The sequence below is a fragment of the Lycium barbarum genome, chromosome 3, assembly GCF_019175385.1.
Source record: "Lycium barbarum isolate Lr01 chromosome 3, ASM1917538v2, whole genome shotgun sequence".
Taxonomy (NCBI): Eukaryota; Viridiplantae; Streptophyta; class Magnoliopsida; order Solanales; family Solanaceae; genus Lycium; species Lycium barbarum.
In genome coordinates, this window is record NC_083339.1 from 120,076,157 (window position 1) to 120,139,577 (window position 63,421).

At 36.3% G+C, this 63,421-nt stretch overlaps 2 protein-coding genes and 1 long non-coding RNA gene across 5 annotated transcripts; all 3 read right to left on the bottom strand.

Moving 5' to 3' along the window:
• Window positions 1–7,189: 7,189 nt before the first annotated feature.
• On the bottom strand, window positions 7,190–13,442 carry LOC132632073 (wax ester synthase/diacylglycerol acyltransferase 11-like). Of its 3 annotated transcripts, none has more exons than XM_060347872.1 (7): window positions 13,085–13,438; window positions 11,947–12,519; window positions 10,553–10,619; window positions 9,924–10,027; window positions 8,847–9,056; window positions 8,261–8,398; window positions 7,190–7,505 (listed from the first exon to the last, which is right to left on the bottom strand). In XM_060347872.1, exons 1-7 carry the CDS (start codon window positions 13,361–13,363, stop codon window positions 7,341–7,343), a joined length of 1,536 nt encoding a protein of 511 aa, XP_060203855.1. In that variant the 5' UTR covers window positions 13,364–13,438; the 3' UTR covers window positions 7,190–7,340. The 3 variants fall into 3 exon arrangements, with proteins under 3 accessions (XP_060203855.1, XP_060203857.1, XP_060203856.1); XM_060347873.1 differs by having other exon boundaries at window positions 7,372–7,505; window positions 8,226–8,398; window positions 13,085–13,440; XM_060347874.1 differs by lacking the exon at window positions 8,261–8,398 and having other exon boundaries at window positions 13,085–13,442.
• A 14,266-nt stretch (window positions 13,443–27,708) lies between these two features.
• On the bottom strand, window positions 27,709–34,975 carry LOC132634065 (uncharacterized). Its single transcript, XR_009580022.1, has 5 exons — window positions 34,805–34,975; window positions 34,619–34,736; window positions 29,633–29,674; window positions 28,083–28,205; window positions 27,709–27,998 (listed from the first exon to the last, which is right to left on the bottom strand). It is a non-coding gene; the product is annotated as an uncharacterized LOC132634065 (long non-coding RNA).
• A 17,963-nt stretch (window positions 34,976–52,938) lies between these two features.
• LOC132634066 (wax ester synthase/diacylglycerol acyltransferase 11-like) lies at window positions 52,939–54,077 on the bottom strand. The gene is made up of 2 exons (XM_060350381.1): window positions 53,952–54,077; window positions 52,939–53,185 (listed from the first exon to the last, which is right to left on the bottom strand). Exons 1-2 carry the CDS (start codon window positions 54,030–54,032, stop codon window positions 52,976–52,978), a joined length of 291 nt encoding a protein of 96 aa, XP_060206364.1. The 5' UTR covers window positions 54,033–54,077; the 3' UTR covers window positions 52,939–52,975.
• Window positions 54,078–63,421: the final 9,344 nt, after the last annotated feature.

Sequence of the window (63,421 nt, forward strand, 5' to 3'; positions counted from 1 at the left end):
CTCAAATTTTGAAAGAAAAAAGGCAGGTCACGATGGAGAGGGGTGACGCTCTCAATAACGCATCCGGACTGAATTAGCCAATTTTTCCTATTTTATTTGGATAAGGTTAATTTCGGCTGGGACTTTTCCTACACCTTTAAGTACTCTCTGAACACATTTTTGAAGGGACTTTTGACCTAGGAGGCATTGGAAGCGCATAGAAAAAGATTTGACAGCAGAATTCCTTACTTTCCATCACGATTTGATTTAATACGGAAGTTTGGATCAATCGTCAATTGTAATGTTTTCTACTTTTATTTCTTCTATTTTCTTTAGTTCTATTATGGAGTAGTTTCTCATAGGGTTTTTGACAAGTCATGATGTATTGATTGACGTTTAAGATTCGATTCTTGTTTTATTGCTTGATTTCGTTAACAAAGTTCTAAATTTAATTGCAAAGTTATTTACTATTTTATTTAATCAAAAGAAGAATAGTTTGGTGAATATCTTTATATTATTCTATTTGGTTTTAATTGGTGATTCTTCCAAGTAATCGAAAGAACTTCTTGAATTATTGGTTGAACCAAAAGAGGAAAATATTCGAGAGACGTTTTCCTTTAGACTAAACCCTTAATGTTTTCTTGCAGATGTTCACAGGCTTTCATCAGTCTTGAACTCATGGATAGTAGTTTTATTTGGTTATTGAGATATTTTTGGATGCTTTAATCAGAAGAGAAAGTGTCTTATGAATTATCTTAATATATATCTGATTTAGCTCATGATTGAATGATTTATTGAGTAATCGGAAGAGACTCTTGAATAATTTATCTTGGGTTATAAGCTGACTATATTCGTGAGAAGTCGTCTAAAGATCTATTTCTATCCATAATTTTTGAACATTCTCAGAGCTTGCATTAGTTTAATTTGTGAAATATGTATAAATAATCGGAAGATGTTTATTAGATTCTAGAATAAACTAATTACTTATTGAATTCGAGAGACTCAATAAAATTTAGAGGAGAATGATAAAACGAATCGAAGCTAATTGCTAAAATCTTGCATTTGTCTTGTCTGCTACCCTTATTTCTTATATTAATAGTAACATTTGCTTTCGTTGTCAGTTGTCTTTAATTACGTTGTGGTCGATAATCGTGGTTTATAACCACAACAAACTCAAATTTTTATTTCCTGAATAATACTGAGCAATGTTTCGTTTGAGTAATTATTTGTACCAATCCCTGTGGAGACGATCTTAAACTATACTAGCTATAATGATCTCGAAGGGTATCGAATGGTGGACTGGGTATTTGTTCGGGAGGTTATTATAGAGTACACGTGTACGCGCAAGATTAGAAGTAAATAAGTGAGGTTCGACGGTAGAGATCAGCTGACGGATTCCTATAACTAACTAGCAGACTCGGCTACAGTGTTTTCAACGAATATGTGGTATCTTCCTTTCCTCTTTTCAATTCTCTTCTCTCTCTTTTTCTATTACAGAATTCTCAATCCTTCTTCTTTCTTCTTCTTCACAGGAAAATTCTCGTCTATGGAGCTTCATCTAGTTAATTAGTTCCAATTCTCTGCATATTATAGTCTTCTTTTAATTTTTCATTCAGTTTATCAATATACCAGAAAATTGTCTAAAAAATAGCCTTTAATTTCTATTGTTTGATTGAGATCATTACAATTGGTATCAGAGCCTTGTTCTTGCGACTGTGGCATCGCCATGACAATCAAGGAGGTGCAAAAACTGTTAGTTTGGGGGATCGAAATGCTGAAAAAATACCAGCAACGCGGAATTTGTGTAAGCATCATTGATTGCGAGTGCAACTTAAGTATCAAAAATGAATGTTTAAACAGTGATGAAGTTGTATGTTGTGTACGCAGCCTTGATTGCGAGTGCAACATTTGTATTGAAAGTGTCTGCTTTAATCACAACTCTAGTTTAACTAGTAGAGACAAGTGCACACTGATCGAAGACAAGGTGTTCGACGAAATACCCCAGAGGGATGAAACTGCTCTGCCTTGTCATTATGCAAGTGATGAAGCCCTCCTTGGTCCTCTTGTTGGACATGATCATTTTGTATTCGGTAGGATTGAGCCAGTTACTTTTTCTGAGAGTTCGTTCGTTGAATATGAGGAGCTTTCGGATGCTACATTTCCGGGAAATGAAAGCCTGAAATGCGATGAAATCGAGATAAATCGACCTTCCGGCTTTCACGTACTTGAAGATCCACAGGTAGAACTCCATTCTCTTTTCCTCGGTTGTACTCGAGATCTTGATTTGGCCAGGGTCTCCTTTAATACATGGCTGGAATGTGTGGAATATAAGACAACTAGAGTTGCTTCCTACTTGTTTGATGAAATGCCTGAAAGGGATCATGTCCAAGTAGTACATGTGTTCATAAGTCTTAAGAGCAATTTCTCTCTTGCTCTAGTTGGAAATAGACTGACTGTTCCTGTATGGGATCCAGGGATAGGTTTGAAGACCGTGAAGTTAGTTGGTCATACAAAAATAAGCTCAACAACCAGAAATAAGCTCAACGACCTCACGCAGGTGGAGGCAGAGTCAATATTGGTTAAAAAGTTTGGGGGAATCCTTATTAGAGGAGCATTGTCATGGTATTCACTTTTGCCATGCACCATCAGATCGTTTGTGAAATTGGTTGATGCCTTCATGACGGCACGCACCAATGCTCAACGAGTAGAGAAACATATGGAAGATGATGTGGTCTGAGACGACCATGACCTCAAATCAGTAATAGAGAGCGTTGTGTACATAGGTGGGGTTGGTTAAGATTTTTCATTTACCAAACTAAACCATTTGTATTGACTTTTTATATCTATAAATCAAACCAAATCAGTAAAAACTAGGTTTTTTATTGTAGATTTTCTTTTTCGAGTTTTTCATTTTTTTCGCAATTTTTGAGTTTTTTTTTTTTTTTTTTGGTGGTTGAATGTATCTTACAATAAAATTTGTTTGATGTTTTAGAAATCTGATGTAGATGCCACAATATTTCATACAATCATATCCAATCAAGTTCATTGTAACCAAATTACACACAGAACTATCAAACACAATGCCACAAAAGATTTTTTTTTTTAATCATATCATAAATTGGGAGCTTCAACTTTTAGAAATTGAGCTTTTTCTAACTTTATAAACTTTATATGCACGAAAAAACTTGGTTAGAAATATATGAATTGCTACTAGGGAGAAGAAAAACATTAACGTCAAATGACTTCATTTATGTTAATGTATATGGACAACATGGAAAATTAATATTTAGTTTTGGTTTGTGCTTCATTTAAATTAATACATATGGACATTGGGATAAAACTGCAAGCCGAAACATAATGTTAAAATGCTAAGAAACAAAAACTATGACGAAGTTAAAGAAATATTTACAAAAGTAGACCATAAATAAATATTTTTATGTATAAAATAATTTTAAAAAAATTATATATATATATATATATATATAATAGTTGGTTGAAAATTTAATTTTTTTAGTTAATACCATCAAACTAATCATGGTCAAAAAAAGTTTTCGGTACCAAAATTCGGGGTGGGCATAGTGTGGGCCAACTCGAAATTCAAACTGAAATTCGAATTTTTGGATATTTGATGTGGATTTTTGGATTATGGATTGGACTTCGGATTTTATTTTTAAAATTACTGAATTTCGGATTGGATAACGCATTTAGTACTTCGAATTTTCGAAAATTTTATACCTTATATTTAGCCCTACCCATATTATATGTGCCCAATACTAATTAATCTAAAGGTCTAATAGATTGGTACTCTGCGGCCTTACCTATTATAATATTAAAGTCAAATATATAATTTTCGACTAAATTAAATTTAATATAGCTTGCAAAGTTGGAGTTTACTTCACTACTTTAAGAATAAGACAACTTCTGTTGAAACAAAGGGAATAATGTAGAACTGAACTAGTGCCTTGATACCTTTTGGTTTAGTGGTAATAACTCTTTGTTGAATCCATATATTTGGTTTCACATTATGCTAAGACATGAAACTTGTAACTGGGCAATGAATTTCATTCCTTTAAGCTTGCCGTAAAGGCTCAAAGCAAAATCGAAAATCCGAAATATTCAAACCGATTAATCCAAAACCGAACTTAAAAGATCCAATCCAATCCGAGTTTATTTGGATTGTAATATCTTTGATTCGAAAACCAAAATTTTCATATCCAATCTAACGGCCCGAACGCCCATCGCTAACCAAAATAATAACATGATTTATTGTCTAAAAGTATAAAATGTCATGTTCTATTAAATTAAAAATTGATAAAATATATTAACAACAACATAGGTCACAGACAGATTTTAGTAGCTTTTTTCCTTTTAAATCTTACCATTAAGAGAGATTTAATAATTAGTATCTGTAACACTCTGTAAATTCGGGTTAGGTGTGAATATGTTAAATGAGTATTAATATGACATTTTAGCCATATGAAGTCTCATCGGGATGAGTCTGGGTGGAAATAGTTGTTTTGAAATCATGACGGATAGTGAGGTGCATAAGATTCGGTAGAATCGACTAAGTGTTCGATAGGTCTGTCTTCCATCCTTTCTTGAAATTCCATTGAGAATTTGGGAAAACTTAAAACATGAAAGTTGTTTCTCTTTGAAATATCTTTCCAACGATATAAGGTGAAGCTCAAACGAACCTATGAGTAAAAAGTTATGACCGTTTTACCAATCTGTATTTCGTAGGTCGTGTCGCAAGTTGAACGCCCGAAGTTGTGCCTCTCTGGCACAAATTGTGGTGGGGCTGCATCCCACTAGTCACACCTGTGTCTCGCAGGTGGTGACACTGCTTTAAAAGTTCAGATTGTGAATTTTTTGAAAATTATTCATTTCATTTCGTTTTGGCTGACTTTTTCAAGAGAAAAGACCCTACAACTTCCCCAAGCCCCCTAAGGCGAGTTCTTCCTCAAAACCCAAGTATTCTTCCATCATATTAGCAAGGAGTAACACCCATATACGGATTATTTTAACAAGATTCTACTCTACAATACTAAGGTTTTCAAGAAAACCCTTCTCAAAGATTCAAGTTCATATTTTTGGGATTCTTCTCCAAAGTTGAGTTCTTATTGAGCGGTTTGGAGCAATTAAGGTATGTAAGACTTTCCTATTCCAATTGATTATAACTTTGAATTGGTGATTATGGACTATAAGTTCTTGAGATATACATTGATGGGTATGATAGAAGAAAAGCATGAACGAGTATATGTTTGAATTGTTGACTTAGGGTTGTTGTTATCTTATGGGTGATGAAGAATGATGTAAATTGTATCTATATGAGATTGTAGAATCATATAGGAGCAGGAGAATAGATTGTTGGGTGTAGAAGCACCATTGATGAGAGTTGTAAAACTCCATGCCCACCAAGTGTTCGATAAAATATTTAGATGACCAAAATGTGAGTACTCTTACTAATATTGATTCCCTTTGACCTATATTGCTATAGATTAAAGTCGAAAGGGATGACGAACGTTGTATTGTTGGGATCGAAATAATCAGGGCGTTATGCGGAAGCAAACAATTGCAAAACTTGAACAACGATAAATCAGACGACAAAGAAAAGTATACTAAAGACGCATAATGCTTTAATATGATTTGGTCAACTGACCTACATATTGAAAAACTAATATTAAAAAGCATAAAACCTACTGAGATAATAATTTTCCCCTAAGCAAGATTCTTTAATGACTACATTGTGGATGTTTATGTTGTTTATGAGAAGAGAAAACCTTCTATTTATAGAAGTCCAAAACTTCTCCTCCAAGAAAAGGATAGACATGGTTGAAGCCTTTTCCACAAAGAAATCCTTTTCCACCAAAAAACCTTTTTGAAATAAAACATAATTATGGTAAAATCTAACTAAGGTAAGAAATTTAGGGCAAACCCTAACAGTATTACGCTTAAAGGCCGGAGTTTAGGTATGTAAGGCTAAGTCTCTACGTGTGAGAATGTTAATGATTCTCCCCACGCCACTTTCTTTTACGACTATTATGAATTGCCTCAGAAATAGAGTTAAGTCTTAGTTTCATGGAAAGCTTTAGAACTTTTATTCTCTAAACGATATAGTTTCGTAATTCGTTCATGATTTTCATTCTGAATGTCGTGAACTCAATACGTAATCAATATAGACTCGTGTTTGATATCCCATGGGTCTCAGTCATGAAAACTCAGTATGCTTATGAACAGTTAGTGCTTTAAACTCCATAATCAGTTCATGAACACATGTTTCAGCATTGTAATGTTCAGTATTCCAGTGTTATGCATTACAGTATGATTCTCAGTTCGTTAATATAAATTTGAATGTTGAACACTTGTATTTGGGCCCGCGGCCACAGTTTATGTATACGTATACTTGGGTCCGAGGCCACAGACTCGTGCCCTTATATTGGGCCTGAGGCCACAAATTATTAACTCAATTAAAACATGTGATTTCACATTCAGAACATGGAGTACTTATGACTATACTTCTCTTGTTTAGTTAGGCTATTAGTATGTTTCAGTATATCACATATTTATTGATTTTGGCTGCCCTTTCCCTGAGCACCCCACACTATTATTTCTTTAAGTTGATTTTACATACAAGTACAATTAAAATGTACTTACGTCCCTTTTTCCTGAGGCCTGCATTGCACGATGCAGGTACTGATTTACAGGACGACGGATCTGCTCGCTAGGATTCTCGTATCAGCTGCTTGGTGAGCCCCAGTAATTTAGACAGTCAGGTATGCCGGGAGCCTTGTCCCGGTAAACAGTTAGTGCTTCGTTATTCTTTAGAGGCTTCATAGACCAGAACAACAATCAGTCAGTGTTTAGCAGACTTTTATGATAGCCATATTGGCTATGTTTTTACACTTCAGACTTATTCCACATTTATGATTATTCAGTTAGACATTTCAGTAGTTCAACATGTTTACATATTATATTTCGCATCAGTATATGTCCCATGTTGATTCAACCAGCCATGTGGTTTGCTCGATCACATGTAGTCAAGCACCGAGTGCCGTGTTACGCCCAGACCATGGTTCAGAGCGTGACAGTATCAGTAAGAGAAAATAAACCCAAATAAATCTCAACCTTTAAAACATAAAAAGGCATGCGGCACCATGGCTGCATTGACCAATACCTACTGGAGCAATAAACAACGGATCGGAGCACCAAATTCACCAAGAATCGATCTTTGTGAAGTTACACGACCAATTAATAATACATATTAACGTGTAAATGAAAGATAGGAAGTTATACGAAAGTTTCAAAGTGGTACAATACTACATTGCCTTCAAAATAGTAAGTCTATTAGTAGCATTATAGCCCTATGGTGTGACTACGAGACCTTGTTTAGTGACAGCCTCTTTAAACATCTGAAGGGAGTCCTGTAGATCATCACAGAGCTGGTATGGATCTGGAATCACCTGTGGATCCACCGACATTGAAATTGTCATTTTATTGTAATAACTCTGGAAATGCATCGTCAGTGCCTGCAACCACACCAAATTCATAAATGACATTTCTTATACATACTACATAAATATACAAATATCATCATTATTCAAATTTCTTCTTGCACAAATGAAAGTTGGGATATTTCTTTTTATGTCATTAAGCATGTGCTTGATTATCAATTGGTTAGCAATTTTAAAAAGAAATAGTATTTGAAGTTAAGGTGAAGAAAAGTATTTAGAAGTTGAAGTTCTGTTTGAACGTAAATACAGTTGAAGTTTTGTGAGTGAAGACTTAAAAACCCCCTAATAGTTGTTTGGCCAAACTTCCAAAATTTCTTATTTGAAAAGTAATTTCCCTTTGATAAAAATACTTTTGGAGATTGAAAGTTTATATTTGACTATTTAATCTGAAAATCACTCTTGTCAAATTTGTGTTAAGTCAAGGTTCTAAAAGTGCTTCTAGAAAGGAAATATACTTTTTAAAGTTTTTGAAAAATAATTTCTGTTACTACTCAAAAACACTTAGTTATATTTTCTTAAAAGCTTGATCAAACACCTCATAAAATCTATTTTTTAAACTTTACATTTCATATTTCAAGTTTGAAGTTGGAATAATGGTCAATTTGATTAACATGTATTAATTTGAAATAATTTTAATTATTCTTCTAAATTTTTAAAACAATATCTATGGACAAAAAGGGCCAAATTAAAAATGTCAAAAATCAACTAAGGGAGTAATGAATGAAGTATACTAACATGTGGGGGAGTAAATAAATGAAGTATTTACTAACATGAGGGAGTCCATAAATTGTAGGAGCAGCATAAGCTAACTTATGCCCGAAAAATGTGATCTCTTCTTGAGGGCCCACCATGTTCGATAATAGGACGGTGGTGTGAGACAGAACTCTCTTTGTGAGCTGAGCCCCCACCTTTCATTTTATGCAAAACATAAGAAAAACAAGAATTATTAGACTTATATAAGATTTGAAGTTTATAGTTTTGAATTTTAATCTTTTTAAAATTAATAATTTGTACATATTCAATGAATTTTTAAGATAAATATAAAATTTAAATTAAAGTTGCGAAATTCGAACTAATCGTAACGCACATGGTAACTCCGCCACAACTTACACACACTACATATATTAAGACAAAGAACATAAGTATATACTAAGCAAATTATTTCTCACCTCCGAATCAGTTTTTACGATCTTTTTCAGTATCTATTCAAAAAAGAATAATTCTTTTTAAACTTGGAACAATATATTATAAACACGAAGTTTTGAAATTACAAATTTCAATACTACTCATATTTTAGCCTGTACTGCGTGCCAATTAAATGGCATTACATATAAAATGAGAAGAAGAAAAACTCACCTTAGATCCAAATATTTCTTGTATTAGCTGAGCAGCAGCAAAAGAGAATCTGGATTCAAGAGAGAGCTTCTTTCTGTCAATAATGGTTTTAGCTTGGCGGATATAATCCAACGGGTTTTCGGGTAAGCTAATGGGAAATTGGGTCAGCACATATCCAATTTTATTGCCCCATTTTGCCTTTGATTTTTTCTCCATCATCTCTGCTAGAGCCTGAATGCATTAAACCACTAATGCCACAAGGAATACACTAATTGGAAAAAGAAGTGGTACTATCAACTTTTACTACTACCTTTTTATTGTATTTATGTGTTTTAGTTCCATTTGAAATTTAATGATGTAAGAAGACTTTTACATCTGATGGTCTTAAATTAAAGTTGTGTATGATATATTAAAGATATTCTTTGAATCTTATGATTTTAATTAAATATACCATGCCATTCTTATAAGAAAGTGTCGTTAAAGATCTATCTACATTGCTCAGACTATTAAGAAATATCGATAAGTGTGTGTCAAATCCTCCAAAAACAGTGATACGGTTACGACATCATTTTCGAAAAGTCTGAGTAACAAATATAGCCTATTTGGCCAAACTTATTTTTCTCCAAAAGTACTTATTTTTTTCAATAAGTGCTTATTTTAAAAAAGGTGAGCTGTTTGGCCAAACTTTTGGAAGAAAATAAGTGCTTCTGAAGAGTAACAAAAGCAGTTTTTCAGAAGCTAAAAAAAATAGTTTCTGCCCAAAAGCATTTTTTTTAAAAGCAATTTTGAGAAAAATACACTTAGAAACACTTTTTAAAAGTTTGGCCAAACACCAATTGCTGCTAAAAAGTGTTTTTTAAATTGATTGGCCAAACAAAAATTGTTTTTCGCTAAAAGTACTTTTTTAATAAGTACTTTTGAAAAAAACACTTTTCAAGATAAGCTGATTTTAGAAGTTTGGCCAAGCAGGCTATAATAGTGTTGAAGGTACAATGATAAATGTTGTAATTAAAAACTTACTCTACTAGATATGGAAAGATGTATTTTAAATAGAGTAATAGAAAAGTAAGACAAATAAATTGAAAGAATGGTTGTTACTTTAATTCCAGTAGAAGGTCTGATGTTAAAAACAATAGATCCTCTGAGACGAATGTTCTTGGGCAGATTATTTGTCTTGCTGCTTCCTTTCCCATTCGTGTTACCTGAAGATACACTAGCTCTTTATTAGTAGTAGCTATTAGTAAAAATTGACATGTAATTACATATCTTAAACTCAGCTTTCGTTCAGTTCATGAAAATTGCTACTACTACTATATATATTATAGCTTAATATGTAGATAATACTTTGTTATGCATATTTTGATGAAAATATTACAGCAATCCGTATGATAATAATTTTAGCTAGCCTATAATTAAGCATTAACCTTACTTTGAAGCAAAATTAAGATTCAATTGTAACACAGAAAGTTATCTATTACCACCGGAAAAGTTTCGATCGAGTCATATGAAACGTAACCTACCCTGATTAATTACTAAAGTAAAGAGGCATGATTTAACTAATTATAAACAAAAAAGGTTTGTACTGTGCTTACAATTTTGAAAAATGCAGGAATGGAGCAAATGCATATATACAGAGTACGTACAGTTACACTTTGACCACAAGTTAAATACACAAAACTGTAAGCAGTTGGGGTAATTAATAGAGAGTAGAGGGAAAACAGACTGACCATATCTTCTATTCAAATAGCGCGACAAACCAGCTTGTGTTATGCCCATCACTACATCATTAATGGTCTACAAGAACCACAATATAATTACATAATCAAAGCCAGAACTATATGCATGACAAACAGGGGGTTACAAGAAAAAAAAAACATTAGAATATATGTGGTTAAAGGAAAAATTCAAAATCCAAACTAGGCCAAAAATAGCGGAAAACAACTGATCACAATAGGAAAAATATAGTAGTATATAATAGTGGGAGCTATTAATGAGGATTGTAGACAGAATTCTGTTGCCACTAACATGGCAGACAAAAACTGCATGACTTCCTATCCCATTGCAAAGAAGCAATTAGACACACAGATTTTTGTGGACCTAAAATTATCCCTTTATTGACGCCATGAATCCAGTATGAGGAGAGTAGCCATACCAAGATAGATTATAGGTGTGGGTCTATGTGTATATACACGAAGACCACCCTAAGGAACTTTTATATGGTTAATGTATTCTAACTTATTGTAGTAGATAATTTATTTTTATTTTTTAAAGTAACTGATTTCACTTTTATATGTAATCGTATGCAATTATTTTAAAGGACGTGATATTTTATGCGCTATAAGATAAATTAACTGATACATAAAAAATAAAAATATAAAGCAAAAAAAAAAAAACTGATACATAAAAAAAAAAAAAAAAAAGACAAGAAGGAATAGATATTCTCTTGGTTTCATTTTTTGTGAAGCTGTTTTACCGGTCATAGAGTTAAAAATAAAGATCTTAATGAAATTTGTGATTTTAGCTGGTGACTTTCCTTAGCCATTCATTGCGAACACGTCATAATAGTTGTGTGGTCATAAATTATGTCAATAAGGGTATGTTCGGCATAAAGGAAAATAATTTTCAAAGAAAATGTTAATTTCCAGGAAAGTAAGTGAGTTTAATTCTTACTTATTTTCTTGTGTTCAGTACTTAAGCAAAAAATATTATTCTAAAATCTTTTTTATATAAACTAGATAAATACTATGGGAGGTGGTGTGGTGGGATAGAGGTGTGGGGTGGTGGGGATGGAGGATACGTGGTTGGGAGTGAAGATGAGGTGTGTTGGAGCGCCACAATCAATGTGGAATGCCACTTGTGAAACTTATTTTCCTTATTTTAAAGGAATTTAGTTTTTTAGATTAGTAAAACGTTTTTTTAAAACTTTTGACCAATCGAACATAAGGAACTTGATTTTTTTTTTTCTTGAAAATATTTTCCTCCATACTAATCACACTCTAAGAATAAAATAGGAAGTTGAAAACTATCTGAATAAAAAAATATGTCATTCTTCTTTTTAACCTATCTAAAAAGGGTCACGTAAATTGAAAAGAAAATAGTATAGTAGAAAGTGCACATTTACCAAGTTCAAGGCATTCTTGACTATTTTCATGTCGTCAAGGCTGATAGTCCTGTGCACAAGTCTCTTAGGATTATGTTCAACCCCAGCTCCTCCTTTCATCGGTGTCTCAGTGTCATTTAGAAACAAAATAGTCGCCAAAAACAAAACAGCATCCACAGCCGTATTCCAAAACACCATAAACAAAAACCAAATATAGTAACAAAACCGCCTACAAAATCCAGCCTTAGTTTTTTCTTTCTTGGTACTTGAAGGCATAGTGGGCAATGCTTCTGGATCCGAAGCCTTTCTAGTGCATGCCAAAACTAAAGAGATAATGGACATGCCATCACCAATTGAATGGTGCAATTTCAGAATCCCTACCGCATCTGCTTCAGATGTTTTCACGTTTAAAATGTGAACCTCCCAAAGTGGCTTTGTCATGTCCATAGGTATTGTTGTTAGATTTGACGTGTAGTTCTCCAAGAATTCGTCTGGTGATTCCATGTCCGGGTCCAAATCAGGACACACTATATGGTCTTCCACATTTACCGTCGTTTTCATCCACTTCCTTACACCTTTCTTTGCATCCACCACCTTTTTTTGGGACAAAAAAGTTGAAACATAAGCAAAGGGAGCACTAAAGAATGTGTCGCTATAAGAAGGTGAAGAAAGTATACACTAGCGGCATAAAGAATTTTTATTGTAATAATGTATTTTGACTTCTTGTAGTACTTTTAGTGGTCATCAGTGGCGAGTTACGTACGGCGAAGGAGGTTCAATTGAATCTCCTCTGCCTGAAAATTCTATGATATAGCTGAAATTATATATAAACCGCTTTATATAAAAACAAAATTTAGTAGGTGTTTGGACATGAATATATTGGTTGATACTTGAAAAAAGTAGTACTAGTTTGTATTTGAAGTTGGGTTGAAAAAGGACATTTGGAAGTTAAAGTTGTGTTTAGGACGTGAAAAAGCAATTGAAGCTCTGTGAGTGAAAACTTGAGAAAAAACTCCTAAAATCTATTTTTCAAATTACACATTTCAGGTTTGAAGTTGAAATAACAGACAAAGTTTAAAGATTGTCAATGCCATTTTTTGTGGCCCGTTGGCGGTTAGTGTATAGAAGTTAAACTTAAAGAACAAACATTTCTATGTACCGGTATACTGGTGAAGCGAGGGTGATTGAGAAGAGTGGACTCGAGCCCCTTTTTGATGACATCGCGGTTGATCTTTGTAGTGCAACCTAAAATGGCAAGAATGTGGCAACTGAGGGCTTTAGTATGGAACAAACGTGTAGCTGGGCTTGCTGGCTCTTGTTCTCGTTCCTGTTCCGGCTCTATCTCCAAGACCGTGCTATTTTTCTGGCCATTGGTCACGCTCATTTTAGGTTCTGTTTTGGTCTTTGTGTCAATAGGTTTAGGACCAAGGCTCCCCATTGGTTTGTTGTTGAACTATAGGAAACTGAATAACTAAGCTTGTAAGTGAAATGCCTCAAGGAGAGTAGTTTCTTTATTGGTGTACATACATACATATATAAAGATGGTAATGAAAGCCTGCACATGAAACCACATTTAATTATGCAAGACGAGACAAGTTACGTCTAAGTCGTCTAGTAAAAATAGCCGATGGAGATCCTGTAACTTATTGCATCTATATTTGTATACGGTAAAAACCGGATGCGAGGCAAACCGGTGGAGCGAGGGGACCGACTGATCTGCCTTCTTCGTCATTGGAACGACCAAGCCCGGTGACCTGAGCATTCGTGGCCGTTGGTCCGTGTAGCCGTTGGTCCGTGTGGCCGTTGGTCCGAGTAGCCGTTGGTCCGTGTGGCCGTTGCACGCGGGTCACGCGCCAGTAACGTCCTGTCCTGGTCAACTACCCACCATGCGTGTGTCAGACGGCGCCGTCAGTCTAATCCCACCAAATCCGTGCAGAGCTGTCCTTGTTGCTATTATTTTATTAGTTCACATCATATGAGACCCATGGAGGTCACACTATAAATAGAGCACATCCCCCTCCTTTGTAAGGGTTGGCTTCTTCATTTTCCAAGAACACTTGTAATAGAAAAATATATATGCAATCTCTCTCTCAATATCTGATCCGGCCAAGGCCGTTTGTTTCCATTTACGTTGTGTTTCTTCCATTAAGTATTCAACATGGCTTCTAAACGTTCATGTCCGTAGCAAATTAAGCAAATCACCGTTACTAGCCGTTTTATTACCAAATACTCACACGCCTATTTTCTGCTATCAAATATATATATCAAGATCCAAGCACATATCCTTTACCCGCGTACAAATTCAATTGCTTTCCCAATTTCGGGGTAAACAGTTTGGCGCCCACCGTGGGGCTAGGATAATAGTGGTCTTTGATCTTGATCTCTATCTTACCCATCAAAATCAGAAACATCCACTGTCCGTCTCTGAAAAAACGGACCAAATGGCTAACAGTGGGCAATCTGGTCACGTCAACAACAACGAGATCGTGGTCGAAAATGAAGGCAGCGGGCCACGAGGATCGCCAAACCCCACTGACCCTTTAAATACTAACAATTCAATTACTTTGTCCAGGACACAAGTCCGGAAAGAACCGGATACCCCGAATGATAATATTGACTTGCGTTTAATTTTTGAAATGTTGCAGGAACAGAGAGCGGCGATTGCCGAACGGGGAATCGCAATAGCCCAGCTGCAAAACGGAAGAGGTAAAACGACCCCGGAAAAGACGAAGAGTGTTGCTGAACCCAGAGGAGATGAGGCACGAATGGTTGAAAGCAATGGCTCCGGAGCTGGTCCATCCACCGAGGTTCTGAGAATGCTCGAAATGTTGGCGAAGCGGGTGGACTCGACCGAAAAAAGGGTGGAGACATATAACTCTCGGGTGGATCAAATCCCGGGGGCTCCGCCTATTTTGAAAGGGCCGGATTCAAAGAGGTACATCCAAAGGCCTTTTCCTCCGAGTGCAGCTCCGAAATTGATCCCGAAGAGGTTCAAAATGCCGGATATCCAAAAATATGATGGCACAACGGACCCTCACGAACACGTGACCTCATACGCCTGTGCTATAAAAGGCAATGATATGGAAGATGATGAAATCGAATCCGTGTTGCTGAAAAAGTTTGGGGAAACTCTGTCAAAAGGAGCATTGACTTGGTACGATCATCTGCCCGAGCATTCAATCACTTCTTTCGAAATGCTCGCCGATGCCTTCATAAAAGCACACGCCGGAGCCAAAAACGTGCAGGCTCGAAAGACGGATATTTTCCGTATAGCCCAAAGAGACAAGGAGCTATTGCGTGAATTTGTCATCCGGTTCCAAAGGGAACGAATGGAGCTCCCCCCGGTTCCGGAGGAATGGGCCGCACAAGCTTTCACAAAGGGGCTCAATGTTCAGAGCTCGACGACTTCATTCAAATTAAAGGAAAGCTTGCTGGAATACGAGGCTGTGACCTGGGCGGATGTCCATAACCGATACAAGTCAAAAATTCGGATAGAGGATGACCAACTCGAGCTTCCCCCGGGGCCCGTAAAAATGAACAAAAGCTCGGAGAGATCACGAAAGAATTACGAACCGGAGGCCGGACCATCGAGGGAAAGGTATCGGCCATACTCTCGAAAACCAAGCTTCAGGTCAGAAAAATCAAGGGATGGCCCGAGTCATTTCTCCGGGCGGGGGTGATAAACGGGCCGAGTCCCCGGTTCAGGTATACCACCGAGGAGTCAAACGAGGAGGCTACAGCTGTGAAACTCGATCTCATGGATGAACTTCGCGAAAACGCGTTGGTCCGCATTGCAACCCAGAAGCAGAGAATGGAAAGGTACTACAATCGGAGAGCCAATTTTTGGCATTTCTAAGTTGGGGACTTGGTGCTTCGAAAAGATACCTCGAGCACCAAGAATCCCAACGGAGGAAAACTGGCTCCGAACTGGGAAAGACCGTACAAGATAACCGAGGTAACGGGCAAAGGATCGTGTCAGCCGGAATCCGTGGACGGGCAGCGATTGTGCAACAACCGGAACATGGCTCATTTGAAGGGATATTATTGCTAAGGTATGGACACCTCATGTTTAACCTTTTTTTTTTTGCAGGAAGTCAAGTACCGGATAAAGTTAGGATCTAGGTCTGAAAACGCGTGTTGCACTCTTTTCCTTAGTACGGGTTTGTCCCAAAATGGGTTTTTCGACAAGGTTTTTAATGAGGCAACAAGTACAACGTGTTACTTAACAAAAATAAGGACAAACGGCCGGGAACTCGGGGTCACGGCCTACGAGTGGGGGCTTGATAGCGCTCGCCTGATCTTGCAGCTCGGATAAACACTAGGGGACTTATACCCACATCGAGGTGTACCCCGGTTAATGGAAAACGGAGGAGCTCAACAAATCAAGACCGGACCTTCTGCATTAGGTTCCGATGTAAGGACGTAAGGACCAAACGATCATGATGAATCGTGTCCCATTTTTCATTTACTACGGCTAAGGAAGGAAGAATTAAAATTCTCATATGTACAAGCATTTTGCAAACGCAAAGTTACCAAAAGATGGTATAACAAAGTCTTGGGTGTCTTTCTATTAACAGGACTTCGCCCCGATGGTAACCGCCGTATTCCGGCACTGCCCCACTCACATACTCTATATCGAGGATTGTGCCCGAAATTCGACAAAGGCGACAAGGTCCTAATGACCCAAGCCAAAGCTCGGCAAATTCCCCCAAAACGGGGACTGCTACATCAAAAACTTTGCCAAGGTTGAAAAAATACCGACCCTGAAGAAAATGCCTATCGTAATTCGGAGACATCTGAACTTATGAAGCATCGGATAAGTCCCACGGGCACGGTGAATTAACGACTATGAGTCGACCTGTCCTAAAACGGACCAACGATCATGACCAAAATAATGGCAAACATTCAAAACGAAGGAATAAGAAGGTAACGACGAGCTGACAGGGCCACCGATTTCGGAAGTTATCCACTCCCCGTTACTCCGATATATCGGAGATCCGGGAAGTGTGGGGCTATCTGTATACGGTAAAAACCGGATGCGAGGCAAACCGGTGGAGCGAGGGGACCGACTGATCTGCCTTCTTCGTCATTGGAACGACCAAGCCCGGTGACCCGAGCATTCGTGGCCGTTGGTCCGTGTGGCCGTTGGTCCGAGTAGCCGTTGGTCCGTGTGGCCGTTGTACGCGGGTCACGCGCCAGTACCGTCCTGTCCTGGTCAACTACCCACCATGCGTGTGTCAGAAGGCGCCGTCAGTCTAATCCCACCAAATCCGTGGAGAGCTGTCCTTGTTGCTAATATTTTATTAGTTCACATCATATGAGACCCATGGAGGTCACACTATAAATATAGCACATCCCCCTCCTTTGTAAGGGTTGGCTTCTTCATTTTCGAAGAACACTTGTAATAGAAAAATATATATGCAATCTCTCTCAATATCTGATCCGGCCAAGGCCGTTTGTTTCCATTTACGTTGTGTTTCTTCCATTAAGTATTCAACATGGTTTCTAAACGTTCATGTCTGTAGCAAATTAAGCAAATCACCGTTACTAGCCGTTTTATTACCAAATACTCACACGCCTATTTTCCGCTATCAAATATATATATCAAGATCCAAGCACATATCCTTTACCCGCGTACAAATTCAATTGCTTTCCCAATTTTGGGGTAAACAATATTAAATTTATAGGTCCGAAGTAGGAAGAAATGGGTAGACAAGCCATTTTGCGGACAGCTAATTAAGCAAATAATCTAATCACTATTCAGAATTATTCAATGTTTAATCTCGTTTAAACAGAAAAATAAAATTTGATTAAAAAATATCCCTAGCTAAAATATAGAAAATTTATATCACACTTTTGAAAAATTCTGCAAGTTTGAAATGTGTAGTTCAAACTGAACCGTTTCGTTCTTGAAATTTATCATACAGTTTTCTTGGAGTTCCTCTTGCTTTATTTTGAAATTTTCTTTTGCATCATTTCAACTCTAGATTTTTTTTTGGAGTTCTGTTTACCCTGAATTTAGGTAAAAATTGAATTTGTAAGTGAGGTATAGGATATGTGGATAACTTTAATCTATTTTGTGTTTATGAGAAATATTTATGGATTTGTGTGCTTTAATATGTGTATATGAATATATATATATATATCAATGCCTTGAATGAATATGTTGCTATAGATGTATAAGCTAATGGTGTTAGAAGAATAAGCTAAGAGCACAAAAATCCACTGATTGGGACTAAAGAGAGAGAGAAATGATGCTTTAAAGTAACTTTTCGAACCTGACTTTCGATCGTTGGGATTCTTGGTGTTCAAAGTAACTTTTCGAAGCACCAAGTCCCCAACTTGGAAATGTTGAAAATTGGCCCTCCGATTATAGTGCCTTTCCATTCTCTGTTTCTGGGCTGCAATACGGACCAACGCGTTTTCGCGAAGTTCATCCGTGAGATCGAGTTTTATGGCCATGGCCTCCTCGTTTGACTCACCAGTAGTGTATCTGAATCGGAGACTCGGTTCACCAACTTCTACGGGGATGAGGGCTTCAGCCCCGTAGACCAACGAGAAAGGCGTTTCTCCTGTGCTTGATTTTGATGTGGTTTTGTAAGTCCACAATACCTCCGGTAGCACTTCCCTCCAGGGATGCTTCGATGTTTCAAGTCTTTTCCTTAGATTTTGAATTATTGTTTTATTCGTGGATTCTGCCTATCCGTTTGCACTCGGGTGATACGGAGTTGATACAATTTTCTTGATCTTCAACCCTTCGAGGAAATCATTGACTTTGCTGCCAATGAACTGAGGACCGTTATCACAAGTGATCTCAGCCGGTATGCCGAAACGACAAATAACGTGGTCCCATATGAAGTCAATAACCTCATTTTCTCTAATCTTTTCGAAGGCCTACGCTTCAACCCATTTGGAGAAATAGTCAGTCATAAACAAAATAAAACGGGCCTTACCTGGTGCCCATGACAGAGGACCAACAATGCCCATTCCCCACTTCATGAAGGGCCAAGGTGATATCACCGAGTGTAGTAACTCCCCGAGCTGATGAATCATCAGGGCATGCCTTTGACACCCACCACATTTCCAGACAAAATTCTTCGAATCCTCCTCCATCCGATTCCAGTAATAACCGGCTCTGATAATTTTTCGAACTAAGGCTTCTGCACCGGAGTGATTACAGCAGGTCCCCTCGTGGACTTCTCTCATCACATAATCAATTTCTCTGGGACCCAAAAACTTAGCCAGGGGCTCGAAGAAAGACCGTCAATACAATTGGTCGTCTATTAAGCAGGACTGTGCTGTTTTTGTCCTCAGTGACCGTGATTCTTTTGGGTCACTCGGGAGCTTTCCATCTTGCAAGTAGTCGATGTATTTGTTGTGCCAATCCCAAGTTAGACCCATCGTGTTTATTTCAGCATGCCCATTTTCTACCGCCGAATTCGCCAACTGTACTATAGTGCAGGGGTTGATTTCTTCCCCTTCGATTGAAGAGCCCAAATTGGCCAATGCGTCGGCTTCGCTGTTCTGCTCCCTGGGTACATGCTGTATGGTCCACTCTTTAAACTGGTGTAGTATCACTTGGATTTTCTCCAGATACTTTTGCATTCGTTCATCCTTAACCTCGAATACGCCATTTACTTGGTTAACGACCAAGAGGGAGTCGTCTTTTGCTTCAATTACTTCGGCCCCCATACTCCGAGCTAATTCCAAACCTGCAATCATAGCCTCATACTCGGCTTCGTTTTTAGTCAATTTAATAGTTCTAATCGACTGTCTAATGGCATCCCCGGCGGAGGTTTTAAGGACGATGCCTAGCTCGGAACCTTTGAGGTTCGAGGCCCCGTCCGTGTGCAAAGACCAAATACCCGAAGCCTTCCTCGAGGTTAGCAGATGTTCTTTCTCAACCTCGAGAATCATAGCCGGGGTAAAATCTGCCACAAAATCGGCCAAGATTTGGGACTTAATGGCCGTCCGGGGCTTATATTCGATATCATATCCGCTAATTTCTACGGCCCATTTGGTCAGTCTACTCGACAATTCCGGTTTATGCATGATGTTTTTTAGAGGATAAGTAGTTACTACGCATATCAGATGACATTGAAAGTAAGGTTTGAGCTTTCTTGAAGCACTTACTAATGCCAATGCCAACTTTTCAAGGTGGGGATAACGGGTCTCCGCATCCCCTAAAGTTCTACTCACATAATATATAGGAAATTGCGTACCTGATTCTTCTAGGACCAAAACATCACTTACCGCTACCTCGGATACGGCAAGCTAGAGAAACAACTGCTCATCCGCCTTCGGTGTGTGCAGTAGAGACGGGCTGGACAAGTACCTTTTCAATTCCTGCAAGGCTCTTTGACATTCCGGTGTCTAAACGAAGTCATTCTTTTTCCTTAATAAGGAGAAGAAACGACGACTTTTATCCGAAGATCTCGATATGAACCGACTCAGCGCTGCTATCCTTCCGGTGAGTCTCTGCACTTCTTTGACGTTATTTGCTATCTCAATATTCTCGATGGCTTTGATCTTGTCCGGGTTAATTTCAATTCCCCTGTTGGACACCATGAAACCCAAGAACTTGCCCGACCGGACACCGAAGGCACATTTCTCCGGGTTAAGCTTCATGTGAGTACATCGAAGGTTTCCTGCAAATGTTTTAAATGGTCCTCTGTTTCCAGGGACTTGAATACCATGTCATCAATATAAACTTCCATTGTTTTCCCTATTTGTTCTTCGAACATCCCATTAACTAGGCGTTGGTAAGTTGCACCGGCATTTTTTAATCCGAAGGGCATGCATTGTAACAGTAAGTCCCGTACCGGGTAATAAAGGACGTTTTCTCTTGATCCTCCGGGTGCATCCGGATTTGGTTGTACCCGGAGTAAGCATCGAGAAAACTTAACATCTCATGCCTGGCCGTCGCATCGATCATTCTATCGATGTGAGGCATCGGAAATGAATCCTTCGGGCATGCTTTGTTTAAATCCTTATAATCAACGCATATTCTAAATTTATTACCTTTTTTCGGCACCACCACTACGTTGGCTAGCCAGTCTGGGTATTTTACCTCCCGGATAGAGCCTATTTTCAAAAGCTTTATTATCTCATCCTTTACGAAGGCGTGCTTTGGCTCTACCATAGGCCTCCTCTTCTGTTTCACCGGGGGAAATCTCCCGTCAAGGCTGAGCTTGTGAGTCGTCACTTCCGGTGGCACACCTGTCATATCTATATGGGACCATGCGAAACAATAGGCATTAGCTTGAAGAAACTTAATTAACTTGTTCCTGAGCTCTGAGGTTAACCCCCGTGCCCAGGTATACCTTTCTATCCGGTAGATATTCGAACAAGATGACTTGCTCCAGCTCCTCTACTGTAGACTTGATTGCATCCGAGTCATCCGGCAAGACGAATGATCTGGGTACACCGAAATCATCCTCTTCATACCCCGGGTCTGACCCCCTCTGCTCCGTTGTCAAACCCGTATACTTTAGTTGCTATTTAGAGTCCTTGCCACTGACTAACTCATCTTCTTTTGGATCCGATTTTTTGGGAAAAAGTGGCGCTTCCTTGACCGCGAACATCTCCCTTGCAGCGGGCTGTTCACCTCGGATGGTTTTGATCCCCTCCGGTGTTGGGAATTTCAACAGCTGATGTAATGTCGATGGCACAGCCCTCATGCTATGTATCTACGATCTGCCAAGCAAAGCATTATACTTCATATCCCCTTCGATGACATAGAACACCACCTGCTAAATGATGCCGTCAATGTTAATCGGCAAAGAAATCTCCCCCTTCGTGGTTTCACTCGCCATATTGAACCCACTAAGCACTCGGGCCACCGATACAATCTGATCGAGTAGCCTTAGTTGTTCAACCACTCTCCACCAGATGATATTGGTCGAGCTACCTGGGTCAATCAAAATACGTTTAACTTATGACTTGAAAATAAGAATTGAAATTACCAACGCATCATTATGTGGTTGAATGATGCCTTTTGCATCATTATGTGGTTGCTGAAGGAGATGGAATCCTCGGGCACGAAATCTCGGTTGCGCTTCTCACGCACAACGGTAACCTTTGTCCGTTTCATCACCGGCCCTCGAGGAGCATCTGTACCCCCGATTATCATGTTGATTATATGCTGAGGTTCCACCGGTTCGGCCCGTTTGTGGGACAACCTTTCCTTGTAATGGCTTTTAACTCGTTCACTCAGGAATTCTCGAAGGTGGCCATTTTTCAGTAACCGAGCCACCTTCTCCCTCAATTAGCGACAGTCTTCAGTTCTGTGCCTATGAGTTTCGTGGTACTCACACATCACGCTCGGGTCCCGTTGACCGGATCTGATCTCGATGGTCTCGGCCATCTTGCTTCTGCGATACGACCAATGGCCGAGACGAGATTCGAGGTATTGATGCTGAAGTTGTACTCTGATATCCTCGGTAGGTCTTTATTGCTAGTCGAACTCTCGGCATCACTTCTAAATGATAGACCTCGACTGTTCGACGGGCGCTCGGTCCGTTTATCACCCCGATCAGAGAATTGACTGGGACCAACCCTTGATTTTTCTGACCTGACGCTTGGCTTTTGCGAATGATAGTACGGTCGATACCTTTCCCTCGATGGTCTTGACTTCGGCTCATAATTTTTCCTCGATCTCTTAGAGCTTTTGCTCATATTTATGGGCCCCGGGGGAAGTTCGAGTTAATCATCCTCCACCCGAATCTTTGATTCGTATCTGTTATAGACATCTTCCCAGGTCACAGCCTCGTATTCCAAAAAGTTTTCTTTTAGTTTGAACGGGGCCATCGAGCTCCGAGGATTAAGCCCTTTGGTAAAATCTTGTGCAGCCCATTCCTCCGGAACCGGAGGGAGCTCCATCCGTTCCATTTGGAACCGGTTGATAAATTCACGTAACAACTCATCGTCCCTTTGGGCTATACGGAAAATATCCGCCCTCCGGGCCTGCACCTTTTTAGCTCCTGCATGGGCTTTTATGAACGCATCCGCGAGCATTTCGAAAGAAGTGATTGAATGCTCGGGCAGATGGTCGTACCAAGTCAATGCACCCTTCGATATGGTTTCCCCGAACTTTTCCAACAACACGGACTCAATTTCATCATCTTCGACGTCATTGCCTTTTATAGCATAGGTGTATGAAGTCACGTGCTCCTGTGGGTCCGTTGTGCCGTCATATTTCTGGATATCCGGCATTTTGAGCCTCTTCGGGATCAATTTCGGAGCCGCACTTGGAGGAAAAGGCCTTTGAATATACCTCTTTGAATTCGGTCCTTTTAGAATAGGAGGAGCCCCCGGGATCTGATCCACCCGAGTGTTATGTGTTTCCACCCTCTTCTCAGTTGAGTCTACCCGCTTTGCCAATGTTTCGAGCATTCTCAGAACTTCGGTGGATGAACCGGCTTTAGATCCGTTACTCTCGACCATCCGTGTTTCGTCCCTTCTTGGTTCGGCGTTGCCTTTCGACCTCTCCGGGGCCGCTTTATCATTTTTACTTTGCAGCTGAGCTATGATGATTCCTTGTTCGGCGATGGCGGTTCTCTGTTCCTGCAACATTTCAAAAATTAAACGTAAGTTAACCTCATCCGGGGTATCTGGTACTTTTCGGCCTTGTGCCCAGGATAAAGTAACTGAATTATGAGTATTTAAGGGATCAGTGGCCGGCTGGGTGGCATTCTCCTGGTTCACGGTGTTCTGCCGGTTGAGGCCTTCTCTCGAGTCAACATAATTTGGGTCGATGGGATCTGCTGGTAGGTCCCGTAGCCCACTGTTTTCCTTTTCGGCCACAATCTCGTTGTTGACATGACCAGATTGCCCACTGCTTGCCATTTGGCCCGTTTTCACAGAGATCAGCAAAAGATTTCTTAAACCAACGGGTTGGAGAGAAGCCGAGATTAAAAAACCACTATTATCCTAACCCCACGGTGAGCGCCAAACTGTTTACCCCGAATTTAGGTAAAAATTGAATTTGTAAGTGAGGTATAGGATATGTGGATAACTTTAATCTATTTTGAGTTTATGAGAAATACTTATGGATTTGTGTGCTTTAATACGTGTATATGAATATATATATATATATATATATATATATATATATATATATATATATCAATGCCTTGAATGAATATGTTGCTAGAGATGTATAAGCTAATGGTGTTAGAAGAATAAGCTAAGACCACAAAAATCCACTGATTGGGACTAAAGAGAGAGAAATGATGCTTTAATATATATTTGCTATTACAATGTTCTAGATCTCAAAAAGCCAACCCCTAAAAGTAGGGAAATGTCCTCTATTTATAGTTTTGCCTCATGGGCTTTTTACACTACACAAAGCCCTTTTTGAAATAAAGAAATCCTAAAAGGATAAGATAGGACCATACGGTCTGACACCCGTATGGTTGTCAGTACAAAATGGCAGAGCGGTCTTGACGCGTGGCTGTTCTGCAGCAGGTAAACCGGACTAACGGTCACGCTCAACCCGGACACAGAGAAACCGGGCTGAGGGCCACGAAAACTTGACTAGGCGAAACCGGGCTAACGGCAACGCAGAGTTTGGTCCGGAGACACCGAACCAACAAATTTACTTCTCTTTTCTTCATCAGCCACATCTGGCGCAACCCCGGTCTGAAGAAAAAACTGATCATACTCGTGCTCATTTGATCTTATCACCGGCCCTGATGCCACCGATCTTGCGTATATCCGGTTTTTACCGTATACAAGTTCTACTAACAAGAGTTTCACTTTCACCATTTCGAATCCAAGGACAATTTACTGGAGTCCCACTTGTACCAATTTGAATTGGAAATTTGTTGAAGTTCCACTTGCACATACAACAAAACATTCACGTGTGGTACCTACAGCACAGTAGTTTCAAATGTAAAAAAGAATCATAATGGGGTAATTTTATCGGTGGTTCCCGGTGTTTTAAAAGGCGGGGGCGTAAGGCGGGGCGTTTTACATACGCCTCGACGAGGTGTAAGCCTCGAGGCACGGGGCGTAAGCCCCATGGGTATTTAATTTTTAGTATTTCTTAAAATAATAAAATTACAATAAATATTTTTAAATAGGTAAAATTACATAAATAAAAATAAAAAAAAACTGTAAATAAATGAAATATATATATATATATATATGTATATGTGTGTGTGTGCGTGTGAGCGCGCGCGCGCTTGATCCTCACAAAAAAAATGATCAAAGCCCATTATACACCGCTTATAACTTATAATTATATATAACATAATTTTACAAGTATAAACAATACAATGAAATAAAAGCTATTATGAAATGCAAAACAATTCTAACATTTTAACTTTCAAACACGGAAAAAAACACAGTTTCTTAAAACACTATTACTATCATACTATTCATTTTATCTCCCTATAAGCAAATAATCAATAAAATTTATCAATATTACAATTAAAACATAACTTCTTCATGAACAAAAAATAAAATTATTTGATAATTCTGATACATAGGACTTATGACCAATGACAAGTGAAAATGTACAATTCCGCTATGTGTTTTTTTTTTAAAAATAAGTGATATTCACCCTCACGACGTTCTCAAATAGTAAATATCCAATACTACGACTTGTTATATGAGTTACACCCAATCTTCTATTTCTATAGATGAAAAACTATTAAGTATCATTATTTTGTTAAACAATTATGAGGGTGAATGATTTTAATTAAGGAATTTAAAATATAATTTGTGTAAGAACTGTTAGGCGAGCCCTGGGCGTTGGGCGTTAGACGTGTTTAAGGCGTACGGTTCGGTGTTTAGGACGTAAGCCTCATAGGAACTAAGCCCCGCACGTTAGCCCCAGGGCGTTTTGCCACTGTCCTGCCCCGAGGCAAGCCCCGGGGCGAGTCCTGACACCGCCTTTTAAAACAATGGTGGTTCCTGAGAAGATGATGGGTAATTTCATGGATAGTTTCTGAGAAAATAATAATGTGGTAATTTCATGGGTTGTACCTATCTAAAAGCGAAGGGATAGAAGTTCAAATTAATAATAATTGTTTTGGAGTTTAATTTGAATTGATAAATGTGCAACTCCAGAATATTTCCTTGGATGTTTGAACTGAATATTTGAAGCTCCAGGAATTTTTGGAACTCCAACAACAATACTCTAGCACATTATGTTGGGAGTTTCTCTAGCACATTATGTTGGAGTTTTACTTGTTAAAATTTAGATGTTCTATATTTTAGCTAAGGGTATTTTTATCTAAATTTTATTTTCGTCTTTAAAAATAATAATATTTAGATACATTTCAAATGGTTGTTATTAATAAGCGGTCCAAAAATTAGCCATGCGGGCTTATTTTCTCTCTGTGGTTCTATCGGGCGGTAGTGCTTGACTAAAAAAAAAGTTCGACTTTGGGTCTCCTTTGGCTAAACTTATTTCACAAAAGAGAAGTTCTTGAGACATTATTACTAAGCGTTTCAAATACCTCAGTTAGAAGAGGCATATTCAGCTTCTTTGCCAGTTGCCACTTATATCCAACTTTGCATACATAGCTGTTTAGAAGAAGTTCTCTGCAACTATTTTGGGAGAAACATTTTCACTCCTCTGTTCAGCAAATGATCAAATTTTATGGCGTACTATATTTAGAGATGGTAAAATTAGCCAATAAAAATATGAACTATCCAACTCGTCCAAGTATGCGTGGATTAATGATTCACCTATTTAATACTTCCTCCATTCACTTTTACTTGTTCAGTATTTAAAAATAGATTTTTTCACTTTTGCTTGTCACTTTTAGCATATCAAGATAAGACAATTTATTTTTTCCTGTTTTACTCATAATATTAATTACTCACTTCAAATTATTTTTGAAATCTAATAAAAATATGCACCAATTAATATAAATATATTGATAAATTATACATTTAATTTATTATTTTTTAAACAATATAAAAAATTTAAAATAAATAAATAAAAGTGAACGGAGAAAGTAATTGATCAGCTCATTTTGATTCTTCCAATCAACTCACAAGAAACCTGACAAAAATAAATTGAACACAGTGGTTTATCGGGTAAAAAGAGGTTGATATTTTTGGAAAAGCAAACTGGTCAGATTCAGATTGGGAAAAAGACAATTGCTACAACAATATGAGGACATTTACTTATGTAAGAGGTTGGTTGGTGAAGAAGTTTTAAAACTTGCTGAAATACTAGCTTTTACATTGAATTGAATTAGTTGTGTCATTGATAGCATTAAATGTAAACAGTACTACTTCTGACACAGCAATAATTTTCAGTATTTACTAATCCCTCTACTCTATTTTTTCACGCCCCTAAAAAAAATATCGATTAAAAGAGTAATTTGACTAAATTAATTCTTATTTATTATTTCATCTCAATTTAATATTATTCTTTTTTTCACTACATTAATCTCTCTCCACATTTCTTAAGTAAAAGTAAAGATGGAAGCTAACAATTAATTATATTTTAATTTTTTAAAATGACAAGTATTTTGGACCATTAATTTTTGGTAAGGACAATAAGTAAAATGGACCGGAGAGAGTATTTAGTACTCCCTCTGTTCACTTTTACTGGTCCAATTTGGACTTTGCACATCTTTTAAGAAATAATAATTGATATGCGTTTTTTTTTACCACAATACTCATTAATTAATGTTTAGTCTTAGGTCTTGAAAAATAATTTGAAGAATAAACAATTATTGTTATGCTAAGAGTAAAAAATAAAATAAAAACTATATTTTCTCTTGATATGCTTAAAATGACAAGTAAAAATATCTTTAGTAAATATAGTAAACAAGGGAAAATGGTCAAGCAAAATAAAATACAAGAGCGTTTAAATAAAATAAAGCCATATTAGCGAGATTTGTAGTTAATGTCAAAGCTGCTCTCTTCTCTCTCATCCTAATTTCATGCAAATCCTAAAACCTAGATCTTCAACACACTGATTTTGGCCTTCATGGCCGCTGGTCAGACCACCTTGGTGGTTGGCCAGCCTTCTTTGACAATCCCACAAGAGACTACTCTACCACAAATCGATCCTACCAAACCACAATGTGCAAGTCTTTTCAAACCTGCAACTTTGAATGAAATACAAACGCAATCACAACCAAAACCACAAATTTCAATGAAGCCAATAACTTATCTACAAGGGAAACCTTATGTCAAATGGACAGAGACTGAAGTGAATCAAATGAAGGAAATTGAAGAACTCCAACATGCTGTAGTGGGGAAATTCTCATATGGATGGCCGGATATTGAACAATTGAGAGTAATAATACCTGCACAATGTGGAATAAAGGGTGAGTGCAAAATTGGTTTCTTCAGAAATAGACATGTTCTTATCAGAATGGCACTAAGGGAGGACTTTATAAACCTTACATCAAAACCTGCTTATTATATTCAAGATAGAGAGGGATATTCTTATCAAATGAGGCCATTAATCTACGACTCGATGTTTAAGATTGATGAGGAAACTTCTAAAGCAATGGCCTGGATCTCATTTCCTAACTTCTTGCCCACGTACTTTGTTAAGGAATCCCTATTCACACTTGTATCAGCAGTAACAATTCCTATACATTTGGATGCAGTCACAATCAATAAAATCAGACCTAGTTGTGCTAGGGTGAAGGTGTTAGTGGATTTGTTAGCAGATTTACTTAAGTCTATAAGGATGGACATTGAAAATGTAATTTTAGGGGCTGTAAGGATTGTTGATGTGCAAATTCATTATGATTATCTTTCGAAGTATTGCACGGAATGTAAACTACAGGGACATAATGAAGATGACTGTAGGGTTATAAATCCTGAATTAGCACTGTATGGGCATGAAGAAAAAGATGAGAATGGGGTTGGAGAACAATACAATGCTGAATCAACTGATGTCAAGGAAACCAAGAAAATCAATAAAGGAAAAGATAGAAAAGGCAAGGAGGAGGTAGCTACTCAGCAAAGTCAACAACATTACAACCAGGACAATAAGAACAAGAACAATGAGAAAGAGAAACAAAGAAATAGGGGATTCAATAATCAGTATAACCACTACAACCACTCAGCCAGGATGTTACCTAGCGGGAAAATGTTGGGGAATCCAGGAAATTGGAATGCAGTGAAAGACAATAGAGATTTCAGCAACAAGAAAGAAGAAAAGGCTGGACTGAAGGATAAAGTAGTTACCAGCACAAGCAATAAGTATGATACTTTGGTGGATCTAAATGAGGAACAGGAGGACAATGATGTGGTGCAACAACAAAATGCTGAGAAAGATAAGAAGAATGAAGTTAAAGAGAGGGAATCTGCTAAACCATGGGTGGAAGAAAAATTTGGGAGGCAAGCAGATAGCAGCAATGCCAAAAAATAACACATGAGCAGAAACCAAAATGCAGAATAAGCGATAAAAGAGACATCACACAATCACAATGGTGATCACATAGATGCAGCAGAAGAGCCAACAAGCAAGTCAAATGGCAACCAGCAAGTATAGGAAAGAATAGAGGAAAATGATAAACAGGAAGTTAGTTCTGCAGCCACTCAAGATTCTAAAAGAACAATCACAGATATAGAGACTGATTTAATGAAGAGCAGGTGCAGGCAAAAAAACAGCATGTTACAGAGGATTTATCTTTAAAACCTCATTTTGAGGATGAGGCTGAGCAGTATCCTATAACAGCAGAAAAACCTACAAATTCAACAAAAACAGAAATATCACCAGGTGAATCCATATCACAATGTGCTTCTCACGTTGGTGATCCTGCAAATTATGAAGAAGAGATTAGTCAATAATGTGAAGTGCAACAAACCAAGTGTAAAGATGTAGATAGTGTGAATGAGCATATTATCAACAAAGAGGAAAAACCACCAGATGAGATTAATGAATCAGGGAAGGAAGAAAGATTTGCAAGTAACAGGGTGGTGAAATTAACAGCTAATTTGCAAGCAGATCAGGTGCAGATGGACAACAAAGAAGCTAAAATAGAGCCACAAAATGGCTCTGATGGAATCACAGAGGAGAATATCCAGTCAGCTACATATGAACTACATGATATTGTTGCACACAAAGTCAATGATGCAGAAATACATAAGGCTTTGGGGAAGAATAATTCTGAAGAGGAGAAAGGAACTAGCATTGACTACAATATCATTCAGAAGATTACAAGAGAAGCTGGCATTTCTCCAATTTTACTAGCAAAGAGTGTGAAGAAACCCAAGAATCAAGAAGTAATTCAAGCCAAAAGGGTGTTACCAAAGAGGTCTTCCACTTCTAAATCCAAATGATTTTAAAATCTTTAATTTGGAACATTAGATCAGTAAAAACTCAACAAGCTTTTCAAAGGCTTATAATGCTACAAACACAATACAAGTGCTACATTATTGCTCTTATTGAACCTTTTCAGCATTGTAGACATTTGCAAAATTATAGAAGAAGATTGGGTATGGCTACAGCTATTGCAAATCAAAATAGTAAGATTTGGGTTTTCATTGATGAAGCTGTACAGTGGGAGGTTGTATTAAATACTGAGCAGCAAATTACAATAAAACTTAATCATCAAGATGTTGGTAAAGACATTCTTACAACTTTTGTCTATGCCAAGTGCACTGAAGGGGAGAGGCAAGAACTATGGGAAAATTTGTACCACTTGGCAGGAAATGTGAATATACCTTGGATGGTGGGTGGAGATTTTAATGTGATTCTGTCAGATGAAGAGAAGTTGGGTGGACTGCCAGTATCTCTAAATGAAAGTGAAGACTTTGCATTTTGTGTAAATTCTTGTGAATTATTTGATCTGGGCTATAAAGGGAGTCCTTTCACATGGTGGAATGGAAGAGCAGCTGAAGATTGCATTTTCAAAAGGTTGGATATGGTGTTAGAAAATCAGGCTTTTCAAGATCTTTTCCCTCAGAATGAGGTGGAGCATCTTACCAAAAGTGGATCAGATCATGCCCCTTTGGTTCTATCTTGTGGTGAGGAGGTAACTGGTTATCTTAAACCTTTCAGATTCCTAAACTTCTGGATACAACATGCCTCTTTCAAAGAAGTAGTTTCACAGAATTGGAAGACTGATTTTATGGGATCTCCCTATTTGGCTTTTAAACATAAGCTGAAAAATCTTAAAGGTGCTCTGGCTAAATGGAGTAGAGATACCTATGGGAACATTTTTGAACAACTTATTATCAGGGAGGAGGTTGTAAAGGTAAAGGAACAACTTTTTGAAGAAGAGCCAAGTATCATAAACAGGATTGTTCTTCAAAAGGCTCAAGCAGAATTGAAGAAATATCTCTACTTGGAGGAGCAATACTGGAAACAAAAAGCTGGATTTTCATGGTTCACAGAGGGAGATAAAAATACCAGTTTCTTTCATAATTATGTAACTGGTCAAAGAAGGAAACTTCAACTGAATAGAATTCAAGATGGTTCTGGGAATTGGCTTGAAACTAGAGAGGAGATTTCAGAGGAAGCAATTAGCTTTTTCAGAAAGCAGTTCACCCAGGAGGGTGATCCAGATGTATCTACACTATTACATCATGTGCCTTCTATGATTTCACATGAGCAAAATATCAGTTTGTTTTCATATCCAACTAAGGAGGAAGTCAAAAAGGCAGTAAGTGAACTAAATGGAGACAGTTCAAGTGGACCAGATGGTTTTACAGAGGTGTTCTATCAGCAATATTAGGATATAGTAGGGGATGATGTGTATGCTATTGTACTTTCTTTCTTTGATGGAGCAGTTTTGCCAAAATCCATCACACATACAAACTTGGTATTAATCCCAAAAAAGCATCCAGTACAAAGTTTTTCAGATTTGAGGCCTATTAGTCTGTCTAACTTCATTAATAAAGTGATTTCAAGGGTGGTTCATGATATATTGGAAGGTATTCTACCTAGTATTAGTTCTTCCAATCAATCAGGTTTTGTAAAAGAAAGGAGTATTAATAAGAATATTCTCCTAACTCAAGAGATAGTTTCAGATATCAGACTGAGAGGTAAACCTACTAATGTGATATTAAAACTGGACATGGCTAAAGCATATGATAGAGTTTCATGGAAATATCTTATGCATGTGCTAAGGAAGATGGGTTTTGCTGAACACTTTATCACTCTTATTTGGAGACTGGTAGCTAACAATTGGTACTCTAATTTGTTGAATGGTCAGGCTACTGGTTTTTTCCAATCAACTAGGGGGGTGAACAAGGGGATCCTTTGTCCCCAGCTTTGTTTTTAATATCTGCAGAGGTACTGTCAAGGGCACTGAATTCTCTTTTTGAATATAGGAATTATATAGGGTATGGGATGCCTAAATGGACCAATCCATTGAATCATCTAGCATATGCTGATGATACTATCATAGTTGCATCTGCTGATACAGAATCCCTGCAGAGCATAATGGTGGTGTTGAGGATATATGGATAGTCATCTGGCCAGCTTGTAAACAGGGCTAAAAGTTTCTACTACATGTATGCTAAAACTGGCTATAATCTAGTGCAATCAGTTGGCAATATAACAGGATTCCCTAGGGGTCAATTTCCTTCTACTTATCTGGGTTGTCCTATTACCCATTCAAGAAAGCAAAAGGTTTTTTATGCAGAATTGATCAAGAAGGTAAAGAGTAGAATTCTATCATGGAAAGGGAAATTACTATCTTTTGGAGGAAAAACTACTCTTATCAAAAGTGTTATGCAGAGTATACCAATTCACCTTCTCTTAGTTGTAGTCCCTCCTAAGTGTGTTATTCATGAACTTTACAAGATCTTTGCTAAATATTTTTGGAGTAATAAAGAGGATGCAAAGAGTAGACATTGGTCTGCTTGGCTAAATATTTGCATTCCAACTCAGGAGGGAGGTTTGGGTTTCAAATCCCTATTCGATGTTTCAAAGGCTCTTTTTGCTAAATTATGGTGGAGATTCAGAACAACAAGTACTTTATGGTCTAACTATATGTGGAATAAATATTGTAAGAAAGTTATCCCCACAAAGATACTATGGAAAGGAGGATCCCAGGTTTGGAAAAAAATGCTAGAAGCTAGGGATGCAGTGGAGCATGAAATATGGTGGGAAATAAATGCATGATCAGTCAATGTGTGGCATCATAATTGGACAAAAATAAGAGCTTTATATCATATAGTCCCAGATGATTTCCCTATCAATGAGGATATGGATGAGGTGGCTGAACTTATTGAGGAAGGAAGATGGAAATATGAGGTTTTAATGCAGAATTTCCCTTTAGAGATTTTGGACTACATCAAATCGGAAATTCACATTGATCATCTCCATGGTTATTGGGACAAACCCTGGTGGATGGCTACAACTACAGGAAAGTTCACAATTAACAGTGCTTGGGAGATTCTTAGACTTAGAGAGGCAGAAAAGAAGGAGTATAAGCAAATGTGGATCAAAGGAATTCCTTTCAAAATTTCTTTCTTCTTATGGAGACTGTGGAAATTCAAGGCTCCTACTGTTGATCAGCTGAAGAGAATGCATATCCCTGTTGTTTCAAGATGTTATTGCTGCTTTATTCCTCATGAGGAAACCATCTATCATTTATTCATTTCAGGGGAGTTTGCTAGGAGGGTTTGGACTGTTTTTAAGAATGCTGCAGGGATTCAAATGAATTTTATGCATATACAAGAAGCTATTAGTACTTGGTGGGATGCAGATTGTGGAGATAAATTGACACCAATTATAAAGGCAGTTCCTACCACGGTCACTTGGGAATTGTGGAAAAGAAGGAATAAAATCAGACATGGGGGTTCAATGAGCATTGATAGGGTGGTGCATGAGGTGAACAATAACCTATTCTATCTAGAAAAACTAACTTATCCTTGGCTTAAGAATATACCTTTCTTATGGCCAGAGATGGTAAGATTTCTAGAGGGTTATTCTTCTATTATTGTTACTAAAACAGTTTATTGGTACTTACCTGTTGATAGAAGCTATAAGTGTAACACAGATGGTGCCTCAAAAGGGAACCCTGGACCAAGCTCATATGGTTTTTGTGTGAGGAATTGGAATGGAGATTTGGTTTATGCTTAATGTAAGGAAATTGGGGTAACAACTAATATAGTTGCTGAGGCAAGGGCTATATTTGAGGGGTTGGTCCATTGTGTTGATAAGAATTTGCTTCCTATGATAATAAAAATTGATTCTATGCTACTCAGAAATCTGGTGGAAGGAAAATAGGAAGCACCATGGTGCATTGCTACTTTGGTGGACCAAATTAAGGATCTTAAGGATAATCATGAAGTGACTGTTCAACATGTGTATAGAGAAGGCAATTGTTTTGCAGATTTTTTTTAACTAACATAGCTTTTGGTTTTGCGGGTACAAGAAGGTTTAACAATTTTTTTGATTTGCCTAGTGCAGGAAGAAAAATTCTTAACATAGAGAAGCAGCAAATACCAAATCTCAGAATCAGGACAGCAAAGAACTACAGTTATCAAGCAGGTACTTAGAACACTATGTTGCTTAACTATTAAAAAGATTTTGATGGTGGTATTATCCTTGGCTCATTCCATTAAAGTCTTGGAGATAATAAAGTAACTAAAGTCTAAGTGCTATCAAAGGATGATTTATTCAGTTAACAGGATCCAAAACATTACCAACATAAGCAGAAACTACACAGATCGAAGGAAATGTCTTTGGCATCTGGAGTTACCAAGAGTCTCTACTTTATAGAAATGCCTAAGACAAAATCCGTACCTTCGTTGAATTGAATTGTTCTAGATAGCTAGTACTTGCGCAACACAGATCTGTTTGTTCTTCACTCGTTTCTACAGCAGCTGCTCTTAAGATTGTTACTTTGAGGTTTTGTTCGTCACTGCACTAGGTGAGAGTTTTTAGGTGCGACTAAAGTGAAATCAAAACCAGAGAAGTTGTTTGTATTACCTTTGAAGATGAAGCTACTCTGATATGTATTGACTGCCCGGTCTAACGTAATCGCAGAAGCTTTCTCAGTCCAGTCGACGGCGCCAATTAGGTAGCTTCGATGTCAATTTGGGGGAGAGAGTTTAGGTGTGTCGGTCAATGTCTTTTAGGAAAGTGAACTTTACTCTTTGGTCTCTTTCTTTGGCTTTATTTGTTTGTACAGGTTCCTTCATTATTTATTTAATAAAATAAACCACTAATGACTTAGTGGTAATTAATTAAAAAAAAAACAAGTGAAAATGAATGGGGGACCACTAATATACCTTTCTTTTCTTGTGAGTTTTGATTGTTCGAGCGAAATTGTGTCTGAATGCATCATAAGACTTCAATATCTATTTATAGCCTGTTTAATTCGGCCACTAAAATCACTTTTTTGATGTTGAAAAAAAATAGTTTTTAAGATTAAGGTGTTTGACCTAAAACAAAAAGTATTTTTGAGCAGCACTAGGTGCAGTTTAGGTGTGAATATGTTAAATGAGTATTAATATGACATTTTCGCAATATGAAGTCCCATCGGGATGAGTCTGTGATGGTTCACATTGTCGCGGGCGGGGATAACGCTTGGAAATGCTACTTCAAAATCGTTGGTTCTCTTTCGGACTTTGTTTTAAAAGAGTCGCCACCTAATTTTTAGGAAATTAGGAAAACCAGTTTTGAACGGTTTATTCATACACCGTGAAAAATCCTTCTTAATCCAAAGTTCTAGGTAAGGGTTCTGGTGATCCCCTAGGGAAGGTGTTAGGCACCCTAGTATTAAGGATTCGTACTATACGGTTGACCTTCGAATTCCAATGTGAGGGTATTTGCATGAACTGTTTATTTGGTGTTTATTTCCCGTAAAAGTCTGTCATTATGCATATCATTTTTTTTTTTGAAAAGGATTGAATATATTCCCCTTTACATATAGGGTATTTAGGTTCAGATTTATAATATCCGAATACAATTAGTTCCTTTTCTATAGAAGGATAGTAGTAGTTTTTGTGAAGATAAAAAGTCCATTTGAAGTATGGGGTAAATAAATTTCGTTCATGCTTGACTCATACATGGTCTGGGTTAATCCGTTTAATACGTTTTTAGAATGTCCTTATCTAAAACTTTATGCTTACAAATGATTTATACGGGTTTAATTTATAAAAGGTTTGTTTATATAATCCAATTATCTTTATTGGGCTTGGAATTTTAACTTAAAGCCCAATTGGTTATAAAATAAGAGTAACATTTTTAATATGGGCTTTGGCCCAAATTTATGCTCTTTTTTCTGAAAAAAATTGGTTAAGGTCTGTTGCGTTTTTGATCTAAAATCTCATTTCTTCCTTTAACCACTGGGCTCGGCCCAAAACATGTTTTCTCTTATATTTTTCTGAAAAATTTGCTTAAGTTGGGCCTTAAAAATGTGATTTTGGGTTGGGCCTTGGCCTTCAAAATTCCTCAATCTTTTGTCTGAATCTAGTCCAAAAAATATTTGCGTTTTGGTACACTAATACACTTCATATCTATGAATTTAAAGTCGTTTTTTCGACTGGTTTTTGGTCCAAAGTAAGAGCTTGTTTCTGGCATTTAAAAACTATATTTACGCACAGGTTTGAAATTATTTTTTCTGCCTCGACTTAAAAAGAGCTTTTGGAGATCGGAATTTTACAACTAGAAACGTTCCTCTGATTTAAAGAAAAAATGTTAAGCCTGGTTTTTCTTTGTTTAGGGAAGATGATAACAATATTTTTTAGTAAAATGAAATTAATCCTTTTCATTCTTTTACTGATTGCTTAGACATTTTTATTCTTTCAAAATTGTTTATATTAAACCGGGCTTTGAAAAACGCGTAGGGAGCCTAAAGTCGAACGAAACGGCATATACACCGTCTACCTAAGATGCCTAGTTCAAACCATATATGATCCCAATAATAGTGTGAATTTGTTTTACAACATACAAATACAACACTTTAATCAATAAGGAACTTGCATGATGAAATTTAAGGAAGGAGGGATAGGCTAGGGGTGTACCAAACCCCCTAGTGGACCATTTGTTTTACCATTGGTTGGGCCTTCATGTCATTCTCACCCATGACTGGGCCTTCAATAATATTAGCTTCCCTTTTCTCTTCTTGGACTTAACAGTTTTTTAAAGAAAATTTCCTAATAACCTTTGGCCCAACAGGGTGGCTGGACTTCGGCCCAAATGGCCATGTAGTAAGAGGAGGAAAAGAGGAAGGAAACAAATTAGTCTATGTTTGCTGAACCTATCACTAGTATAATTATACACTAGTATATACACACACACACACACACACACACATACATATGTGTGTGTGTGTGTGTGTATATATATATATATATATATATATATATATATATATATCAAATTTGGTTACAAAATACACAATTAAAGGACTTGATCATATACTATTGGCTTCACCAAATTGTAACTCATGCCATACCAAGGGAAAATATTGTCACCACTCATATTCCCGACGCCGCACAAGTTCCAAGGGGTTTCATGAACCTCAAGCATGGCTGGACATCGGGGAATGGTTAAGACCTATCCTCCCAAACCACCTCAACTCCCAAACCAGTGTTGCCATAGTATACGATTAGAGCCCCAGAATTGTGCATAAGCATCATCATATAGGGAAGTAATTTAAATACGAACAATACTAAAAGTAAACTCAAAGTCATGGCAAGGAGACTGAGGCAGATATTGTAATGGAATGATGTATAACATAACAACTTTAAAATACTTAGTCAATAGGTGATACAAACAAACCATCCCCGTTTTCCTTTGTATTTGGGGTTTAATGAAAACTGGCCCCCTTTCCAATTAATCCTGAGTTGGGCCAGGCCCAACTGCCTTCTAAAAGAGAGCCCATTTGAAAGTTTAGAGCTTAGGTGAAGTTTCCATCTCTTTACTCATGTATACATACTGTCTATAACTGGCCTATTCCCTTATATACACATGGTATGCTTTTGATATACACATGTGATGTGTATACCTAGTGTATATTCCTCTTCCTTTTCATTAGCTTATGCATATTCATACTCTATGTGTTTAACTTTAGGCCTCAAGATCATTTCATTCACCCAATTAATCCTTATCCCTTAGAACAGTGTCCAAATATATAAATTAAAGTTGATTCAAGTCTAATTTAGTTCCTATACTTATCGAATAAATGATTCACCAGTTTCACATGTTATCAGACCTCATAGTAGTAAGTGAGTGCTGCTTAATGTAGTAGCAGAAACACAGTAGGGAGATGCAGGTAAAGAGAAAAAATCCTATAACTTAGGATCACCAAAATAGGGTTGGAACACCAAGAAGTCTGAACTAAAACAACATTAAATGAACTGAGACTGTGCAAATTTATATTCCTAACCATAGAAAGGAACCTTTACCATAGTCAAGCAGTAGTAAGAGCATAAACACAACAAGATTTCATGTAAATTGCCACTTGAATAAAAAGAGAAATGAGCAACTATGTATATCACCAGGTCTCACAAAAAAAAGAATGGCAAAATTTAAAACAACTCTTTGCAACTTAGGATCTTTTAAACTCCTAAAAAGACACTTGTTATCAACAGCCTTAAACTAATCCATTTACCTTAGAAAGAAAGCAAAAATCACCCTATTGAAATAACCAGTTTCTTTTTCCTAACTTCGTAGGTTCCCTTAGACATTAAACAAGTTAACTTCTCCCACCCCTTTCAATTTCCAACCTTTGATAAAAATGGTGAGATTCAAGGAAGATCAATGTAATCTCATGATAGGAATGGCCCCCATGGTCTATAGGCTGTATCATGACACCCCTCATTTGGAGGGTAGGTCTCCTGGAAAGACCACCCTATGCCAAGTGGTTTAAACTGTTTTGAGAGTACCCACAACATCCCCAAACAATCAACATTAAACCAATTTCAGCTTATCATTATTTCATTTTTTGACACAGACTCAGTGCTTAGTTATCTCATTTCATAGTTCCTAACATGATAGGACTTTAAACAGACCAACAGTATAGAGACAAACCTTACTAGACGTAGGACAACTTTACCTTTTCAATTCAAATTTACACTACAATGCACATTAAAGTCTAAATGCAATAGTTCAAGGTCAAGAGCAAGGATTCTCACTAACCTCATGTTAACTAAAATGTCCTCTTCCCAAATTCAAACCAAGTCTAGTACCCAATACAGACAGGTCTAAACATAAATGTATCATACATGTTTTGAACATATTCATTCTTAAACAACACAAAGCAAACAAGTTGGACTCTGAAAATATGGATCCAAGCCCTGGTGAATAATTTATTCTCAGAACTTAGTCAATAGCAGCTTTTAATCCTTTAATTATGGCAGAAAATGTGACATACCCTCACACTTTGTTTTAACTTGGTTTTAAATAACATAACTCTCAAAGGGTCCCTCCCAGGCATGGTAAACTACTTATAACCAAATATAAGGTCCCTGTGAATTCCACAGCTATATGAATAAGGTTTCAGAAGAAAAGGAAACCCCAGGGTCCTGAAAGAGAACAAGGTAGGGTGAGGTCATCACCTCCCCATCCCTCTCCTGAGTCTTACTTTCAGTAAAAGGGGAACAAAGGTGTTACACCCCGCACTTTCAGAGCATGAGCATGCCACGTACTTCACCATAGTAATGGAGTATCGGAGACGTCTCATGAATTTTTGGAAGGTACAAGCCATGGGAAGTACGTAACAACAAAGTAAAGGATGAATTACGATCTCGTAAGTCGTGACCGGGAAGGACAACCTTGAAACACAGGAACATGACCATTATCAAGTATAATAAATGATAAATATCATGTAGGGGGAGTTTCGGCCGGGCATGGCGCGTAGATGCGCACTCCACTACAGTGGGCATGTTATGATATCGCCCCGGACGCGAGCTAATGATGATAACACCGAGCCTTAATGGCCGGGCATGATACTATATATGTAACACTGAGCCTTAATGGCCGGGCATGATACTATATATATAACACCGAGCCTTAACGGTCGGGCATGGATACTATTTATTACTCCCTCTGTTTCAATTTATGTGAACCTATTTCCTTTTTAGTCCGTGCCAAAATGAATGACCTCTTTCCTAATTTGGAAAAAAATTCATTTTATGAAGTGATTTACAGCCACACAAATATTCAAGATTTATTTTGAACCACCAGTTTCAAAAGTCTTCACTCTTTCTTCAATGTCGTGCCCAGTCAAATGGGTTCACATAAATTGAAACGGAGGGAGTATGTATGTATGTATATATATATATATATATATATATATATATATATATATATATATATATATATATATATATATATATATATATATATATATATATATATATATATATATATACTTATGCATAAAAATTATTTTTATCATGCATTGCTTTCGTACTACTTCCAGAGTTTCAGGTTTCGCTTATCCTTATCAATGTTACATTATATCTTACTTTGTTGTTGCTTTCCGCCTTACATACTCAGTACTTTTATCCATTCAAAGTTAAGTTTTAGAATAATTTCAATTTGATTTAAGGGAAGAACCTTGGAAGGAAAAAAATGATTAGTAATTAAAGCAACTGGAATGAGTTGCATTCGAGATTTCAGAGATTTATTGAAGATATAGGGAAATTTGACATGAAGAACTCAAATGCAGTATTACAATCTATAGATTAGTGAGTAAGAGATGATGAGGAGATACTGATATGTGAAAGGAAGTTAACGATTAGGTGAAAGTTTTACCCTAGAAATTTATATATATTTACACAAGATCTGGACGGGTTGATGATGGGTTTGTACTTATAGTGGAATGTTCTACAGATTTCTAGGCACATACTATAAAATGGAAAAGGGAAAAGAGTACTTTAAGAGCAAAGGAGATCAAGAAAGACCTTGAGGATGGAAGTAAAAGAAAATACGTTAATGAATTGGCCAAAGGTAGACGTTGATAGCATAAGACAATGGACTTGAAATAGAGATACGATTACAAAGGAAACAAGACAATCTTAAATAGTATTTGGATATTTCGTAAGTGAGGCATTAATAAGAGATGTAAACGATAACTCATGAGTGGTCACATTAAATATTATGCGTGCCCTTATGATCGATCTTACGATATGTTAAAGGTACTGATTAAGCTGGGTATTAAAGTTAAGGTAGGAAATGCTAGAGGGTAGGTTGATATTGTTTTCTCCGAATGTTAAAGTAGGATAATCATGATGTAATAATATCGGGGAGAAGAAGAATATGTGTATATAAGAGTTAGAATATTATGATGTCATGCGAAGAGGAGAAGGGTAAGCAAGGGAAGTATGTTGCTAATAAGGGTCAAGTAAGGTTTCCAAGAAAAAGGTTAAGGCGACGGTAGAGGCGAAGAGCTATCCGAAAAAAATTCTAAAGTAAGTAACCAGGAAAGATAGAGTATGGCAATATGGAATAAAAGAAGAATGCAAAGATTCCGAAACATATCTTGATAAATAGGTTTGAAGTATAATAACGATGGACATGGATATAACTTGAGAGGGAATAATCAGATTTTATGAAAAGTGTCAAGGCATTTTTGACTCTTAAGGTACATCCGAGAGGATAAATATGAAGCCATGTTGATACATTCACTTAGGAAGCGGAAAAGCCCCACCTAAAAGGCGATCTTGGAATAGAAAGGATTCGTATTTCTAATAGAATATTCTACGAATTCCAGGGCCAATACTGTAGAATGGAAAGTGGGGAAGAGCGCTTTATGAGCAAGGGAAGTCAAGAAAGACCCTAAGGGAAAAAGTAAGAAAAAGGGACTAATGAATTAGCAAAAGAAGTTGTGTAGCCATCAAGGACAAGTGGAAGTATAATAAGCTAACAAGTCTGGCAAAGAGGTAAAACATCGGTAACCTGGGATAAGATTCTTGATAAGGAGTACATAAATTCGATCATAAAGGAAATAAGATGAACATATGGAGGGTATGTATAAATACAAACAAGTTGTCATATCATAAGGGAAGATAAGGACTCAACGCAAGGAGAAAGAAAAAGGTGTGCTTCGTGAAGATTTCATAATAAGAACAGGAATGGGTATAATATTAGAAGGACTATGATGCATGACTGTGATGCAAACAAGTAGTTAATAAGAATTACGGGACAAAATCAGCTAAGCTAATGAAAGGACGAGTCATGGGAATGGATGGTGTAGAATATCAACTTCTAATTGTATAGTATAGACATAAATTGGAATTGGGAACTAAGAGCAAGAGGAATCTCAAGGGTATTGGTGAAAGGATAGCTATGAAGGAAAATTACGGCTGAAGGAGCATGGTATAGTCGGGCACTCTATAAGGAGCCTAACGAATTCCGATGTCACTATTAATTTATTAACCCAAGGGACTATTAGGCATGGAGGAAGGAAGTGGTTTGAGTTGTATCCAATATGTGTGGACATTTGACTTGATACAAGAATCCAGTTAGCAAAAGAGAAATAAGTCAAAACATGCGATGAAAGTAACTTCGGCATTATATGGACTGGAGGAGTCGAAGGATGGCTAGGGTCGGCCAAATGACTACCAAAAAGGGTCAATACTCGAATGTTACTGGTATATGAGAACATTCTTAGACGAATTAGAATATTCCCAAGTACAGAAGAAGGAAATGTACTGACTTGAAGAGGTCGAAATTCGAGATGAACTAATATAGCAAGGATGTGCTAAACAAAAGTGAAAATGGACTAAATGCAAGTATATTATGAGACAGACATGGGAAAGGAGGCATGACAAGATGATGAAGGTTTAGCAAATCAAAGGGAATAAGGTTTATCAATGCAATATGTTGTGTTCCGGGCTATGATTCGAATCGCTCGTACCAGAGAAATTTTTGGTTACAATTAAATGTGCAGCAAATGTACCCCAAAAAAGTAACAGAAGAAGTGAGAAGGCCTACAAGTGACCAAGGATAAGTATCAGGGGCAGTCAGGATTAGTAAAGAGAAATTGTAGCATTTGAAGAGGTGAGAGTTTTAAAAGAGGAATATTTTAGGAATTTCAATGATCGCTAAAAGAAAGAAAGACAGTATGCCCATGGATAGCATGACAGCAGTACTGCCTGAGACTAGAAAATATCTCATGCGTCGTGAAATCATAAGTCATCGTTTATATTAAATCGTGAGAGTATATGTCATAGGACCATATAAATAATTGTCCTGATGAAATGGCTAGTAAAATGGTCTGGGGACGACAATAAATATTTGAAGAAGAATGAAAGCTAGTTAAGTCTCAATTAGCCTCTGGTGTAGGAGAGCCAAGGACTTAAAGAGGGAAGCACACTCGTATTGAAAGGAAGTTGTGATTAAGTAAGATTTTATTTTAGTCTCATGCTTATGAGTTATTTTGTAATGGTGTTAAGATTGGAGGAGAGAAAATTGGAGGAAAGATTCAAACATGGATTTGAAGATATTTTTAATAGTAGATTAGCTTGAGATATAATCATTAGTATGTTGTAAGTATACTCTTGTGATGGGGGATAACAATGATGATAAGAAAATGTTGTATACAAGTATATAAGGAATGGTGCTGAGGGTTATTGTACGGGTCGAATTGAGTCCCATTTGAATATAAATCCCTTGGCTATGGTATTTTTGACGCATTGGATGAGTAATCTGAAGTAAAGTAATTAATGAGAATAATAAGCCATTAGCAAGGAAATTCTATTGCAAACCATCTGGGCGCTATCATGGGTAGAACTATGATGACAATGCAAGGAATTAAGGAGTCCGACCAAAGAATTAACAAGGAGATGAGATGATATGTATGTAAAATCGATTAGTACTAAGAGGGTTAATCTAAAGTAGTACTAGAGAAGAAAGCAAGGAAAAGTGCCACAGCCGAATAAAAAAGTTGTCCACTAGTAGAGAAATAAAGAGCTGCGAAACAGGAGGGACTAAGTCAACGGAAGGTGAAGTCATGGAAGTAGACGAAAATAAGATCGCAAGAAAAGGATTCAAGGATATAAATAAAGGAGATGGACATTTAAGGGAATAAGAGATCCGCTTGATTGATAAACTGAAATGACTGATAAGTGCCAGACTATGGGAAAGACTTATTAAGTGAGAGTCGAGCAAAGGTCAAAAGTAGAAGGAGAACCCCAAAGGAAACGATCAAAGGATATCGCGTTTGATTGGAACAAGCGAGTGACAATGAAACCTCGTGGAACAAGCAACATGATGGCTCTTATTGGAAAAGGAATGAATGAAGGTTACAGACAAAGGAAAGAATGAAAAGATCCGAATTCGCTGCATGACTAGGAATTTTGGTTATTCTTCGACAAACTTCTGAATTCACCCCTAATTTATTAGCTGAACTAAGGATCACAAAATTTAAGAGTATTTTGAAGGAAAGGAATCATTAAAGAAGAGATTTGAGATGTTTTTTATATAAGTACAAGAATTACCGTTAGTTAGCCAAGTGCCAAAAGTCCAATTGAAGGAAAGAAAAATTAAGCGAGACATTTCGGTGTTAAACTAGTTGAAAGATAAAGTACTGCAAAGATTAATTCGAATGCTATTGAAAGCAAAGAATGCTACAATATGACCAGTCTTGAGGTTATCTTTAAGGGAGGAAGAATAAGAATAAGTAAACTCCAAGAAGACAAAGGCCTGGGATATCTGTAAAACGTAAGAAAGATACGTGGAGATTGAAGAGAACAAGAATTTCTGAATAAAAAGAAGATGGGATCAAAATGGGATAAAAGTATGTGGTAAGTACTGGATAAAAGAGCATATGAGAATGTAAACAACGGAGGCTGAAGAGACAATGAGAACGATAAAGCATAAAAAGTTAGTAGATAGACAGATAATAAGAAAAGGGACGACCTTGAGTACGGGCATAAATTTTGGCCACAAAAGAAGAAGGATAAAATGCGTAATTCGGATAAGTTCAATTTTAAATAGGCAAGTAAGACTGAAAGTAAGTAAAGTAAATACCGACAAATGCAGGTAAGAATATTGACATCCACCTTAGAGTGAACTCTACCTCAACATTTGAGGACGAATGTTTTTGAAGGGGGGAAGAATACACCTCGCACTTTCAGAGCATGAGCATGCCATGTACTTCACCATAGTAATGGAGTATCGGAGACGTCTCATGAAGTTTTGGAAGGTACAAGCCATGGGAAATATGTAACAACAAAGTAAAGGATGAATTACGATCTCGTAAGTCGTAACCGGGAGGGACAACCTTGAAACACAAGAACATGGCCATTATCAAGTATAATATATGATAAATATCATGTAGGGGGAGTTTTGGAAGATTTTGGGACCAAGCAAATCAAAGAAAATAAGTTTGTCAAAAATTTAAAAAAAGTTGGCAGAATTAAGGACAAAATTTTGGGTCAAATTTGGAGGGATATATCTCCAGGTATATTAGGAGTTTTAAGGTGTTTCAAAAGCCTAAAATGAAGTTGGTCGAGTCTAGTTTCCGATGCAATGAACCGCTCATCAATACAACATCGAAGTAGAGAATTATGGATGTTACAAGTTAGGCAGGCAGAGCAGGGCACGCTGCTACAGTGCTGCTACAGTGCCACCGACTTTGGCACACTATATATGGGTTAAAAACTCTCTTTTTTGTCATAATAATTCCCCAATAAATTCAGCAACATATGAGAGCTTACATATAGCATAAAAGTGAGGATTTTGAGAGATTTCAAGTTACGGAGTATTAATCGAGGTCCGGACAACGTGTAATTGCGCTTATAGTTTCGTTTTGCGTTGAAGTTGGCTTGGAATAAAGTAAATATTGAAGATCTTCCTATTCTAGCAAAGATAAGGTTCGGGTGAAGGGCAAACACTGAAGTAACGGATCCTTTGAGTGGTGGCTTGACGGATAAGGTATGTAAGGTGTTCGTTTCTCTCTTTCTTTGGCACGAATCCAACTAGAACATAAACACGAGCGTTCCATAACAAATCCAATCCATTCCTATGCTTTGTATTTCAAATCTTAATGTCTTGTTATTTGATTGATTCTTAAAATATTATTTTACTTATCATCATCGATTACTTCTTTGGACTCGATACAAATTCCATAACTTATTCGGAAGCTACCGACCTTATGTCACTCTGAAATGCCAAGGTCAGTTTATTGACTCCTCATGCTTTGTATACATATATATGTATGTATTGCACTATTTTACTACACCGTGCCGCGCTATAGTCGGCCGGGCATGGCGCGCAGATGCGCACACCACTGCAATGGGCATGTTATGATATCGCCCCAGACGCGGGCTAATGATGATAACACCGAGCCTTAATGGCTGGGCATGATACTATATATGTAACACTGAGCCTTAATGGCCGGGCATGATACTATATATATAACACCGAGCCTTAACGGTCGGGCATGGATACTATTTATTATGTAGCTATATATTATGTAGCTATATATATATATATATATATATATATATATATATACACACACACTTATGCATAAAAATGATTTTTATCATGCATTGCTTTCGTACTACGGCCAGAGTTTTAGGTTTCGCTTATCCTTATTAATGTTACATTATATCTTACTTTGTTGTTGCTTCCCGCCTTACATACTCAGTACTTTTATCCATACTGACATCTCATTGTTTTAGACACTGCATTTCGTACTGCAGGCCCTGACAGGATTATTGGGTAGCGCCTGCAGTAGGATTTCCAGCTCAGCGGTGTGAGCGAGTGCCACTACTCCGGACTTGCTATGTTTTGGTACTTTTCTGCTAGTATAATATATGTTCATATGTACACTCTTAGAGGCTTATAGACATAGTGGGGTATGTAAGCATGGTATGTGGTCATGTTTGCATTGTTTTGGTCGGTGATACTTTACTGTTAGCCTTGCCGACTTTATGATATACGTTATGTTGTGGCGACCTTGTCGATCCGCATATGTACATATGTGCTGAATGATCGGATATTTCTATGTTGGGCCTTTTCTACGTGCAGGTGTTCCTTGAGTTATGGTTTATAATGTTCAAAGTAACGGATAAATCATGTGGATCCCGGCCTACGGGTCGGAGCCCGTCATACTGCTCGTAGGGGGTGTGACAAAAGGCCCCACTGGTCATTACCTCCAGTTCACGCCTAAGCTCACCCTTTACTCTCCCAAGCTAACCTCAACCTTTACCTCATCCTTATACCTAATAGCAGCCACCAAACCTCGTGGTTAAAACTAGTTTGACACTGCTTTTAAATTAAATCCCATCTAAACACCTAGTTGACTATACAAGTAAACAGTACTAATCAATTCAGTCTAGGGTCCCAACTATGCAGACTATCTTGAATTCCCTTTAGACATTACCACTTTGAAAAGGTTTGAACATCTTAATAATTTAAAAGCTTATGTTTAGGCTGAGCACCAACCCTTAGACTCAAACAACTCCTTTTCACTAGTTGGTTAATCATTTTTAATAGTCAAGAGCATATTAGGACTCAATTACCCTTTTTAAACCCCACTAGACCTCTTTTGAAGACTCAAGCATGAATTAGACATGAAAAGGGGAGGGTTTGATAACATGAATAGTCAAGACTAGACTCTGCTTAAATGAACAACCATGACACACAATCATCCTAGTTGTATCTAGGTACCCTGATTCATTTTAGATGATTTTACAACTTTATAAACCTACACTAGCCTCTAATGGACCATTTGGGAACCTATTACTAAATAAATGAACCTTAATCTCAACCTTCATTTTAAAACTTCTATATCATATTCTAGAATGTTATTGCTTCAACTTACCTTTAATGTAGAGCATACAACTACTCAAAGTTATTTTAGGCTAATCAAAACATAGTCAAACAGACTTAAGTAGACTCAAACCCATTCAAATGCAAACAAACCCCTTCCAATCTTACTCTAGTGCCTTAATCACATCATAAGACTCCTATAAGTATGGCTAGACTCTTTAAGCCTTATTTTAGTCTAATCATGATCCTTTATGTTATCCTAATCATAACATAACTTTGTGAAAGCAGATTAAAGATTCAAATTTGACATGGTCTCATCCAGGAAATAGTAACTGCCTTAAATGATTCAAGATAGATCATCACAGTACCTAGGCAATCTATTACATTCAAATAGGATTAGCATTGGTCTAACAGTTCACCGAATTACTATTATAAATCATGTAATCATATTTTTTTGTCATGTTTAAGGTTTGAGCAGCCAAACAGGAAACTTCAACATCTAATAAAGCACACAATAATATGGCAATCCCTATCTATAGAAAAACATCAATAAACTATCTAGCCTCATACATTCAGTCCATGTTAGCAACCAATATTAAGGTTTAAGCAGGTATCTTTTGAAAATAACGAAGTAATTTCCAAAACATCTAATGAACATTAAGCATCATTCAAAACTGCACATTACCACCTAATTAGACCAAAGATAATCTAACAACAAACATCAAACAGACCACCATCACATAAACAAACTACTAACTAAAAAAAATAAGCAAAAAAGGATAAAATGTTACCTTTTTAAAGTGCAGCCATAGTCAAGATTGAACTTGAAAGCCTTTTGTGCTTCCAAAACCACACTCAGCCACACCAGACTCAAAAACAAGAAAGAAACGAATTTTTAGAACTAAGAAAACCTGGAATTAAGTCGAAGTCTTAAAATTTTTTATACTAAGAGGCTTGAATTCGAAGTTTCAATCCTCTTTTAATTTTTCCCCAAATTTTCGACCTCTTCTCATGATGAGGGTGGGGTTCTATTATAGAACCCCAAAAATTGTTCAAACCCTCAAAGTAATGATGTGGGACAACCAATTCTTCCCAGAAAATACACTTGTAGAGCAAATCTATGGCTTCAAATGACTTATCAACAAATGAACGGCCAGATCTGAGCCTTATTCGACTCGATCCAAATCCTTCATCCCCAACCAATGGGAATCAAGCAAAAATGAACACAATATAACAAAAATCAGACAATAGTAATCAACTTTGACTAAATAATTTCGAAGAAAAGGAAAAGCAAAAGGAACTGTTACCGATTTTGGAAAGATATAGGTAAAAACAACCTTTGAATTAATTCTTTGCACATAAATAACGCTGCAAAAATAGTGTACTTCACAGTTGCTCTGTGAATTTTCCATTTTTAGGACAAAAGAGAGAAGATAAAGCCGGTGGCGGCTTAGGGTTTTGCGAGAAGAAGGAAGAGAGGGAAAGGGAAGGGGAAAGGGGCTGTTTGAAAAATGAAAATAAAAGGGGATATACCCCCTTTATCTGTATTGACCGAGTTGGGTCGAGTCTTGGCCTGTTTTTGGTTGGACTCGGTCCAATTTCTTTTTATACAAGGCTGGCCTTTTTGTAGTGTGTGTGTGTGTGTGTGTATATATATATATATATATATATATATATATATATATATATATATATATATATATATATATATATATATATATACCTAGTGTATATATGTATATGCAGAGTAAAAATAGGTAATTTAATAATTAGATAAAAGTTAAAATTGATTATTGGTAATAATATTATAGACAAATTAGGACATAATAGACCTATTAAAATAATTTAAAAATGGCAAACTGTGTTAATGGGCTTAATTTTGCGAATATGGCCCTGATTGATTTTAATCCAACTGATTATTTCAATTATGGCCACATTTGGCCTTAATTATGGCGATATTTGGCCTAATTAACATATTTGAAAATTAAATTTCATTAATGACCTTAATTAATTTGAGCTAATGAATTTGGTTATTTCAATTAAAGCCATTACGAGGCTAATTTTACAAAATGACCCGAATTTCTTTAAACCATGAATTGGTTAAATTAATTGTGGCCATAACAAAAATAATTAAATAATTTAAACATCAATTTGCAATAAGGACCACTTAATTGACTAATTAAAACATTTATAGATAATTATAAATATGTTTGACAAGTTACACAATTACACAAAATTAAAGATTGAGGGGTGAAATGGTTAATTATTTAAATTACTCAAAGTCCTTGGATTGACGAAAATAAAGTATTTGCTAATTTTGATTTTTTTACAATTTAAAAAATTAAACAAATAATTATTATTTTAAAACAAAATGCCCTTTTTCTTTGAATTAAATCTAACAAGCATCTCCTAAATGTCATAAAAGTACCAATTAATTTCTAAAAAATTTTGTGATGTCATGAAAAACCTTTCACCACTTCAATGGAGTAAAATATTGATTTGAACAATTTATAAAAATTATTTAAACCCTTTAAGGTGCATAACTCATTTTATTTATTTTCCAAAGACTCTGAGTGATTAAAATAAATTACGGGAGGTCAAAAATTAGGTGTCAATAGAGTCTAGGTGGAAGTAGTTGTTTTGAAATCGAGACGGATAGTGAGGTGCATAAGATTCGATGAAATCGACTAAGTGTTCGATAGGTCTGTCTTCCATCCTTATTTCATGAAATTCCTTTGAGAATTTGGGAAAACTTAAAACATGAAAGTTGTATCTCTTTGAAATACCTTTCCAACGATATAAGGTAGAGCTCAAACGAACTTATGAATAAAAAGTTGTGACCATTTTACCAATCTATATATCATAGGTCGCGTTGCAAGTTGATCGCCTGAAGTTGTGCCTCTCTGGCACAACTTGCGGTAGGTCTGCGTCCCACAGGTCACATCTATGTCTCGCAAGTGGTGACACTGCTATAAAAGTTCAGATCGTGAATTTTTCAAAAATTATTCATTCCACTTCGTTTTGCCCGACTTTTTGAAGAGAAAAGACCCTACAACTTCCCCAAGCCTCATACGGTGAGTTCTTCCTCAAATCCCAAGTATTCTTCCATCATATTAACAAGGAGTAACACCCATATATGGATTATTAATAAGATTACTCTACAATACTATGGTTTTCAAGAAAACCCTTCTCAAGGATTCAAGTTCATATTTTTGGGATTCTTCTCGAAAGTTGGGTTCTTATTTGAGTGTTTTGGAGCAATTAAGGTATGAAAGATTAAATTTGAATTGGTGATTATGGACTATAAGTTCTTTAGATATACGTTAATGAGTATGATTGAAGAAAAGCATGAACGAGTATATGTTTGAATTGTTGACTTAGGGTTGTGGTTATCTTATGGGTGATGAAGAATGATGTAAATTGTATACATATGAGATTGGAAAATCATATAGGAGTAGGAGAATATGTTATTGGTGTAGAAATACCATTGATGAGAGTTGTGGAGCTCCATGTCCACCAAGTGTTCGATAAAATACTTAGATGACCAAAACGTGAGTACTCTTACTAATATTGATTCCCTTTGACCTATATTGCTATAGATTAAAGTCGAAAGGGATGACGAACGTTGTATTTGTTGGGATCAAAATAATCAGGGCCTTTGCGGAAGCAAACAATTGCAAAACTTCAACAGCGATAAATCAGACGACAAAGAAAAGTATACTAAAGATGCATAGTACTTTAATATGATTTGGTCAAGTGACCTACATATTGAAAAACTAATATTAAAAAGCATAAAACCAACTGAGAGAATAATCTCCTCGTAAGAAAGACTCTTTAATGACTACATTGTGGATGTTATTGTGTTGTTTATGAGAAGAGAAGATCTTCTATTTATAGAAGTCCGAAACTTCTCCTCCAAGAAAAGGATAGACATGGTAGAATCATTTTCCACAAATAAAACCTTTTCCACCAAGAAACCTTTTTGAAATAAAACACAAGTTTGGTAAAATTCAAATAAGATAGGAATTCCGGGCAAACCCTAACAGTATCACACTTAAAGGCCGGAGTTGAGGTATGTATGACTAACTCTCTACGTGTGAGAATGTTAATGATTCTCCCCACGGCACGTTCTTTTACAACTATTATGAATTGCCTCAGAAATAGAGTTAAGTCTTAGTTTCATGGAAAGCTTCAGAACTTCTATTCTCTAAACGATATTGTTTCGTAAGTCGTTCATGATTTTCATTCCGAATGTCGTGAACTCAGTACGTAATCAATATAGACTCGTGTTTGATATTCCATGGGTCTCAGTCATGAAAACTCGGTATGCTTATGAAGGGTTAATGCTTTAAACTCCATAATCAGTTCATGAATACATGTCTCAGCATTGTAATGTTCAGTATTCCAGTGTTATGCATTACAGTATGATTCTCAGTTCGTTAATATAAATTGTTGAATGTTGAACACCTGTATTTGGGGCCGAGACCACAGACTTGTGCACTTATATTGGGGCTGAGGCCACAGATTATTAATTCAGTTAAAACAGGTGATTTCACATTCAGAACATGGAGTACTTATGACTATACTTCTCTTGTTCAGTTCAGCTATCAGTAAGTTTCAGTATATCACATGTTTATTGATTTGGGCTGCCCTTTCCCCGAGCACCCCACACTATTATTTCATTCAGTTGATTTTACATATAAGTACAATTCAAATGTACTTACATCCCTTTTTTCCAGGCCCCGCATTTCACGATGCATGTATTGATTTACAGGACGACAGATATGCACATTAGGATTCTCATATCAGCTGCTTGGTGAGCCCCAGTTTCCTTCGGGGCATTATCTTATTTACAGTCTTTCAGTAATTTAGACAGTCAGGTATGTCGGGGGCCTTGTCCCGGTAAACAGTCAGTACTTCATTATTCTTTAGAGGCTTCATAGACTAGAACAACAGTCAATCAGTGTTTAGAAAGCTTTTATGATAGCCATGTTGGCTACGTTTTTACACTTCAGACTTATTCCGTATTTATGAATATTCAGTTAGACATTTTAGTAGTTCAACATGTTTACATATTATATTCCGCATCATTATATATCCCATGTTGATTCAACTAACTTTGTGGTTCGCTCGGTCACATTTAGTCACGCATCGAGTGTCATGTTATGCCCAAACCATGATTCGGGGCGTGACAGTATTAGTAAGAGAAAATAAACTCAAAATAAATCTAAACCTTTAAAACATAAAAAGGCATGCGGCACCATGGCTGCATTGATCAATACTTACTGGAGCAATAAACAACGGATCGGAGCACAAAATTCACCAAGAATCGATCTTTGTGAAGTTACATGACCAATTAATAATACATATTAACGTGTAAATGAAAGATAGGAAGTTATACGAAAGTTTCAAAGTGGTACAACACTACATTGCCCTCAAAATAGTAAGTCTAGTAGTAGCATTATAGCCGTATGGTGTGGCTACGAGACCTTGTTTAGTGACAGCCTCTTTAAACATCTGAAGGGAGTCCTGTAGATCATCACTGAGCTGGTATGGATCTGGAATCACCTGTGGATCCACCGACATTGAAATTGTCATTTTATTGTAATAACTCTGGAAATGCATCGTCAGTGCCTGCAACCACACCAAATTCATAAATGACATTTCTTATACATACTACACAAATATACATATATCATCATTATTCAAATTTCCTCTTGTACAAATGAAAGTTGGGATATTTTGTTTTTATGTCATTAAGCATGTGCTTGATTATTTATTGGTTGGCAATTTTAAAAAGAAATAGTATTTGAAATTAAGGTGAAGAAAAGTATTTAGAAGTTGAAGTTCCGTTCCAATGTAAAAATACAGTTGAAGTTTTGTGAGTGAAGACTTAAAAATCTCCTAATAGTTGTTTGGTCAAACTTCCAAAATTTCTTATTTGAAAAGAAATTTCCCTTTGATAAAAATACTTTTGGAGATTGAAAGTTATATTTGACTATTCAATCTGAAAATCACTCTTGTCAAATTGGAGCAGTAATTTGTGTTAAGTCAAGGTTCCAAAAGTGCTTCTAGAAAGGAAATATACTTTTTAAAGCTTTTGAAAAATAATTTCTGTTACTACTCAAAAATACTTACTTATTTTTTTAAAAGCTTGATCAAACACCTCATAAAATCTATTTTTTAAACTTTACATTTCATAATTCAAGTTTGAAGTTGAAATAATGGTCAATTTGATTAACATGTAATAATTTGAAATAATTTTAATTATTCTTCTAAATTTTTAAAACAATATCTATGGACAAAACGGGCCAAATTAAAAATGTCAAAAATCAACTAAGGGAGTAATGAATGAAGTATACTAACATGTGGGGGAGTAATAAATGAAGTATTTACTAACATGAGGGAGTCCATAAATTGTAGGAGCAGCATAAGCTAACTTATGCCCGAAAAATGTGATCTCTTCTTGAGGGCCCACCATGTTTGATAATAGGACGGTGGTGTGAGACAAAACTCTCCTTGTGAGCTTAGCCGCCACCTTTCATTTTATGCAAACCATAAGAAAAAACAAGAATTATTAGACTTATATAAAATTTGCAGTTTATAGTTTTGAATTTTCATATTTTTTAATTAATAATTTATACACATTTAATAAATTTTTAAGATAAATACAAAATTTAAATCAAAATTGTTGAATTCGAACTAATCATAACGCACATGCTAACTCCGCCATAACTTACACATACTACATATATTAAGTCAAAGAATATAAGTATATACTAAGCAAATTAGAGCCTGAATGCTTTAAACCACTAATGTCACAAGGAATACACTAATTGGAAAAAGAAGTGGCACTATCAACTTTTACTACTACATTTTTATTGTATTTATGTGTTTTAGTTCCACTTGAAATTTAATGATGTAAGAAGACTTTTACATCGAATGTTCTTAGCTAAAGTTGTGTATAATATATCAAAAATATTTTTTGAATCTTATGATTTTAATTAAATATATCATGCCATTCTTATAAGTAAGTGCCGTTAAAGATTAAAGATCTATCTACATTGCTCAGACCATTAAGAAATATCGATAAGTGTGTGTCAAATCCTCCAAAAATAGTGATACGGTTACGACATCATTTTCGAAAAGTCTGAGCAACATATATAGCCTGTTTGGCTAAGCTTATTTTTGTCCAAAAATACTTATTTTTTCCAATAAGTGCTTATTTTAAAAAAGGTGAGGTGTTTGGCCAAACTTTTGGAAGAAAATAAGTGCTTTTGGAGAGTAGCAGAAACAGTTTTTCAGAAGATAAAAAAAATAGCTTCTGCCCAAAAGCATTTTTTTGAAAAACACTTTTGAGAAAAATACGTTTAGAAGCACTTTTTAAAAGCTTGGCCAAACACAAATTGCTGTTCAAAAGTGTTTTTTAAATTGATTGGCCAAACAAAAATTGTTTTTCGCTAAAAGTACTTTTTTAATAAGTACTTTTGAAAAAAGCACTTTTCAAGATAAGCTGATTTTAGAAGTTTGGCCAAACAGGCTAATTGTGTAGAAGGTACAATGATAAATGTTGTAATTAAAAACTTACTCTACTAAATATGGAAAGACGTATTTTAAATAAAGCAACAGGAAAGTAAGACAAATAAATTGAAGGAATTGTCGTTACATTAATTCCAGTAGAAGGTCTGATGTTAAAAACAATAGATCCTCCGAGACGAATGTTCTTGGGCAGATTATTTGTCTTGCTGCTTCCTTTCCCATTCGTGTTACCTGAAGATACACTAGCTCTTTATTAGTAGTAGCTATTAGTAAAAATTGACATGTAATTACATATCTTAAACTCAGGTTTCGTTCAGTTCATGAAAATTGCTACTACTACTATATATATTATAGCTTAATATGTAGATATACTTTGTTATGCATATTTTGATGAAAATATTACAGCAATCTGTATGATAATAATTTTAGCTAGCCTATAATTAAGCATTAACCTTACTTTGAAACTAAATTAAGATTCAATTTGTCACGACCCGTCTAGGGGCCGTGACGAGTACCCGATACTTGTACCGAGCACCCCTTGTCTATCGTTTTACCTTTACCTCTTAGCAAGCCATGTAAACAGAGCCATTTTTTTTTTTTTTGAACATTAACATTAGCGGCGTCATTCTGAACATAGACTAATAAACTTCGTTATCACTTATACATCAACATTAACATGCCAAAACACCATATATCTAACTGTACTTAACTGACTGTACATAACTGTCTACGAGCCTCTAGACGTAGTACACTTATACATAGAAAGGGCTGAGTACTGCCGTGCCCGAATATATATACACAAAATAGTACCAAGGAAGTGAGGCTCCGGAATAACTGGAGCACTGTCAACACTGCTGGTAGAGCTTCTAAGTATCAAATCCGCCTGTCTGCTGACCTGCGCGGCATGAAACGCAGCGTCCACAAGAAGGGACGTCAGTACGAATAGTGTACCGAGTATGTAGGGCATGAATAGTAATATACAGAAAATATGAATCATGTATAATGACATAAGAGAGTTACAACACATGTCCTGGGATAGAAACATAACCTGTATATATATATACCCTTGGCAGGTGCTATGCGTACTTAGCTTTCCTTGTTCATATACATATACATATAAAATAGGACATCTCATATTGCCGAGGCGTCGGCAGCCGATCCATTTAACCATAAATATACATATCCCGCGTCCGGGACGATATCATATCATGTAATGCCAACTGATCAGGTGGATATGCGTTCATAACGCTCTGCCCTTACCTCCATTTTCCCCGTATACACATGCATATATCATGTACATATATCAGCGTCTATAGCGCTCTAGCTATTTTATCATATACATATACGTGTGTCGTGTAGGTACATCAGCGTCTATAGCGCTCTAGCTCTTTCGTCATGTGCATGTTTTAAAAAAATATATACACATATCTTACATACATTTACATGTCTTATATGCATTTACGTATCCTATAAACATATATCTCATATGCACGCAGGAGAGCCCAAAGAAGCATCATGTAGTCATCAGAGTGACGTAAAGTCGGTAACCTCCGATTACATTATAGAATACTCGTGATCGCTTTGTCTCACCTTGAAGGAACGAGTATTTTAAGGTGAGACTATCAACGGGGAATAATATTAAAGTAAACGTAGAATGAAATCGGGGCATCATAGATGACAGTTCATAGACTTTGAAATATTTTAGAAAATAAAGTCATAGCTAGGAAATATAAATAATATTCAAAAATTAGTTTATCATTTTCATGTTTACATAAGATACTTAGCTTAGTCATCTTAGTCATAGAGTCGTTCCGGTAGTACGTATCATAGGCATATTCTCTTATCTAACATCATTGTTATCATTATCGTCATGGAAGTGCCCTCGTTAGAGGAGTCATAGTATTTATCATTTGGTAACGAAATCGGGATCAAAGGTTCCCTTTGGATTCACTTCAAGTAAGTCAAGCAAGACTGTAAGGAAAAATACGAGAGTAGCGGGCCCACCTCGGGCCGGATGGTGTGACGTATATGATTTACATATATTACGTGTCATGTCATTACTTGTGAGGGTCCTAGGGTAATCGGGTCCCACTTATGCAAGTTCTAGGGGTTTAAGAGGTCTTTCCATCATTTGCACACTTTCTAGTTCAATTCTATTGAACAAAAAGTGGAAAACTTTAGGTGCGGATTCCGGGGAATCGAGTTGTCCCCGAGGCTCGTACCCAACTTATTTCAACTAAGACATGCCATAGAAAGAAGGGTGAAGCCTTACATACCTCTTTCCGCTTCTTTTGCTATTCCGAATTCACGTTGCAATCTCGTCAAAATCTGCAAATTGGTCACATTTACCCAAACTTTCATTAGGGTACTTAGAGTTAGAATCTTAAGGAACCACTTGGCTACCGAAATTTCGGCAGCACTTCCTCTGTAAATATACCATCCTCAACATTCAACATAGCCAAATTCTCATCAATCACAATCCGGGAATTCAAACCCGACCAAACTATTAACATAATTCAACAATCACACTAAAAATTCACATATTCCATTCAAGGTGCATTCCAACACTTCAATTAACATTCTCCCTCCTTCAATACTCTCCAATTCCAATGAAACAACAATAACCTTATAATACATATATTCCAACAACATCATAGTAATACCATTACATGTCTTCCATACAAAAACATTATTTTCAATTTACACAAACTTCCAATTGCCAATACTTCACCAAACTTGTCAAGTCTTTATTTGCGATATAACATCTACAACACAACGATTAAGATATTAATTACAACTCGCTCATTATTCTTTCACAACTCACCAATATACACGACTATACATCAAGTATACACGGCCACATATACCATGCACACTCACACGGCTCCAACATGTATACACCACTACAATCTCTCCAAACTCATTCAACTTCCAGTTTCCACATATCATTCACAACAATAACAACTAAACACTAATTAAAATAATTGAAGCATGACTCCCACACACATATATCTATACACGGCCATATACTATATTTCTCTCCTTCATGAATTTCATCCATTTTAGCATACTACAACACATATAAACCATATATAACACATAAAACAAGATCAAAACTCACCTTTCTTCTTCAACTTCTCACTTGACTACAACTTGACAACTTGTATGATTTTGAATTTTTCTTGCTCCAACAACAACTCCACCTTGTTAATCACCCTTTACTTGGTAGAAAATGATTTTTGAAGAATTTTTGCAATTTGTTCTTGTGAAAATTGCTCTTGGCCGAAATGGCCTTAAGTTTTTCTCCTCTCTCTCTTGTTCTTGCTTTTCTTGAAATTTCTAGAACATTATGTGGAATAAGATGACTTAGTCATCTTATATTTAATATGGGCTTGGGCCATAACCATGGCCGGTTGGGCCTCACAAATTTGGGCCTTATTATTTTTTTTGATTTTTTTTGGGCCAACTCGGTTTGGTCCCGAGTTGGGCCTAGCCCACTGACCTTTCGACCTTAAAACGTTCATATCTCCTTGTACCGACGTCACCTGGGCACCCACGACCTATGGTTGGAAAGCTAATTCAATTATCTACAACTTCTAGTTCTTGGTACTTTTCCAAATTCCAAACTTATAATACCGTTTTTGCCCCTTGAAGTCAGATCACCCGAAAACGTTTTCTTAAAATATTCGTTTGGAGGACTTCCACTTTGATTTGGCCCAAGGGTCCTTCTTGAGTTGTGTTTAACTTCTCATATGTGATTCATATGAATTTTCAGATGTCCCAAAAAAATCTCGATGTGTGGGTCCCACCTCAACAATTAATCTGACGTTCAAAAATACGGGATATAACACAATTGTAACACAGAAAGTTATCTATTACCACCAGAAAAGTTGCGATCGAGTCATGTGAAACGTACCAAAAGTAAAGAGGCGTGATTTAACTAATTATAAACAAAAAAGGTTTGTACTGTGCTTACAATTTTGAAAAATGCAGCCATGCAGGAATGGAGTAAATGCATATATACAGAGTACGTACAGTTACACTTTGACCACAAGTGAAATACACAAAACTGTAAGCAGTTGGAGTAATTAATAGAGAGTAGCGGAAAACAGACTGACCATATCTTCTATTCAGATAGCGCGAGAAACCAGCTTGTGTTATGCCCATCACAACATCATTAATGGTCTACAAGAACCACAATATAATAACATAATCAAAGCCAGAACTATATGCATAACAAACAGGGGGTTACAAGAAAAAAAAAACATTAGCATATATGTGGTTAAAGGAAAAATTCAAAATCCAAACTAGGCCAAAAACAGCGGAAAACAACTGATCACAATAGGAAAAATATAGTATCCTATTCTCGTTCCTGTTCCGGCTCTATCTCCAACACCGTGCTATTTTTCTGGCCATTGGTCACGCTCATTTTAGGTTCTGTTTTGGTCTTAGTGTCAATAGGTTTAGGACCAAGGCTCCCCATTGGTTTGTTGTTGAACTATAGGAAACTGAATAACTAAGCTTGTAAGTGAAATGCCTCAAGGAGAGTAGTTTCTTTATTGGTGTACATACATATATATAAAGATGGTAATGAAAGCCTACACATGAAAACCACCTTTAATTATGTAAGACGAGACAAGTTATGTCTAAGTCGTCTAGTAAAAATAGCCGATGGAGATCCTGTAACTTATTGCATCTATTTTAAATTTATAGGTCAGAAGTAGGAAGAAATGGGTAGACAAGCCATTTTGCGGACGACTAATTAAGCAAATAATTTAACCACTATTCAGAATTATTCAATGTTTAATATCGTTGTAACAGAAAAATAAAATTTGATTAAAAAATATCTTTAGCTAAAATATAGAAAATTTATATCACACTTTTGAAAAATTCTTCGAGTTTGAAATGCGTAGTTCAAACTGAACCGTTTAGTTCTTAAAATTTATCATCGAGTTTTTCTGTAGCTCCTCTTGCTTTATTTTGAAATTTTCTTTTGCATCATTTCAACTCTAGAATTTTTTTTGGAGTTCTACTTACACCATTTCGAGCTCTAAAAATTTACTTAGGAGCCGTTTGGACATGGTTTGAAATCCCAAATCATGCATTTTTGGATGATTTGGGATTTCATCTCATGACGTGAAACCATGAGATGAAATCGCATGTCCAAACGTTGATTTCATCTCATGGTTTCAAATCGCATGTCCAAACACCTACTTAGGCCCTGTTTGGACATGCAATTTGGATATTTTAAAGAGTATTTTCTCTTATAGACATAAAAACTCCACAAGTTGTGAAAACTATCAAAACATTCTCATTCTTATACAATCTTACCAAATGAGCAAGTTATAATTCATAACAAAATTAATACGCTAATTCATCACAACCGGCTCAAAATTAATACTAGAAGACCTTTATAAAAATACAACAGCAATTGATCAAATTTTACTTCAATAAATAAAATTAAACTATGGGTCTTTTTTTACAAAATTAAAAGGTTGGTACACATAAATAAAATTTGGTGGAAGTTAATGAGATTGGTAAATGATTGATGGGGGTAATTGTTAAAAATATCTACCAACTTATGGGTCTTTTTTTACAAATAATGCCTTTTTGGATGATTTGGGGTTTGAAACCATAGTTTCAAACTCATGTCCAAACGCTGGTTTGAAATCATGATTTGCAAATTCATGGCCAAACGCCTACTTAGAGTTTCACTTTCACCGTTTTGAATCCAAGGACAATTTACAGGAGTTCCACTTGTACCAATTTGAATTGGAAATTTGATGGAGTTACACTTGCACATGTAACAAAAATTTCATGCGTGGTACCTACAACACAGCAGTTTCAAATGTAAAAAAGAATCATAATGGGGTAATTTTATCGGTGGTTCCTGAGAAGATAATGGGTAATTTCATGGGTAGTTTCAGAGAAAATAATAGTAATGTGGTAATTTCATGGGTTGTATCTAAAAGCGAAGGGATAGAGGTTCAAACTAATAATATATTTTTTGGAGTTTAATTTGAATTGATAAATGTGCAACTCCAGAATATTTCCTTGGAGTTTGAACTGAATTGAAGCTCCAGGAATTTTTGAAACTCCAACAACAATACTCTAGCACATTAAGTTGGAGTTTTACTTGTTAAAATATAGATGTTCTGTATTTTAGTTAAGGGTATTTTTATCTATATTTTATTTTCATCTTAAAAAATAATAATTTTTAGATACATTTCAAATGGTTGTTATTAATAAGCGGTCCAAAAATTAGCCATGCGGGCTAATTTTCTCTCGGTAGTACTATCGGGCGGTAGTGCTTGACTAAAAAAAAGTAACACGTTTGGTCTCCTTTGGCTAGGGCATTATTATAAGCAGTAAACTTATTTCAGAAAAAGAGAATTTCTTGAGACATTATTACTAAGCGTTTCAAATACCTCAGTTAGAACTTAGAAAAGGCCTATTCAGCTTCTTTGCCAGTTGCCACTTATATCCAACTTTTCATACATAGCTGTTTAGAAGAAGTTCTCTGCAACTCTTTAGGGAGAAACATTTTTACTCCTCTGTTCAGCTAATGATCAAATTTTATGGAGTACTATTTTTAGAGATCGTAAAATTAGCCAATAAAAATATGAACTGTCAAACTCGTCCAAGTATACGTGAATTAACGGTGCACCTATTTAATAACTGATCAGCTTATTTTGATTCATCCAATCAACTCACGAGAAACCTGACAAAAATAAATTGAACATAGTGGTTTATCGGGTAAAAAGAGGTTGATATTTTGGGAAAAGCAAACTGGTCTGATTCAGATTGGGAAAAAGACAATTGCTACAACAATACGAGGATATTTACTTATGTAAGAGGCTGGTTGGTGAAGAAGTTTTAAGACTTGCTGAAAAGCTAACCTAATAAAGCTGGTTAGTAATGCTAGCTTTTACATTGAATTGAATTAGTTGTGTGTGATTGATAGCATAAATGTAACCCTATCTAGTCAACAGTACTACTTCGGAGACAGCAATACTTATCAGTATTTACTAATTCCTCTACTCCTTTTTTTTTTACGCCCCTAAAGAAAACATCAATTAAAAGAGTAATTTGACTAAATTAATTCTTATTTATTATTTCATCTCAATTTAATTATTACTCTTCTTTTCACTACATTAATCTCTCTCCATATTTCTTGAGTAAGGATAAAGGTGGAATCTAACAATTAATTATATTTTGGTTTTTTAAAATGACAAGTATTTTGGACCATTAATTTTTGGTAAGGACAATAAGTAAAATGGACCCGAGAGAGTATTTAGTACTCCCTCTGTTCACTTTTACTGGTCCAATTTGAACTTCGCACATCTTATAAGAAATAACAATCGATATGAGTTTTTTTTTTTTTTTTACCACAATACTCATTAATTAATGTTTAGTCTTAGGTCTTGAAAAATAATTTGGAGAATAAACAATTATCGCTAATGGTAAAAAAATAAAATAAAAACTATATTTTCTCTTGATATGCTTAAAATGACAAGTAAAAATATTTTTAGTAAATATAGTAAAGAAGTGAAAATGAATGGGGGAAGTAGTTCTATAATTAGCTTAATGAATGGGGGAAGTAGTTCTATAATTAGCTTATCTTCTTCTGAGTTCGGTCGGCTTGGTCGACCACTAATATACCTCTTTTTTCTTGTGAGTTTTGATTGTTCGAGCAGAAGTGTGTCTGAATGCATCATAAGAGTTCAACATCTATTTATAGCCTGTTTAATTAGGCCACTAAAATCACTTTTTTTTTTGTTGAAAAAAAAATAGTTTTTAAAATGTGAGGTGTTTGACCTAAAACAAAAAGTATTTTTGAGTAGCACTAGCGGCAGTTTTTTGTTGTTCGGAAGGATTACAAATTTCTGCTTCTTCCAAGAAGCATAAATAGTAAAACTACATTTTTAAGAAAAGAAATATTCTTGTCAAATTTATGTTTATCAAATTATCTCTCAATAATTTAACCTATAATTTATCAAAAGTAAATACATCCTCGCCTCCTCTTCCCTTGAGTTGTGATAAATATATTTATATTAAAAAGCTTAATAAATTTTTCATGTTATGTTTTATATCATAACTAAATAAAAATAAAAACTTGAGTATCGCCTTTCATAAGAAATATTTAAAATGATTTCTCCATTTAAAGAATTCTAATTGTAAAATAAACTTTAAATTGTCTTTTCTCGTAATTTGATACTCAAAATCACTTTTCAAAAAGATTTGTCAAGCACAATTTATTTATCAGATACTTAACAAAGCACTTCGCAAATGAATTAACCAAATACATAATGCTTTTCTCCAAAAATACTT

Excerpts from the sequence above, each read along its gene's own strand:
- LOC132634066 (XM_060350381.1), bottom strand. The coding sequence starts at position 54,032 with ATGGTGGGCCCTCAAGAAGAGATCACATTTTTCGGGCATAAGTTAGCT. Across the intron at positions 53,186-53,951 it reads CAATTTATGGACTCCCTCAT|GCACTGACGATGCATTTCCA; the intron begins GTTAGTAAATAC and ends GTGTGGTTGCAG.
- LOC132632073 (XM_060347872.1), bottom strand. The coding sequence starts at position 13,363 with ATGGGGAGCCTTGGTCCTAAACCTATTGACACAAAGACCAAAACAGAA. Across the intron at positions 10,028-10,552 it reads CTATTTGAATAGAAGATATG|GTAACACGAATGGGAAAGGA; the intron begins GTCAGTCTGTTT and ends GTGTATCTTCAG. Across the intron at positions 9,057-9,923 it reads GACCTTCTACTGGAATTAAA|GCTCTAGCAGAGATGATGGA; the intron begins GTAACAACCATT and ends TAATGCATTCAG.